The sequence below is a fragment of the Somniosus microcephalus genome, chromosome 12 (assembly GCF_052327205.1).
Source record: "Somniosus microcephalus isolate GS21.2 chromosome 12, FLI_Smic_1.0, whole genome shotgun sequence".
NCBI lineage: Eukaryota > Metazoa > Chordata > Chondrichthyes > Squaliformes > Somniosidae > Somniosus > Somniosus microcephalus.
The window spans coordinates 192749138-192821226 of NC_140998.1; the positions used below are offsets into that span (position 1 = coordinate 192749138).

Here is a 72089-nt window from a genome sequence, read left to right on the forward strand (position 1 = left end):
GACGGTTTCATCCGGGAGAGCACGTCCTAGCTCGAAACTACAACACTGGACCGAAATGTGTTCCTGCTACGGTGATCGCGCAGACGGGCCCTGTGTCTTACACGGTTGAGACTGCTGAGGACGTCGTCTGGAGAAGACACACAGATCAACTGTTGCTTGGAGCAGAGACAGCCACAGAGGCACCAACGGCTGGTTGGCCTGAACTGTTTCCGGATGATACCGCAAACCAGCATCCTTTGACACAGTGCTCTTCTCCAACACAGAAAGTCAAAGATACTGTTCCACCTGTGCAAACTCCTGACTTTCAACTGACACAGGCACCTTCTCCATCCAGGCCTGTGTCAATGCCTACTGCTGTGGAAGCCAGCGATGACCGCCGGTATCCTGTCAGAGAGCGGCGGCCTCCAAGACGCTTGGATCTGTAGGCTTAGTGACTTACCCACAAGACTGGGGCAGAATTAACCCCAGGGTAAAGTTAGGATTTGAGGCAGTCTACCTCTACCCTAGGTTCGTTGAGTGCATTGAAAGTAACTTACCTGTTGAGGAATAATGTGGACCTTCCATTTAAGAGGGAAGGAAATGTTATGTATTGTGTGTTCTATTGTGTGTTCTCCTCCCACCTGTGGTGGCGCTGTCACAGGAGATAAATGGTTGGGTGTCCTCTGTTAAGTTTTAGCTCTCTTTGTTCGGAACTTGCCAGAACTTTCTTTCCTTCCAATAAAGCACTTCATGTTTGAATCTCTGAGTTCTGAGTCCTAAATTGTGTCTAGGTAGAAAGGTACCGACACAACAATGTGGAGCTGCAAACCCAAATCAATGGTTTGAAAACACAGTTAAGAAAGATACTGACTGACGAGAACAAGGTAGTGGGTTCTGAGTTACATGAGGACCAGGCCATGACACTACACTTAAAAGAAATTGTGGCTGAGCTGGAGAAACACGCCAGAATGGTAAATGCTCTCATCAGGGAGGATCGGAATGCGTCCGATCAGGCTGTGCAGCACAAAGCTTGTGTGCTATATGGGGCGTGGTTACTGGGCGAGGGCCGCAGTAACCTGGAGGATTTGAAAAAGGTTTAGTCCCCTCCTGGATCAGCAACAAGCACCTCGCAGCCCTCCACCCTTTTGAGAATGCATTGAGTCCGTGCCAGCTCAGACTAGCTTCAGAAGCCTACCCAGTCCCAGTGGACTGTGGACAGTCTAATCACACCATTATGGGTATAGTGGTAAGAATGCCGGTGATGGGAAAGACAGCTAAACCCGCCCCGGTATACAGGGTGGAGAACATTGGAGTCATTCAGGGGGTGCGCACATTCGCTACACAGGGGTCCCACCTTACGTCATTCGATGGGAGCATGCAATGGCGGGTACCGACCTCTTGGGGTGCCGGAGCCGGGGAGCACACATCATCCTGTGTCCCCAGCACTTGAATGCCCATTCTAAACCACAGTGCAGGTTCAGAACTGCTGGCGCGGAGCCTATAAATTGCACCATGCAGGCAATGGCACAAGGTCATGTGCCCCCGCAGGTGGCATATATAGGAGGTGGGACATACTGTGTCACCACTGCAGCACCCCACTACCAACATGGACAGTACGGTTGGTGTCCGGTTAGTGATAGCAGCTTCTATTTCAAGCCCAGGGCAGAAGTTCAAGTGGCCCAAGAGCGAATTGTCCCCATTCCTGAACCTTCCACTGTTCACATCACTGTTAAAGAGAATTTCACCGATCTGCAGCGATTCGTTGCACATTTTGGATATATCATTCCCCACCTCCCTGAACACCCCACCAAGAAATTAAAAGCCGTTGTTGTTTCACAGAAACATTTCTATACACTGGAGCAGAAGACTTTAGAGATAGGGGCAGACATATTGGATATAGTGACCCTACCATGGTGTGACCTGTTCACTAATAAGTCCCTTCTTGGATTAGGATAGCCTCCCACATTCTTGTACTGTGCCAAGTTATCATTGTAGTTTATTTACTGTTTGTACACTGTAAAAAGGTCAAACATTCGCAAAAGTATGAGAACAGAGGGGAATGGAGGGAGCATTATGTGCGGGTAGAAGAAGAGACACCCGTTTAGATTTTTGATAAAGTTAAAGTTTTCCCTTCCTCCTCTGTATTATTTTGATATGTATTCATGTGCATTTCATTTTTTTGTGTGTGTATTTTATTTTTATTCTTGAAGTTTATTAGATGTGTTGTTATTATTAAAAGATAGTGTGTATGGACCAGGTGATGTAAGGGTATTAGGCCCCCCTCCACGCCTGGAAGTTAGTGTGCCAAATTTCACATCTGAAGTATTGCCATCTATAGATGCTTAATGTACAGTAGGTTTTTCTGAAATGGGAAATGCATGTGTCGTGGGGTCATAGATAGGTAAATACTGGGGATAGTTTGATTATGGAAAGTCAGAAAATTTTGCTCACCCAGAATTATGATACTTCAAGCAAGTTACAGTATCATCAGGGGGGGAGTGTAGGATTCGCAAAATTGAACTTTATTTTATAAAGGGTCGAATGGCAGAAGAGGCCATGATTTTAAAGACTGTTTTAAAAGAAGCCCAGGAAAAAAGGGGCATTCAAAATGGCCACCAGACCCCGTGACCAACTTATTGAGACACTTTAAAATGGTTCCTGCAGTCCTCAGACAGCTTTGTGGATTCAGCCCACAGTAAGTTCTGGAAGCCGTTTCTGAGACAACGAAACCAGACACCCACATATACATATAGATTGGATGTAGATCCAGTCAAGATCGGCCTGTAGAAAAAGGCCATCTAAATGTTTACCCAGACAAAAGGGAACAGTTTCATATTCATGAGAAGAGCATCAAGGACCCATTAAGGACATCACCAGGACATTAAAAACAATGAAGGTCATTCCAGACCAGAGATGGCCCGTTACTGGTGTTGCGTCCGTGTATAATAAGACACAGACTGCGGAGAACGGTACAACAGGTGTTTACTCAATGTGGCGCACACTGCAACTGATCTGTACAGATTACTACTCAGTGCTATATACAGGTGTGGTCACTGCCGGTACTACAGTATACATGAGCTGTAAAAAGTAGTTCCCCCCTTAAAGGTATATACATTACAATTCCTCCCCTTTTAGATTAACAGTAGCATAACACTCATGTAACAATTAAATATCAAACTAATTACAATTAACACTTTTAACATGCAACATTAGCTGAAAATAGTCTATTTATATATTCAGTCTTTGGGGAGGCCTCCTGATCCTTTCTGGATAGCGCCTTTCCCGAGTGTCTTGCTCTTGGTGCGGAGGCGATTCTGGCCCCCTGTCGTCGGTTGGTTCATCAGCTTCCGATGCTACTGTTTCTGGGGTAGATGCGACCTGTACGTCGGGTTCATCAGCAGGTACATATGGGCGAGGCATGGGGTTGACTTGTTCATGTGACTCTAGGATCTGGTCAGCATGGCATCTCACGATGCTCTCCCCAACGTCCACTGTGTACATTAGTGGCCCCTGCCGTGTGCATATCGTTCCTGGCTGCCATTTTACTGTTCGGTAGTCACGGGCCAAGACTGGTTGCCCTACATTGAAGCTCCTTGTTGGCTTCTCATGGATGTGCTGGAATTGTTTACTCTCAACATCTCTTCGTACGTTTGGTCTGAGCAAATCCAGGCGAGATCTTAACCTTCGGTTAAAAAACATCATGGCTGGGGCCTGGTTGGTGACTGCATGTGTCGCATTCCGGTAGGCGAACAGGAAATTGTCCACCTTGTGCTGCAGCGGAATGTTGTCATTGTACATAGCCTTTATTGCCTTCTTAAAGGTTTGTACGAACCTCTCAGCCAATCCATTTGTGGCTGGATGATACGGGGCTGAAATAAAGAATAGATTTGCCTTTCTAATCTAGGCTTTATTAACTTTAAAAACCCAGTAGCACATCTTTCAACACCAGTCTCCAACAATGACTAGAGAGAACTGAATTTAAGATGGCCACCACAAATCACCTGACATCCACTACCAATGAGTTTACAGCATATATCTCAAGGTAGAAACAAACAACCAATTACAATACTTCTTACTAATACAGAGAACAACCACCCCATTCACCAATCACAATACTTCTTATTAAACATAGGAAATAATCACCACATTCACCCCTCCTTTTAAAACATGCTCCAACCTAAATAACCTTTACAATTTATAATTAATTTATTTACAACTAAAATACAAATATAATATTTCAACAACTTTAAAACATTACTATCAATTTAAAAGTCCATTTTCAATCGGTCGACCGGATATCTTGTTCGTGTCGACCTTCTTAACCTTGGTGAAATTCCTAGCCCTCCCACACCCGGACGCACCGAAGTATCTTCTGCAGACAGGCTATCCATATCCCGATTATCAACGGTTTCCGGATTGGAAATCCCATCAGGAAGTAAACTAGGACGGTCATGAACATCCATCAAAGGCTGACTAATAGAAGTATAATTATCTGCAATCGAATTGGAAACATTCGTAGTATCTATAACAACATCCACATTATCTGAATCATGACTATTATTAGTATCCTCGGAAGAGGGCTGGCCACCACAAGGAGCCAAGTCTTTAATTGAAACAGTACTTTCTTTCCCATCTTGGAATCGAATATGAGCATATTGGGAATTTGCCTCCAACAGCTCCACCTCCTCCACTAAAGGATCATATTTTGACAATCTAACATGGCGTCGAAGCAACACAGGTCCCTGCATAGTAAGCCATGAAGGTACCGAATATCCCGTAGTAGATCTCTGTGGGTAATTAAAGAGCCTTTCATGGGGGGTCACATTAGTAGCCGTTGAAAGCAATGATCTAATGGAATGCAGGGCATCAGGCAGTACCATTTCCCACTGTGTATTCTTAAGATTCTGGGATGTCAAAGCCAACATAACTGCCTTCCAGATCACCCCATTGTATCGTTCGCACTGTCCATTACCCTGGGGGTTATACGGGGTAGTTCTACTAGTAGAAATTCCCCGACTCTGAAGGTATTCCTTCAACTGGGAAGACATAAAAGAACTTCCTTGATCCGAATGGATATACGCAGGCATCCCAAAGATGACAAAAAGTTGAGTCAGACATTTGATAACTGTAGCAGCTGATACATCTGCGCAAGGAAAAGCAAAAGGAAACCTTGAAAACTCATCCACAACAGTAAATATGTATCGATTTTGAGTTGTTGAAGGAAGAGGCCCCTTAAAATCAACGCTCAAACGTTCAAAAGGAGAAGTAGCCTTTATAAGATGAGCTCGTTGAGGCTTAAAGAAATTCGGTTTACACCGAGCACAGATAGAACATGATGAAGTCATCCCCTTGACGTCTTCAACTGAAAAGGGCAAATTCTTACTGCGTACGAAGTGTATCATCCTTGTAACCCCAGGATGACATAAAGCATTGTGAAGATTAATAAGCGTATCTCCATGAATCACAGAACAATAAGCCCTCGACAGTGCATCAGCAGCAACATTATCCTTCCCCGGACGATAAACTATATCAAAATGGTAACATGCCAACTCAATCCTCCACCTCAATATTTTATCATTTTTGATCTTTCCAAAATGTTTAACATCAAACATAAAGGACACAGATTTTTGATCGGTTACCAACGTGAAATGTCGCCCCGATAAATAATGTCTCCATTTACGCAGTGCTTCTACTATTGCATATGCCTCTTTCTCTATTGAAGAATGCCTTTTTTCACTATTGTTCAATGTACGTGAGAAAAAGGCCACAGGTCTTCCATTTTGGTTCAGAGTAGCCCCAATTGCAAAATCAGAAGCATCCGTTTCAATCACAAAGGGAACCTGCTCATCAATAGAATGCACAACCGCTCCTAGGATATCCTTTTTAAATTTATCAAAACATGTCCTGGCCTCCCATGATAGAGGATATGTCGTAACCCGTATAAGGGGCCGGATCTTCTGCGAAAAGTTTGCAATCCAATTAGAATAGTAAGAAAACAGTCCAACAGCTCGTTGCAAAGCCTTAGAATTAGTAGGATAAGGTAAATCGATCAATGGTCGCAGACGTTCTGGATCTGGTTTAATCTTATTTCCCGAGATAATATACCCCAGTAGATTTACCTCAGTAGTCGAAAAGATACACTTCTCTTTATTAAAAGTTAAACCAACTTTTTCCGCAGCTTGAAGGAATCTTTCTAAATTAGAATCATGCTCCACCCTTGATTTACCACACACCGTAATATCATCTAAATATGAAAAGGTGTCAGAGAGAGAGTTATCACTTATAAAAGCATCCATTGCCCGTTGAAAACAAGCAACACCATTAGTAACACCAAATGGTATTCGGCAAAACTGATACAGCTTTCCACCAGCCTCAAAGGCTGTATATGGTTGATCCCTCTTAACAATAGGAATCTGATGATAAGCACTCTTTAAATCAATAGTGCTAAAAAACTTATACTGAGATACTTTGTTGATAAGCTCATCAATCTTAGGCAAAGGGTACGCATCTAATTGAGGATACCTATTAATAGTTTGAGAGTAGTCTATCACCATTCGTTTCTTATGCCTCTCGTTAGTGGTGACAACTACCTGAGCCCGCCAAGGCGAACAACTAGGTTCAATGATTCCTTCCAATAAAAGACGTTGGACTTCAGAATTAATAAATTCTCTATCCTGACTGCTATACCTTCTTGACTTGGTAGCAATTGGCTTACATTCTGGCATCAAATTGGAAAAAAGTGATAATGGAGAAATGGATAAAGAAGTTAATCCACAAATGGATAAGGGTGGCTTAGTCCCTCCAAATGAAAGACTAAGACTCTCGTGTAATTTAAGCACATCATGACCAATCAAAATATCCGCACAAAGATTAGGCAAAACAGATAGGCGTATATCAGTATACGTATTACCTAGAAGAATCAATTTCACAAGGCAACAACCAGCTACTTGTGAAGTAAGGGTCGTCTGAGCCACACACACCTGATAAGTAACAGGCAAGATTTTCAAACACTTTTCCTTCACAAACCGAAGACTTATAAAACTCTCGGTACTGCCCATATCTATGAGAGCCTTCACTTCTAACCCATTAACTTGGGCCATAACTATAGCTTTGTTTAGGCCATGAGCAAATGCAGCAGAAATTGATGCAATAAACGCCCTCTCTACAGGTTGAATAGTCACAGAAGAGGAGGTAATTGAACCTAATGATTTATAAACACGTGCATAATGACCTCTCTTGCCACATTTACTACATACAGCCTCCCGGGCAGGACACTTCAAACGAGGATGCCGGACGTTCCCACAAAAATAACACTTCTGAATCCTAGAGGCAACAGCCGCCGAAGTAAAAGGTGGAGCTGTTGGAGTAGAAACTATTTCAGAATCTAGTAAACCACTCCCATTAAGTCCACCTAATTCCTTTTCGTCCGGAACTGCCGAAACCACAGTCACAGGCCGATTAGAAAGAGCATAAGAATCCGAACTTCTCTGAGCTGTATCCAATGTAGAAGCTTGCTCAAAAGCACTCTTGAGATCCAAAGTCTTATTTTCTAACAACCGCTGACGAATTGATCTAGACAGTAGTCCATTAATAAAAGCATGCCGTACCGATTCTTCCTTATATTCTTCGGCCATCACGGCTTTATAATTACAGTTAGCACCAAGGTGACGAAGTGCTTGTAAATAAGTATCCAAAGATTCTCCCACCTGCTGCCTATGGGCAGATAGAAGGTAACGTGCAAATACCTCATTCTTTGGTTTAACAAAAATCTTCTCCAATGTAGAAATAGCCAATTCGTAAGTTTTACAGTCCAAAATATACTTATACACATCCGGAGCAATGTAGTTGATCAGCATATTCAGCTTATTCAGAGACTCTTGTTCCAACACACCCAAAAAGTTTGTAAATGTACAATACCAATGTTTTCATTTATCATCCACTCCTGCAGAATTAGGGTCAGCATTGAATCGTTCCGGTTGAAGATATCGCTCCATTCTGATAAAAAGTTAATAAATTGAAATAAAGAATAGATTTGCCTTTCTAATCTAGGCTTTATTAACTTTAAAAACCCAGTAGCACATCTTTCAACACCAGTCTCCAACAATGACTAGAGAGAACTGAATTTAAGATGGCCACCACAAATCACCAATGAGTTTACAGCATATACCTCAAGGTAGAAACAAACAACCAATTACAATACTTCTTACTAATACAGAGAACAACCACCCCATTCACAAATCACAATACTTCTTATTAAACATAGGAAATAATCACCACAGGGGCGGATGTGTAATGCCTTACCCCATTCTTTTTCAAGAACCTCCGGAACCCTTCGGACACAAACTGTGGTCTGTTGTCGGAGCAAATCTGTTCTGGCAAGCCATTCCTGGCAAAAATGGTCCGTAGGACTGCAATAGTTTTCTCCGTGGTGGTGGAGGACATTTTGATGACCTCAGGCCATTTCGAGTGCGCATCCACGGCTATTAAAAACATTGAGTCCATGAATGGACCAGCAAAATCAATATGCACCCGTTGCCATGGAGATGAGGGCCACTCCCATGGGTGTAGAGGGGCCTGTGGTGGTGCATTTTGGACTCTCTGGCATCCTGAGCAGCTCTTGGTCAGGTCCTCGATTTGTTTATCGATTCCTGGCACCACACATAAGCCCTGGCTAGGCTTTTCATTTTTACCCCTCCCAGATGACCCTCATGAAGATCATTGAGCACTCTATCCCTTAACTTGGGTGGAATTACCACTCGGGATCCACACATCAAGGTCCCCCGGCACACTGACAGCTGTTCTCTCCTTGTCGAGAATGCTGGCAACAGTGAATCACCATGTGCTGGCCATCCCTTCACCGTCAAATCATATACCCGAGACAGTGTCGGGTCATTTCGGGTTTCCTTTTCGATACAAGCGTTAGTTACCAGTAGGTATTCAACTATAGTCGAATGGAATATTTCGACAGGATCCACTGCTGGTGCTTCCTCCGCAGTAGGCAGTGGCAGGCGTGATAGCCCATCAGCATTTCCATGCTGTTTCGTGCCCTTATATTCAATCTCATAGTGGTGCGCCCCTAGAAAAAGTGACCATCTTTGTAGTCGTTGCGCAGTCATCACCGGAACGCCCTTCTTCAGATTAAAAATGGAGACAAGAGGCTGGTGATCAGTCAGCAAGGTGAATTTCTGCCCGTGCAAATAGTGATTGAACTTTTTCACTCCCCACACGAGGCTGAGGGCCTCCCTGTCAATCTGGGCGTAGTTATGCTCGGCTGAGGTTAGTGATCGTGACGCAAAGGCTATTGGCCTCTCTGAGCCGTCCGAGAATTTGTGCGACAGCACCGCTCCAATGCCGTAGGGTGACGCATCACATGCCAACCGAATTGGTAATGCCGGGTTGTAATGGGCCAATACCTCTTTCGATGTGATTAGTGTTTTGCTCTTCTGGAAAGCTCGTCTACATTCGTCACTCCACTTCCATGGCACCCCAGTTTGCAGTAGGGTGTTCAGTGGGTGTAGTATTGTAGACAAATTTGGCAAGAACTTATGATAGTAGTTTACCAGCCCGAGGAACGACCTCAGTTGTGACACATTTTCCGGTGCTGGAGCCTTGACTACTGCCTCAATCTTCTCTGGGGACTTATGTAACCCCTCTTTATCAATAACGTGGCCACAATACGAGATCTGTTTTATAAAAAACTCGCATTTGGGGCGGTTAGCTCGGAGCCCATATTCCTGCAATCTAGTGAGCACCTGCTCCAGGTTGGCAAGGTGATCACTGTCATTTTCGCCCGTGACCAGGATGTCGTCCAAATAACACTGGGCCCCTGGGATCCATTGCAGGACTTGTTCCATTGCCCTCTGCCAAATAGCCGGAGCTGATGCTACCCCGAATACCAGCCGGTTGTATTGGTAGAGACCTTTATGGGTGTTGATTGTGAGGTATTTTTTTGATGCTTCTTCTACCTCCATTTGCAGATACGCCTGGGCCAGATCAATCTTAGTGAAGCGTTTCCCTCCAGATAGCGAGGCGAAAATATCTTCAATCCGCGGAAGTGGATATTGTAGTGTATGTAACCATTCTATCTTTAAGAGAACTATTGTATGTAACCGTCCACCTTTAAGAGAACTATTTTAGGTGTTGCACTACTTTATTTTGGCTGATGTATACTGTAATACCGGTGGTGACCACACCGGTATATAAGTGCGGTGTCAGGATTTATTGGGCAGATTCGCCCTGACCTTCGAATAGTAAAGTCCTGTTTTAAAGTTACTTTGTAGTCTGTGTGTTAATTCACTAAACAACCCACAGACTTTACAGTGGCGACGAGTTCGATCTTACCCTGCGGCAACAATACTTCCGAAGCACTTAACGAGCGTCGAGAAGAGGCACCCGCCCTCGTCGTTCTGCTGAGAGAAAACCCGAGTCTGCAGAGCAAGAAAGGAGGAAGATTTCAAACACGAAGCCTTCCATCAGCAACAGGCACTGACTGTCCCTTCTGCCACGGTGGGGAGTGAGCCGATCAGCACGAGAAGCAAGTCGGCCACGGTGACTGTGAGTAAAGGGAAAATAAAACAAAAGAAATAAACGGAGGATAAGGGCGGTGAACTCGACCACGGTCGAGGGGAAAAGGAGCCGGACAGAGGTCGGGCCCAGAGGCGCTGAGACTGGGGCAGCGTGGAGCACGGAAGCCGCGGTACAAGCGGGCTGGGGAGCGTCGTGAGATGGCTAGACCGCGACGGCGAAAAAGGGCCAGACAACTACCGCGACCACGAGGCGCTGCGACCGGGATCGTAAGGCGCGGGAAGATATAAAAATAAATAAGCCACGGAGAACTCAGCCGCAGCCGGGGAGGGAAGCACCGGATTGCGAGAAGCTGGGAGGCGTGATTGGGGTGAAAAAGGCCGGACAGTGATTGAGGCCACAAAGCGCTGCGACCGGATCATAAGGCGCGGAGGCAATAAATAAATAAATAATGAAATAACCCGCGAAGAATCAGCCGCAGCCGGGGAGGAAAGGACCGGACTGCGGGAGGTCTGGGAGAGGCGTTTAAAGCCGCTGAGGGAGAGCTGCGCGAGCGGGAGAGACTGAGCCCGAGAGAGAGCGAGCGAGAGCCGCGCGAGCGGGAGAGACAGAGCCGAGAGAGAGACCGAGCGAGGTTCCGGCCAGCGGCTTACAGCAGCTGCCGTGAAGGACCAGGAGCTGGATCTGTCCGACGCCAACTGGGTGTCCCCAGCGCCGGTTGCCCCTGCCGAAAAGAAGAAAGGGGGGGGAACAAGGAACGCGATCGGCTTTTCTCGCGCGCGCTTCAGAATAAACTGAAGCCGGCGCACCTGCTACAAACCCTGTAAACCAGCGGTCGTCGCCCGAGGGCAAAGCTACCCCTCCCACCAGAGGAAGGAACGCGGGAAGCCGCCAGTTAGGCGGGGAAGAAGACAAGCGCGGGAAAACCGCCATTTTCGGAGGCGGAGAAGAAGATAAGAGCGGGAAACCGCCATTTTGGAAAAAAAAAAGAGAAAGAAAAAGTTAAAAAAGTTAAAGAGAAATTCTGTTGTTTCGCAGAAAGGTAGTGAGAGATAGTGAAGATGCCCAAGCATGGTAACATCAATAACTTCGATGCCGAGGTGGAAGATTGGGCCACGTACGTAGAACGTATTGAGATATATTGTGAGGCCAATAAAATAGAAGAAGATGACAAAGCTATAACCTTGCTAAACTCGATGGGGGCGAAGACATACGGGCTATTGAAGCATCTTCTAGCACCAGCTAAACCGGCGGATCAGACTTTCGATAATATTGTTGCTGTTCTGAAGGATCACTTGAACCCCACGCCGTTGATGTTGGCGGAACGATTCAAATTTTATGCGAGAACGCAGCGGAAAGAGGAAAGCAACGCGGAATACTTGGTCGAACTGCGTAGATTAGCGAAATACTGCCAGTTTGGAGGAAATCTGACAGAGGCATTGTGAGACAAGTTCGTGTGCGGGTTGTCGAAGGAAGGAACGCAAAAGCGACTGCTCGAAGAGAACGACCTTACACTTGATAGGGCTGTCCTTATTGCAGCATCGCACGAAGCCGCAGTGAAAGGAACTGCGGAAATGCAGCTAAAGGCAGCGGTACTCAGTGTGGATCAAATTACTTTGGGTACAATGAAATGTTATCGTTGTGGGAAGACAACACATGACCAGAACCAATGCTGGTTTAAAAACCAGGAATGTAGAAAATGTGGCAAACTGGGTCACATAGCTAAAGTATGCCGGTCAGGAAAGAAGACCAACAACCAAAAAAAGAAGCCATCACAGGAAAAGTACAACAAAGTACACAAGGTGACTGAGAAGAGTTCAGACGAACAGAATTCGGATTCAGACCCAAACGGCCAGGAACTGGGTAGTCTGAGAATTCACAATGGGAGTAAGGAAGCTGACCCACAAACTATCTGGGTCATGCTAAAAATAGCCGGAGTCCAAGTGAAAATGGAACTGGACACAGGATCGGCCGTGTCAGTCATAAATCGAAGGGATTACAACCGGCTATTCTCACATATGCCCTTGAGAGATACCAAGTTCGTATTGCAGACATACACGGGGCATAAATTATACCCCATGGGAAAGATAAGAGTCAAGGTGAGAGACAGGGGCAAAGAACACCCAGGAATGGACTTATATGTACTACCTGAGGGAGGACCACCACTTCTAGGACGGGAGTGGATCAAGAAAATAGACATGGAATGGCACTACCTAAAAGCAATAACGAGTGAGGACTCGGGACAGACAATCAGCTCAGACTCTGAAACGGATGACGATAAGACAAGTCTAAAATGAACTTGCTGACTAAGGTTGGTAGAACGAAGGCGGGCATAAAGGCTTATGCTCCAGAGGAGAACAAAGTTTCAGAACAGAATTCCTCTGAACAACAACAACATAGTTTGACAGAGAATTCTGAGTCTGTTCAAGTTACAGACATATATATTACTGAGGAACATCGAGCTCGAACGCAAACTTATTTCAGATTACGACAGCAATTAGAACAATTGAGTTGCCGTCTCGAGCAAGAGATGAAAGCAATGAAAATGTTCTATGATACCAAATGGGAGAATCTGGGAAGACAACAGAAGCAGCTGAGGGAGAAAAGGGAGCAGGAGCACACAAACCGTCTGCACGAGGAGGCCAAACGAATCAAAGCTGATTCGGCTTCTGAAGGTGCGTGCTCTAATCTGGTGGAACAAGATGTGCCGCAACTGAAGGCGCTTGTTAGCAGGTTGCAGGCAGAAAAGGCGGATTTGGTCGACATGACTTCCGAGCTCCTACTGAAATTGGGTGCAGCATCACCGGACGATTCAATTGTGGAAATTCGAATGGTGGAGGCTGCGGATGATGGCAAAGTAGAAACAGCACAGGAGCCCCAGGGCAAGGTTATAAACAGCCCTGCAGCTAATGGGAAATGGATGATAGCAGAAGAGTTAACAGTCAGCCAACTCCTTCATATGCTGAGGGATAAGACTCTAAAATGGGAAAAACTTAAACACGAGCCTCAATCTTCAAAGGGAAGGGGTTCGGAGCTCTCAAAAGTTATTGAAAGAGCTGAGGTGGCAACACAGACTGAGAAGACTGCAGCGGAGCTCTCAAAAGTTATTGAAAGAGCTGAGGTGGCAACACAGACTGAGAAGTCTGCAGCAGAACAGCCTTTGGATGCCAAAAGTACGCTGACGCACGTCAAGGTAGAACAACAGAATGCTGAAACAGCTATTTCAGTAGAAGGATTGAATAGTCCGATCAATCAATCTCTGAATGAAGTTGAAGTATTGAAATCACAAATGATGTCATTAGTAAAAGACTTGCAGGAAGCCCAGAAAAAGCGGGATGAAGCTGAACGCATGAAGAAGTCTCTTCAGGAAAGATGTCTGGATTTGGAACAAAAGTTGGATAACATCCAGCTGGGTAGGGAGGAAATAGAAGACCCTCCCGCTGGCTTAGCTCAGGACGACACCGAATATTACCATGACCTGTTGAGCGACACCGAATATTACGAAGACCTGTTCTGCCCAGCTTGTGATGAAAACTCCCAAAGTGCAGAAACCATGATGAATCACAAAAAGTCTAAGGAACATCGGGAGATGGTGGCGCTACTGAGGGAGGAACTGTGGAGGCAGCTGACAGCTGACGGTGGAGCCCAGAGAGTCTCCAAGAAGCAGAAAAGGAAAAGACGAAGCAGAAAATAATGACCATCTGAACCATTATCACCTCTACCAGACCACGCACGTGCTCCCTCTGAATGGAGCCAAATCAGTTGAAGTAGAAAAACTTCCCAAGGAATCCAGGGTTTTTAAAAGTCAGCAATGCTGGTTCAGAAGTGACGGAAGTTCAAGCTGTTAAGTTAAGGAAGGACTATTGGATGAGTCACTCCAGCAACGTGAACCGACTACACCACCGGGAACTGCTACACCATGGAGGCGTTGTCCGGACTGAGTTAAGAAGCACAGGAGACGCCTCCACAGAGACTCAATCTGTAAACTGTTTTCCGCAGAGACTGAAATTGTGAACTGTTTTCCGCAGAGACTATATCTGTGAACTGTTTTACATGAAGTTGAATACATATATGTTTAATGGGGAATAAGTATGTTGTAAGCTAAAAAGGGAGGATTGTAGTGTATGTAACCGTTCTACCTTTAAGAGAACTATTGTATGTAACCATCCACTTTTAAGAGAACTATTTTAGGTGTTGCACTACTTTATTTTGGCTGATGTATACTGTAATACCGGTGGTGACCACACCGGTATATAAGTGCGGTGTCAGGATTTATTGGGCAGATTCGCCCTGACCTTCGAATAGTAAAGTCCTGTTTTAAAGTTACTTTGTAGTCTGTGTGTTAATTCACTAAACAACCCACAGACTTTACAGATATTGTACGGTGTGAAGGACTGGGTTCACTGTTACCTTAAAGTCCCCACAGATGCGAACCTTCCTTGGTTCCCCAGGTGTGCTGCTCAATGACTTTTTCATCACAGGGACGATGGGTGTAGCCCACTCGCTCCAGTCTACCTTGGACAGTACACCTGAACGTTCCAGACTCTCCAGCTCTGCTTCGATGGCTGGGCGGATCGCATAAGGTACCGGTCTGGCCTTAAAAAATTTTGGGCTTGCGTTTTCTTCAATTTTAATCATCGCTGTCATGCCTTTTAGTGTTCCGAGTCCTTGCTGGAACACTTCTTTCGCGTCAGTTAGGATCTTTGACAGTCGCCCAGGTGTGACGTCGTCATCCTTTTTGTCAGCCACAGTCAGTGCCTGTATGGAATGCCAATCCAGTTGTATTTTCCGGATCCATTCACGTCCCAGTAATGGTGGTCCTCCATCTTGCAATACATACAGGTCTTGTTTTGGTGTTTCCTTACCGTTATATATAATGGTCACCCTTATTTTTCCTTTGGGGTAGACTTTTTGCCCCGTGTACGTCTTCAAAATAATTTTTGTGTCTCTCAAGGGTATGTGTGAGAATAGCCGCTCGTAGTCCCGTCGGTTTATGACTGTTAGGGCTGATCCTGTGTCCAATTCCATCTTTACGTGGACTCCTGCTAACTTGAGAGTGACCCAAATGGTTCGGTGATCCTCCGTTGTGATCACATTATGTAGTTTCAGACAACTCAGTTCCCTGCTTTCGGAGTCGTTATCACTCTTTTGTTCGTCTGAACTATTCTCCGTCATCTTATGTACCCTCTTGTACTTTCCTTTGGTAGGTTTCTTATTGCTGGTTTTCTTTCCCGACCTGCAGACTCGTGCTATGTGTCCTACTTTTCCACACTATCTGCACACTTTGTCTTTGAACCAGCAATCATTCTGGTCATGTGTTGTTCTGCCGCAGCGATAGCACTTCTCTGTTCCATATGACATTTCGTTTGTGCCATATTCTTGTGGTCTCTGTTGTATCTCTGCAGCGTCCCGTGCTGCTGCTTCATATGATACCACAATGCTGAAAGCCTTTTCCAGCGTAAGGTCCTTTTCAGATAAAAGCCGTTTCTGGGTTCCTTCACTTTGAAGCCCACACACTAACTTGTCCCTTAAGGTATCTACCAGTCCCGCTCCAAACTGGCAGTGTTTCGATAGTTTGCGCAGTTCTGTTAAATAATCAGCATTGCTTTCATCCTTATGCTGGTTCCGTTTGTGAAACTTGAATCTTTCTGCTATCAGCAGCGGTGTGGGGTTTAAATGTTCCTTTAGTATCGTTACTATGTCTTCAAAACTCTTTTCCATTGGCTTCGTTGGGGTTACTAGATTTCGTAATAAACCATACGTCTTTGCACCCATTAAATTTAACAATACCGATGCTTTCTTGTCATCTGACACCTCATTTGCCTTGCAGTACACCTCTATTCGTTCGACATATGTAGTCCAATCTTCGACTTCATTGTCAAATGCGGTGATACTGCCACTCTTCGGCATTTTGGGTGTGGTTTAAAATGGCATCTCCCAATGGCTTAAAATGGCATCTCCCGCGCTTTCCTTCCTCCCCCGCTGCTGCCAACGCCGCTCCCGGCGGTTCTCGTGGCAATGGTGGCGCCCTGTAGCATTCGCGCCCCTCCTGCGCTGCTCCAACTCCGCTCTCGGCGGTCCTCGTGGCAATGGCGGCGCCTCGCGGGTTTCTTCACGTCTCTCTCTCCCTCTCTCCGACGCTGCTCGGCCCCTGAACACCGGCTGGGCCTGTGCGCTCTGCCCTCTCTCTCTCTCCCCCAGCGACGATGCTCGGCCCTTTGCTGTGCTGCTCGGTCGGGCTCTAGCCCGCCGCTGTCCGGGAAGGGTCTGCGCACTACCTGTTGCCAGCCCGTTTCGCTGGACCACCATGACTGGAAAGCCAAGCCTGGCTCTCGACAGCCTCCCCTGCAATTCTCGAGTCTCTGCTGGATGACTGGGTGGTTGCCCGTGGTCGATGCCCGAGTCTCTGGCCTTGACCTCCAATCCACTGATCTCCAGGAACGAATCCCCGGGAGGTGATGCAGAGTTGCAGGTAGGTCCAAACCTGCCTCGTCGCCAATGTTGCGTCCGTGTATAATAAGACACAGACTGCAGAGAACGGTACAACAGGTGTTTACTCAACGTGGCTCACACTGCAACTGATCTGTACAGATTACTACTCAGTGCTATATACAGGTGTGGTCACTGCCGGTACTACAGTATACATGAGCTGTAAAAAGTAGTTCCCCCCTTAAAGGTATATACATTACAACCGGCCATCCAAGAACAGTTTTAAAATATAATAACTACCCCATTGTGCTCCCATCCCGCCAAAATTAAAACAAAAGACTAACCTGATTTGGCGCGAGATTAGGGCTTCTGATGAGAAGTATATCTGGGAACCCGGGGGTAGAAAGAAAAGGAGTCATCGTGGTGCTACCATCGTATCAGTGGCATCATCGCTAGAAGAAGGAGAAGAAGACGGCTCGAGCCGGCGTCCCGCCCCGGGGTAACACATCCGGAGATCATCGACCAACCCTGGGCCATTGACGAAACGGGAGGCCATCGACCCACTCGGCTCAGGAGAAGAGACAACGAAAAACTGAAGAAACTATGGGGGCCAGCCCGAGGCTCCTCTGACCGGGTCGAGCAGATGATCCCCGACCCCGCCGACATCCAGGACAGCCGGTGTCCAGCCGTCCCCGACCCCCACCTCGGGAGAGAGATGTGGCGCAGCTCGCTGGGGCTCCACTAACCACGTGGAGACAGGACGCCTGAAAGGATCAAACGCAGACCTGTTTTCAAAACCTTACACTTCCTAGTTGGATTGGTGAGCATGTTTCTGGCCCTTCATAATCAGATCTAGATAGGTTTAAGGGGGTGGACATTTAAGGGTATAATTAACATGAGTTGTTGTCCCTCGATGTTCCGTGTGTTTCCCCATTTCATGATGATCTTTGTAGAGTATAATATGCCTGTATTTGCCTTAGTTAGTATTGTGTCGTTATGATTTGTTTATGTTTTTCCCTCCCATGTACCCTCTTATTTGCTTGCATTTGATTTGTTTTACATTATGCAATAAAATTCCATTTTGTTTCATCAAACTTGGCCTATAAGAGTTTTCTCTACATTGTAGTTCCTGCCCCAAAGTCCAGAGTACAGAATCTAAGGGGCGAGTGGGTCGAACCACTCACGGTTTTACGGTGCAAGAGAGAGAGGCCTCTAGAGCGAGAAACCACTGCGAACTAAAACCCCTTACACTGAACCGCCTCCCATGCAAGTATATCCTTCCTTAAATAAGGAGACCAAAACTGTACACAGTACTCAAGGTGTGGTCTCTCCAATACCCTGTACAGTTGTAGAAGGACTTCCCTGCTTTTATACTCCAACCCCCTTGCAATAAAGGCCAACATTCCATTTGCCTTTTTGATTACTTGCGGTACCTGCATGCTAACTTTTTGTGTTTCATGCACAAGGACCCCCAGGTCCCTCTGAACTGTAGCATTTTGTAATCTCTCTCCATTTAAATAATAATTTGCTTTTTTAATTTTCCTGTCAAAATGGATAACCTCGCACTTTCCCACATTATACTCCATTGCCAAATGTTTGCCCAGTCACTTAGCCTGTCTATATCCCTTTGCAGACTCTTTGAGTCCTCTGCACAACTTGCTTTCCCACCCATCTTTGTATCATCCACAAACTTGGCTACATTACACTTGGTCCCTTCATCCAAGTCATCTCTGTAGCTGCGGGGTGACCAGCTCCTGGAACATGTGCTCCTTGTAGGTGGTGGGAAGGCTTTGGGGAGTCAGGAGATGAGTCACTCCTCGCAGAATACCCAGCCTCTGACCTGCTCTTGTAGCAACAGTATTTATGTGGCTGGTCCAGTTAAGTTCCTGTTCAATGGTGACACCCAGGATGTTGATGGTGAGGGATTCGATGCTGGTAATTTCATTGAATTTCAAGGGGGCATTGTAAGACTGTCTCTTGTTGGAGATGGTCACTGCCTGACTCTTGTGTGGTGCGAATGTTACTCACCACTGATCAGTCCAAGCCTGAAGGTTGTCTAGGTCTTGCTGCATACTGGCACTGAATGTTTCCTTATTCTGCTGGCAACAGTGTCCTGGACATTAATCTGTAATTCCTGCAGACTCCAGGACAATCCTGGAGGATTGGCGACCCTACCCCACTGTGCTATGCCACTGTGAGCTGTTGCAAAACCTAATACCTGCTTGTGGCTATTGTACCAGGCAATACCAAACGTACCTTTGTTCAGCCTCCCGGGTTCAGCTACGACCTAAAATGGGGACCGCGATCCTCCGACCGCGATTTGCAGATTAACATGGGCCTTCTGTCTGAGACGGACTGGAAATTCCGGCGCCCAGCATCAGGTTCCTTTTGAAACATCACCGAGCCCTTCGTTGCTTTAACGGGGCGGTAAGCTGTGGTGCAACACAATGGAAAAAGAATATCGGATGCAGTGTAAAAACTGCCGAATTCACTATCACCCATTCAGCGACATGGGCAGAAAAATTGAAGGATTGTAAAGGAACGATATGAAAAGCCTCTTCTTTAAAGGAGTGCGGGTGAAATTGGTCTTCCACGAAAGCGCGAAGGGGGCAAGAGCCAATCGGAAGGTAACCTTACAAATTGAAGTCAATTCAAATGGAGAGAGAACGGGGCGCTGTGTAAATCGGCCCATCGATTCGCTGTCGAACAGAGAGAGGACGGGGCGCTGTGTAAATCGGCCCATCGATTCGCTGTCGAACAGAGAGAGGACGGGGCGCTGTGTAAATCGGCCCATCGATTCGCTGTCGAACAGAGAGAGAACGGGGCGCTGTGTAAATCGGCCCATCGATTTGCTGTCGAACATTTTTGATTTTGCAGAAGACCAGTTTCACCCTCAGTCTATGGAGTGAGATTGGAGTTAAAGAACGGCCTGGTCAATTGCAAAACATGACAATCGGAAACATAGCTGAAGAACAACGATTACAACAACTTGCATTTATACAGCGCCTGTCACTTAATAAAGTATCCCAGAGCAAATCACAGGTATGTTATCAAACACAATTTGACACCCAACTGTGGTGTATGTAACCGTTCCACCTTTAAGAGAACTATTTTAAGAGATGCACCACTTTATCTTGGCTGCTGTATACTGTAATACCGGTGGTGACCACACCGGTATATAAGTGCTGTGTAATGATGTATTGGGCAGTTCAGCCTGACCTTCGACTAGTAAAGACCTGTTGAATTTATTCTTGTGGTCTGTGTGCAGTGATTCTTATTAACAATAACTAGAACACACAGGCTTAACAGTGGCGACGATGACGATCTTACCCTGCGGCAGAGATATATCCAAGGCAGTTTAACGGGCGTCGAGAAGAGGCATCCGCCCTCATCATCCTGCTGAGAAAAGACTCGGGTCTGAAGAGCAAGGAAGAATCCTGACACGAAGCCTTCCATCAGCAACAGGCAGTGATCATCCCTTCTACCACAGGTGGTGGAAGATTGCAAGGATGCCTAAGCGTGGTAACATCAACGATTTCGATGCCGATGTTGAAGATTGGGCCACGTATGTAGAACGCATAGAGATTTATTGTAAGGCAAATAAAATATCAGATGAAGATAAAGCACTAACCTTACTAAACTCAATGGGTGCGAAGACATACGGGCTATTGAAGCATCTTCTATCACCAGCTAAACCGGCGGATCAGGCTTTCGCTAATATTGTTGCTGTCCTGAGAAATCATTTGAACCCCACACCGCTGATGTTAGCGGAATGATTTAAATTTTATGCGAGAACGCAACTGAAAGAGGAAAGCAACGTGGAGTATTTAATTGAACTGCGTAAGCTAGCGAAATACTGTCAGTTTGGGGAAAGACTGACAGAGGCACTGAGAGACAAATTCGTGTGTGGATTGTCGAAAGAAGGAACACAAAAGCGGCTGCTTGAAGAGAATGATCTTACACTTGATAAGGCTGTCACTATTGCAGCATCGCACGAAGCCACAGCGAGAGGCACTGCGGAAATGCAGCTGAAGGCAGCGGTACTCAGCGTAGATCAAATGGCTTTGGGTACAGCAAAATTTTATCGTTGTGGAAAGACAACACACGATCAGAACCAATGCTGGTTTAAAAATCAGGAATGTAGAAAATGTGGCAAGCTTGGTCACATAGCTAAAGTATGCCGGTCAGGAAAGAAGACCAGCAACAAAAAGTCACCGCAGGAAAAGTGCAGAAAGGTACATAAGGTGGCTGAGAAGTGTTCGGATGAACAGAATTCGGATTCAGACTCCAACAGCAAGGAACTGGGTAGTCTGAGAATTCACAATGTGAGTAAGGAAGCTGACCTACAAACTATCTGGGTCACACTTCAGATAGCAGGAGTCCAAGTGAAGATGGAATTGGACACCGGATCGGCGTTGACGGTCATGAATAAGCAAGATTACAAAAGGTTATTCACACATATTCCCCTACGGGATACGGAGATAGTATTGCAGACATACATGGGGCAAAGAGTATACCCCATCGGAAAGATAAAAGTCAAGGTGGTACACAAGGGCAAAGAACACCAAGGAATGGACTTATATGTACTACCTGAGGGAGGTCCACCACTTCTGGGACGGGAGTGGATCAGGAAAATAAATATGGACTGGCACTCCCTAAAAGCAATAATGGTAGATTCCGGAAAAAAAGATGTCAAACCTGAACGATTGTCCAGAATATTGGATGATGCTAAAGAGGTGTTCCAACAGGGACTGGGAACACTGAGAGGAATTACGGCAAAAATCAAGATTGCAGAACATGCAAACCCAAAATTTTTAAAAGCCAGACCGGTACCTTATGCGATACGACCTGCTGTGGAAGCTGAGCTGGAAGGGCTAGAACGTTCAGGAGTACTGTCTAAGGTGGACTGGAGTGAGTGGGCCACGCCCATTGTTCCCGTCATGAAGCGTTCATCGAGTAACAAGCCAGGGGAACCGGGGAAGGTCCGCATCTGTGGAGACTTCAAGATCACGGTTAATCCGGTGCTTCACACGGTGCAATATCCGCTTCCGCGGATTGAGGATATCTTTGCTTCATTGTCTGGCGGGAAACACTTCACCAAGATAGACCTGGCGCAAGCGTACTTACAGGTGGAAGTTGAGGAAGAGTCGCGCCAGTATCTCACAATCAACACGCACAGAGGCTTGTATCGATATAATAGACTGGTTTTTGGAGTGGCTTCGGCTCCAGCAATTTGGCAGAGGGCCATGGAGCAGGTATTACAGGGAATTTCAAGCACTCAATGTTACTTGGACGATATCCTGATTACAGGAGATGACGATGAGGAACACCTTGCAAATTTGAAACTGGTGCTCACCAGATTGAAGGAATATGGACTTCGAGTTAATCGCCAGAAATGTGAGTTCTTTCAGAAATGGATCTCGTACTGTGGTCATGTCATTGACCAGGAGGGGCTGCACAAGTCACCTGACAAGATCGAAGCTGTTGTGAAGGCTCCCGCTCCGGAAAATGTATCCCAGTTGAGGTCGTTCCTAGGGTTGATTAACTATTACCATAAGTTTCTGCCAAATCTATCCACGGTGCTGCACCCGCTGAACGCTCTTTTGCAGAAGGAAGTACCATGGAAGTGGAGCGAGGACTGTAAGAAGGCCTTTTGCAAAGGCAAGGCATTGATCACCTCAGAGGAAGTGTTGGCTCACTTCAACCCAACGCTACCTATTCGTTTAGCTTGTGATGCTTCTCCTTATGGTATTGGAGCAGTACTCTCACACAAGTTGCCAAATGGCTTGGAAAGGCCAGTCGCATTTGTATCCAGATCATTGACCTCCGCTGAGCGCAACTATGCTCAGATAGATAGGGAGGCTCTCAGCCTTGTGTGGGGAGTAAAGAAGTTTAATCATTACCTGCAGGGCCAGAAGTTTACACTGCTGACAGACCACCAGCCGTTGGTATCCATTTTTAACCCTAAGAAGGGTGTTTCGGTGATGACAGCACAGAGGCTCCAGAGATGGTCCCTTTTCCTAGGGGCACATCAATATCAGATAGAATTCAAAGGTACAAAGCAGCATGGTAATGCTGATGGGCTGTCGCGCCTGCCACTACCTACTGAGGAGGAGGCACCGACGGTTGACCCGGTGGAGTTATTTCACTCGACCATCATTGAATGTTCACCTGTCACCAATGCAAATATTGAAAGGGAGACTAGGAATGACCCGACACTGTCCCAGGTCTACGAATTGACAGTAAAGGGATGGCCAGCCCATGGTCATCCACTGTTACCGGCATTCTCAGCAAGACGAGAACAGCTGTCCATCTGTCAGGGAACATTGATGTATGGAACAAGGGTGATTATCCCTCCTAAGTTAAGAGAGAGAGTTCTAAAAGAACTACATGAAGGTCATCTGGGGGGAGTCAAGATGAAAAGCCTTGCTAGGGCTTATGTGTGGTGGCCAGGTATCGACCAACAGATAGAGGATCTGACGAAAAGCTGCTCAGGGTGCCAAAAAGTCCAAAATGCACCTCCAATTGCACCTCTGCATCCATGGGAATGGCCTTCAACCCCATGGCAACGTGTACATATTGACTTTGCTGGTCCATTCATGGACTCCATGTTTTTAATTGCGGTGGACGCACATTCTAAATGGCCAGAAGTGATTAAAATGACTACCACTACCTCGGAGAAGACGATCGCGGTGCTAAGAACGATATTTGCAAGAAATGGATTGCCAGAGCAAATATGTTCAGACAACGGACCACAGTTCGTGTCAGAGGAATTCCAGAAATTCCTGAAGAAGAATGGGGTGAAACATTATACCTCTGCCCCATATCATCCAGCTACGAATGGGCTGGCCGAGAGGTTTGTACAGACGTTCAAAAAGGCAATAAAGGCCATGAGCGAAGATCAGGTTCCACTGCAACACAAGGTGGACAATTTCCTACTGGCATATCGAAACGCCACCCATGCAACAACAAACCAAAGTCCTGCCATGATGTTCTATAACAGGAGGTTGCGGTCCAGGTTGGACTTGTTAAAACCAAATGTGCGGAGGGAAGTCGAAAACAAACAGTTCCAGCATATCAATAACAAGCCCACTCGGAGTTTTGAAATAGGACAACCGGTGTTAGCCAGGGACTATAAAAACGAGAAATGGCAATCTGGAACAATTCGGGCCAGACAAGGACCCCTGATGTACACGGTAGATGTTGGTGAAAACATAATGCGACGTCATGCTGACCAACTGGTGGGATCGAGAACAAGGGTCGAGCCCATGGTTACAACAGAGACAACCGTGGAGGAAGTTAGTGAACCTGAAGCATCTACCTCAGAAGTGAATATACCTGATGATGATGTCCTATCCATAGGGGATCAACTAGATGAGTCACCCCAGCAATGAGAACCAGAGACCCCTGAAAGGCGTTATCCGTCTCGGATCAGGAGGCCTCCTCAGAGACTGAATCTGTGAACTGTTTTTACATAAAGTTGTGTATATATGTTATTATGTTATGTTAAATGGGGAATATATACTGTTAAGCTAAAAAGGGAGGATTGTGGTGTATGTAACCGTTCCACCTTTAAGAGAACTATTTTAAGAGATGCACTACTTTATCTTGGCTGCTGTATACTGTAATACCGGTGGTGACCACACCGGTATATAAGTGCTGTGTAATGATTTATTGGGCAGTTCAGCCTGACCTCCGACTAGTAAAGACCTGTTGAATTTATTCTTGTGGTCTGTGTGCAGTGATTCTTATTAACAATAACTAGAACACACAGACTTAACACCAACCACGTTGGAAAATATTATACAGGTGAGCGAAACCTTGTTCAAAGAGGTAAGTTTTCAGGGACGACTTAAAGAAGGAGAGAGAGGTAGAGAGGCGGAGAGGTTTAGGGAGGGGGTTCCAGAGCTTAGGGCCCAGGCAGCTGAAGACACGGCCGGCAAAACCGAGGCATTGTCGGAAAGGGAGCCAATATAGGTCACCGAGTACATGGTGTGATGGGTGAATGGACAGGATACGAGGTAGGATAGGGCAGCAGAGCTGTGAATGAGCTCAGGTTTATGGAGGGTGCAAGGGTGGGTGGCTGCTCAGGAGAGCACTGGAATAGTCACAGAACATATTCTTAATCAACCCAGCTACAGAGCGAACTAACAACTCAGCTGTCCGTGGCCACCTCAAGCTAAGGCCGAAGGTGTGTAACCTTGGCAGGTCTGCTTAACTCTGAGCTCAGCCCGGTCTCAGAGGTGGAGTATCTTGTTTGGATGGATTATGCACATGACCCCAACAGAGTTTCACTGGACACTTGAAGCTATTAGCTCGCTCACACATAGACACACACACACATATATATATATAATACATACATATACATGCATACACACATATAGAAGGATATATAGGTAGAGATATACGTAGACACCTGGATAGATGTTCAAATTGATATAGATAAGGTTACATCATTGGATAAAACATGACCACACCTATCACGGTCTGTTTGTTCAAATAACTGTAACTAATATCGCTAATGATGTTACCTAATTGTGCCACTCGAGGCTTCCCTCACGTATATATTAGAGAGTCTTCGACTAATTCATAAAGCACCTTTCAGAACCGGTGTGTGTAGGATGAACAGACGCCATCGTTTCTGACTGAAAATGCATGAACCAGCGAATGGTCTGGTCTATGCTACTTGCTATCCTATTCTTGCAGTGGTGGGTATTCTGGGTAAGTGATTACACTCTCAGGTTGTCCATTACACCAACAAGTGTTCAAGCGGTGATTGGTCTTGCTACCTATCCCATAAGGAACCCTGCCTGTCTTGCTATGCTTGTTACAGTGTACTGTTGTACTTGTTTATATTTTGTGAATCTACGTTCAATCAACAAATGTAACATAATATTGTTTATTTTATGCGATTGATTTGATGAAGGTTGTCCTTCCTCCAATATGGACAAATGGTTCAGGCTTTTTCTGCTTCGCCCAGCGATTTGCAATCTCGTATCCAGACCGAGGCATTACATTTTGGTCACATCATTAGAAGCTGTAGACTGCAGGAAGATATCAATAAATTGGTCAGGTGGGCAGAACAGTGGCAAATGGAATTCAATCCGGAGAAGTGTGAGGTAATGCATTTGGGGAGGACTAACAAGGAAAGGGAATACACAGTGAATGGTAGGACACTGAGTAGTGTAGAGGAACAAAGGGACCTTGGAGTGCATGTCCACAGGTCCCTGAAGGTAGCAGGCCAGGTAGATAAAGTGGTTATGAAGGCATACGGAATGCTTGCCTTTATTAGCCGTGGCATAGAATACAAGAGCAGGGCGGATATGCGTCAACTGTATAAAACACTAGTTAGGCCTCAGCTAGAGTACTGCGTGCAGTTCTGGTCACCACATTACAGGAAAGATGTGATTGCACTAGAGAGGGTACAGAGGAGATTTACAAGGATGTTGCCGGGAGTAGAGAATCTTAGCTATGAGGAAAGACTGGATAGGCTGGGTCTGTTTTCCTTGGAACAGAGAAGGCTGAGGGGAGCCCTTACTGAGGCGTATAAAGTTATGAGGGGCCTAGATAAAGTGGATAGAAAGGACCTATTTCCCTTAGCGGAGGGGTCAAAAACCAGGGGGCACAGATTTAAAGTAATTGGTGGAAGGTTTAGAGGGGACTTGAGGGGAAATTTCTTCACCCAGATGGTTGTGGGGGTCTGGAACTCACTACCTAAAAGGGTGGTAGAGGCAGAAAGCCTAACCACATTTATAAAGTACCTGGATGCTGTAACCTGCAGGGCTACGGACCAAGAGCTGGGAAGTGGGATTAGGCTGGATAGCTCTTTGTTGGCCGGCGCGGACACGATGGGCCAAAATGGCCTCCTTCCGTGCTGTAACTTTCTATGATCCTGTGATTCTAATTAAATTGCACCGGTGTCAATAATGAGGACAGGTGGGAATGGTTATATCTGAGAAATGTGCTTTTAAGAACGTAAAATAAGGAATTGGATTCAAGATAGTGCTTTCATTAAAGAGTTTCCGTAAGATCCAGGAGCCTCTGTCTCTCGTTTTGACTATGGGGCATCCTAAAACAAACAAACCTCTTTCGTACCAGATTCTTCTGTCCGTTGATTTAATCGAGGCTCCTCCCCTTGTGTAATTAAAGCATCAACAGCTGCCTTGCAGTGAGAAAGTGTGGATATTGACATGAAAGTCTTACGTCTGACAGTAAGTTATGGACATGAGAAGTTGAGCAGACCATTCAGCCCCTCGAGCTGGATTCAGTCATTCAATCAGATCATGGCTCATCTCTACCTCAAATCCATTTAGCTGCCATTGATCCACATCCTTTGATAGACTGAACTAAAAGGAAAATATTTCAAACTTCCAGATTTACCTGCTGCGATTTGGTGGAATAGATTACAGCTGAATTTAACATGAGCGCAAGGGAAAGTGAGACCTAAAATGATATGATTCTGAGTTGCCATATTCAACCCATGGACTTAGATAGGGTTTTCTGACTGTGCATCGTGGGTGGGAGGCGTGCCCGCAGGCAGCGCCCATTGAGTATGTTCGGCCCTAGTGTTTTTATCAGCACAGCGTTAATATTGCTGTCATTATATCCACGTATTTTTAGATATTCCAATTAGCATCCCACTGGCAGGGGTGTAATTGTTTACAGAGTGGTGCAAGGCGAGGACATTTCTTAATTTGTGGATAGTTCCTTCTCCTCGATATGACGCTGCTGCCCTTCCATGGAATCTATCAGCCCTGGGTCAAGGGGCTCACTTTTCTGTGTGAGCCTGAATAAGATCAGAGAGCAGGAGGTTTGACCGAGGGGGCCATCGCGACCAAGCCGCAAGCTGTCCTCATCCAATGTCCCCACACACTTACTTTCCAGCAGGTATCAGCACACAGGGAGCAAGACTAGCAACTCCAACATTCCACTTCTAGAATATAGAATGGTTACAGCACAGAAGGAGGCCACTCGGCCCGTCGAGCCCGTGCCACATAAAGATAAATTAGGGCAGGTGACCAAAAGCTTGGTCAAAGAGGTAGGTTTTAAGGAGCATCTTAAAGGAAGAAAGAGAGGTAGAGAGGCGGAGAGGTTTAGACAGGGAATTCCAGAGCTTAGGGACAAGGCAACAGAAGGCACGGCCACCAATGGTTGAGCGATTATAATCAGGGATGCTCAAGAGGGCAGAATTAGAGGAGCTCAGATATCTCAGAGGATTTGTGGGGCTGAAGGAGATTGCAGAGATAGGAAGGGGTGAGGCCATGGAGGGATTTGAAAACGAGGATGGGTATTTTGAAGTCAAGGCACTGCTTAACCGGGAGCCAATGTAGGTCAGCGAGCACAGGGTAGATGGGTGAACGGGACTTGGTGCGAGTTAGGACACGGGGCAGCCAAGTTTTGGATCACCTCAAGTTTACGTACCAAATCAGTGTAATAAGCCCTTAGAGATGCCAAAACAAATCCATGAATATTAGTCACATCGTAATAGGTATTTCCTGCCACGCCACTCCGAAGGGACCAACACAACTGAACTGATGAGATTTTCTGTGAAATATAAATACCATCCCAATGCATTTCAAAGCAGTGCTGCCTGATAATGCAGTAACATTGGAAGCAATTTGACTGGGCTATGAGGATGGTGAAAATCGCTTTCTTGCAATCTGAGATTTGAACATGGCATGGGTAGAAATATGTCTTCTTGATATTTGTAATTTCAGCGATTGGGCACACAGGTACATGACTGATGCCGTCGGGTAGTAAACACCCACAATGTGCTTAAACTGAGCAGGGAATGTTTCCACTGAGTGGATATGTTTTCAGCAGAATGATAAACGCATCGCTTCACAAAGCTTCTAGTATTTCATTTGGAACAATGAGTATCGGAAATCTCACCATTCCTGCAACCTTCCTGATTCATGGCGATCAGAAGAAATGTTCCTAAGATCAACTTAGTTACTCAACTTTAGTTACTAGTTAACTAATGTGCAACAAATGAATGTCTTCACCTACTCAACGCTTGATATGTTAATCAGCTTTACTTCATGTTTGCAGAACAGAATGACACCAACATTCAGTTCTGACGAAAGGTCATCGACCTGAAACGTTAACTCTGTTTCTCTCTTCACAGATGCTGCCTGACCTGCTCAGTATCTCCAGCATTTTCTGCTTTTATTTCAGATTTCCAGCATCTGCAGTATTTTCTTTTTGTATGACACCAACATTATTGACTTGACCTCACAATGCATTACTCCCAGGAAGATTCCCTCTGAAATTAAGCGCTGCATTTTCTGATACTGCATTCATTTCCTGATAATATTTAATTAGTAATTGAATAGTTACTATTCTGAATGGAACTATGTTTTACTAATGCATGGATTATTCTCAGTCCTTGCTATTCCCCCTCGTTGACTGTTTATGTCAGTTGTGGCTTGCTTTGCGCGCAGCATTCTACATAACACTCCATCGGTTCCTCTGTCCCTGCACCGCCTCTGATTGAACGAGTAAATTCAAAGCTAATCTGCCGAAAAATTACTTCAGTGATCGAGTGGTCAATCTACAGAACAGGCCCCCTGGGGAGATGGTGAAAGCAGATAGCATCGAGTCAGTTAAATGCGAATTCGGTGGATTTCTTTCAGAAAATAACGCGTTGGGATGCAGTTTATGAGTAATTTGAGACATGACGTGGGGTGAGTGTAACATGCTTGGGATGAACTGGTGACTTTGGACCTATGATTCCCAAAGCTCTCCTCCACTGGCATTTCTCTCGCCTCATGTCTGGGACTGTTGTAGAATATAGAAACATAGAAACATAGAAGATAGGAGCAGGAGTAGGCCATTCGGCCCCTCGAGCCTGCTCCGCCATTCAATGCGATCATGGCTGATCATCCAAATTCAGTACCCTGTCCCCGCTTTCTCCACATATTCCTTGATCCCCTTAGCCTTAAGAAATATATCTAACTCCTTCTTGAATATATTTAATGAATTGGCCTCAACTGCCTTCTGTGGTAGAGAATTCCACAGGTTCACCACTCTCTGGGTGAAGAAATTCCTCCTCATCTCAGTCCTAAATTGCTTACCCCTTATCCTTAGACTGTGACCCCTGGTTCTGGACTCCCCAACCATTGGGAGCATCCTTCCTGCATCTAGTCTGTCTAGTCCTGTTAGAATTTTATAAGTTTCAATGAGATCCCCTCTCATTCTTCTAAACTCTAGTGAATATAAGCCTAATCGACCCAATTAAGCTAAGTCTAAAGCTCCATTATCGCAGCAACATGGGACTCCCAGAATGGCAGGAGAAGGTCTAAATGGACATTGGTCTTTCTTCATCTAGCTATTCCTAAAATAGCTCCTTTGACTTCACTCCAAAGGGCCGTGTCCAGATTTTTCAAGGCTCCCTGCGCCTGTCATTTCCTAAACCAAAACCTGTCTCAACCCATTCCACACAGATGTATCCATCAGGTAGGAGACCCATTCCGGTATTGAGAATGGGTCTGACCCCTTCCTCATGACAATGGCCCAGAAATTCGGGTCTCCACGGGTGAGTACGCATGGGGTACTCATCCGTAAGCCCAATGGAAGTGCCGGTTTCGTGCACACACTGCGCTTGTGCGGGAAACTGGCACTTCCGTTCCCCTGAAAGAAGGGGTTCAGAAGTCGAACGCGTGCGTCGGAAAGGCAGCGCGTGCGCATCAAACTTACGTTTTTTTCCCAGGTTTCTCCGGGAAGGTAAGTATCCAGAAGTTAGACATGTAAAAAGCCGTCGCAAGGCCTGCTTTTAACAAGGTAAGTGGTGAATTAATTAAAATTAAAACTTTTTTCCACAGGTTTATTATTTTTAAATACTTTAAAGAAAGGTAAGTTTATTTTTAGCCCCGTTAGAAAATGTAATAAATTTTTTCAAAAATTTAAATAATTGTTTAAAATAGTTATTTCATGTCATTTATAGTTTATTTTAAAAATGTGATTTAAAAAAAAAATTATTTGAGGTTTTAGTGATGTTTTGGGGCTTATAGTATTTATAGGTTTGACAGCCCTTCCTGTCAAACTTATGAATGAAGCATTCCCTGCTACCATTGGCTGCCCATGGCCCATGTGATCCCAGGGGACGCATCGAACTAACTGCGCCCCTGGGATACACAAGCACTGTGCGCCGGCAGTTGGAGGAGGCCCAGGATCAGAATCCCACAGGGGCTCACAGCTCAACGGCCAGCGCGCTAGGTAAGTGCATGTCGGAGGCTTGCACCCGCGGGAAGCCTCCGACCCGAATTTCTGGGCCATTATCTTTCTGGCTCCTTCCAAGGTGGAGCATCCTTTCTGCATCAGGATCTGAATCCACACAGTTTGTCTCACCGAACACTGCCTACCCTGTGGAACATCTCTCCTCTCCTTGTGGCTCAGTGTCTGTTATACATTCTTTTTTACACCGACATTCCGTGCAATGTTTTATTTGATTCGAAGTGTAAGTCGTGGCTAAGTTGGTCCGACTCTCGCCCCTGAGTTTGAAGGTTGTTGGTTAAAGTCATTCTAGAGACTTGAGCACAAATATCTAGGCTGACACTCCAGTGCAGTGCTGAGGGAGTGCTGCACTGTCGGAGGTGCCGTCTTTCAGATGAGACATTAAACCGAGGCCCCCATCTGCCCTCTCAGGTGGACATAAAAGATCCCATGGCGCTATTTTCAAAGAAGAGCAGGGGAATTTTCCCCGGTGTCCTGGGGCCAATATTCATCCTTCAATCAACATGAATAAAACAGATGATCTGGTCATTATCACATTGCTGTTTGTGGGAGCTTGCTGTGCGCAATTTGGCTGCCGTGTTTCCTACAACAGCGACTACACTTCAAAAAAACTTTATTGACTGTAAAGCGCTTTGGGACGCCCTAAGGTTGTGAAAGGCGCTATAGAAATTCAAGTCTTTTTTCTCTCTTTGATTCCGTTTATTGACCTGACAGTGATCACTCTTATCTTTTATATATTTTTCTAATATACATGTGCTTGATTCATTTTGATTGTGTTAGAGCGACTGCGTCATTGGAGGATTCGAATCAGTTCTTTATTAAGTTAGCTTAACTTTTTCATCTTATTTCCGTGTGTTTTAAAATTGATTTCTGTACATTCCTACGCCACATTCTGATTCATTTTGAATTTTGCTTCATATTTGTCATTCCGTTCTTGTGTTTCTTTATTATTAATTATTGACATTTTATTTTGAAACTGGACGTCACTCGGAAACATTGGTGAGCGCAAATAGATTATTATTCATTGCTGAATGTAAACAAAGGTCTTGGGGTAGATTTTCATTTAAGGCGGTATCGCATGGACCAACCCTGCACCCTACGGCTCCCCTACTGCCCTACAGACGATATTGTTCAAGACTGAACTGAATATCAGGTGGGGCGTATAACAGACAGCCCAGGCCGTTCCACCCGTTTGGCGTTATCGCCCAAGGCAAATTTCAACCCGCTAAAATCTGCACAAAATCCCCCGAAACTGATACTTTTCCTGGGAGTCGGACCAGTTATTGATTTCAAATGCTCCTTTTTTTGACAGGTAACATAATGGCGATTGCGATCCTATCCAGAGGGAAATGCGGCCTCTCCAAATGCATCACCTGCTACCTGGTGGCTATGGCTGTGGCGGATCTACTGGTGGTCCTCACTAGCGTGTTGTTGAATCGAATAATCGCGGTTTATCTTCCATCCAGCTTCCTGTCCATTACCCCAGTGTGCGCTCTGAAAACTGCACTGGTTTATGCCGCCAAAGACAGTTCTGTCTGGTTAACGGTGGCGTTCACCTTCGATCGATATGTGGCGATTTGCTGCCAGAAGCTGAAAACCCAATATTGCACCAAGCAAACAGCAAGTGGCGTTGTGGGAACGGTGTTTGCACTGAGCTGTTTGCGGAACATCCCCTGGTACTTTTCATTAGAACCTCTGTTTTTCATTAACAATGTACCCTGGTACTGTAACTTCAAATCTAGCTTTTACACAACACCTCCGTGGAAAGCATTTTCGTACCTGACCCATATTTTAACCCCGTTTGTGCCATTGATTTTGATTTTGCTGCTGAATGCACTCACCGTGAGATCTATTTTAGTGGCCAATAGAGTCCGCAGGGCTCTCCGGGGCAAGAAATACGGTGAAGATGAGAATGATCCCGAGATGGAGAATCGAAGGAAATCCATCATTTTACTTCTTACTCTATCCGGAAATTTCGTACTCTTGTGGTTGACCTTTACTGTTCATTACTTATATTTCCGAATCACAAACTCTTACAATTACACAGGATCCAATGATCCTCTCTATATCCTTCAAGAAGCCGGGTATATGCTTCTCCTGTTGAGTTGCTGCACAAACACGTGTATTTATGCAGTGATCCAGACCAAGTTCAGAGAGGAGTTCAAACACTCAGTGAAATATCCGTTTGTACTCTTGTTTAAATTAGTTAAACGCTAACATTCCTTTTTGGAATTCAGTACATCACCTATTGGGGAGAAATGGTTTTGGGCGACAGAGAATCAGCAGCTGCCTTTTAAAGCTGGTGGTTCTCTCCCTATTGTTTGTCCAGTAGACTCTGTACCTCCTGAGAGACCTCTGTGTTCTTACAGTACCCATTGCTGGAGTTGATTGTCCCTTGTTCAACACAAATTTGTTTGGTATGTGTACTAAGTAATCCTGTTTTGGCCCAACAAGACGGGGCAGAAAGGTCTCGGATTGGCTGATACGCCCCGCCTGATATTCAATGCAATTGACTGGAATGGAACTGAATATCGGAAGAGGCGGATAATCGCCGGCCGAGGAAACAGCTCCCGCTTTACGCTACTGCCCGGGAGAATTTCTACACCGAAATGTGCCGGTTTAGGGGGGAAAATTCATTTGTTTGTGCCTCCCGTTAGCGCCTTAAGAGGGCGCTAATGGGGCGCAAAGCAACTAGCGCCTGGGCGCGGCGATGTTTGCGCCACTCACGAAATTAACTAGACATTTTGCGGCGGCGCTAAACACTACCGCCACGATCTCCTGTGCTGGCAGATCGTGACATCAGTCGAGTGCGCAACACCCCGGTAGTGCCCCGGACCAGATATTGAGTGGCGCCCCCTGCCTTACCGCCTGCTGCTAGCAATGACAGGTTGAGCGGAGCATTTTGCAGTCAGGAAGGGACTGGGGGAGCGCTATTTAAAGGTGACCACTTCCTGCCTTTTTTTGTTGGTGACATTTTTGCACCATGCATTCTGAGAGAAAGAGAGACATCTGGAGAGATTCAACGCTGCATGAAGGAGTTTTGGGTGCTGAGCAGCACTTTGCAGGTTTATTTTGATTTGCCCTTCCTTGTATCGATTTAGAAGAGACTTGGGGGCTGCACTCTGAGCTCTTTCCCTGGGTCTCTCCATTGTTCTTTCCAGCAGATTTGATGTACAGATCTCTCCAGGCTGAGATTCAAGGCTGCAATGAGCAGGATGTGGATGGAGAGCAAGATCAACCCTCCCCTTTAAGATAAAAACAGAAAATGCTGGAGAAACTCAGCAGGCCAAGCAGCATCTGTGAAGAGAGAAACAGAGTTAACGTTTCAGGTCGATGACCTTTCGTCAGAACTCCCTGTGGTGTATGTAACCGTTCCACCTTTAAGAGAACTATTTTAAGAGATGCACTACTTTATCTTGGCTGCTGTATACTGTAATACCGGTGGTGACCACACCGGTATATAAGTGCTGTGTAATGATTTATTGGGCAGTTCAGCCCTGACCTTCGACTAGTAAAGCCCTGTTAAAGTTTACTCTTGTGGTCTGTGTAGTAATTCTCATTATAACACACAGACTTAACACTCCCCTTTAAGAACTGGCCAGCGCCAGTGTGTCTGTGTTCCATTGCTGACTGACATCACATGAGCTTCGCCAGCGCTCTGAGGTAGCACCTCGCTCCTTGGCCTTTGCACCTTAAGACAGGTGTGAAGCGCCTGATATAGCGCTCCAATCACCTCCAGGGGCGATAAAAGCCAAGTTTGCAGTCGGAGGCGATGATTAGCGCCAGGTGCTAAACTTTGCACATGGCCGATAATAGCGCCCCAAACGGGGCGATACTGAATTTTTCCCCCTTAGTCTTTTCACAACACAGTCACTACTGGTGTGCTGGTGTGTTCATTGGGAATTGTAAAATAAATTCACTATGTTTCTCCCCCACTCCCCGCCCCTCCCTCCCCTCACACAGTAATCTGCTTTGAAGTGCTCAGACTGAAAGGGGAGGGTGGAGTGACCTTTGCCTGATAGAACATGAATAGCAGCCACCAGGTCTAGGCATGGGCGTCTACTCTGCAGAAACATGGTGGGTGACAACGGCCTTTGAATGTGTTGAACTGGACTTTTGAGAAATGAAAAAAAGAAAGACTTGCATTTATATAGTGCCTTTCACGACCACCAGTAGTCCCAAAGCACTTATAGCCAATGAAGTACTTTTTGAAGTGTAGTTACTGTTGTAATGTAGGAAACATGGCAGCCAATTTGCACACAGCAAGCTCCCACAAATAGCAATGTGATAATAACCAAATAATCTGTTTTAGTGATGTTGATTGAGGGATTAATATTGGCCAGGGGACCAGGGAGAACTCCCCTGCTCTTCTTCGAAATAGTGCCGCAGGATCTTTTATGTCCACCTGAGAAAGCAGGTTTAAAGTCTCATCTGAAAGACGGCACCTCCAGCAGTGTAGCACTCCTTCAGTACTGCCCCTCCGATAATGCAGCACTCCCTCAGTACTGCCCCTCCAACAGTACAGCACTCACTCAGTACTGCCCCTCCGACAGTGCGATGCTCCCTCAGTACTGCCCCTCCGACAGTGCAGCACTCACTCAGTACTACCCCTCCGACAGTGCAGCGCTCCTTCAGTACTGCCCCTCCGACAGTGCAGCACACCCTCAGCACTGCCCCTCCGACAGTGCAGCACGCCCTCAGTACTGCACTGGGAGTGACAGCCTAGATTGTTTGTGCTCAAGTCTCTGGAGTGGGACTTGAACCCACAACCTTCTGACTCAGAGGCGAGGGTGCTACCCACTGAGCCACTGGCTGTCACAAAGAGGCTAAAATGTCCTCCGCCGTGACATTTGAAGGTGTTCCTGTGGTGTCGCTGGAATACAAACAAATCATCAACGTAGAACAAAGCTTGAGTCTCTAACTATAACGGTTCTAAAATAGATTTCATAAATTGGTGAAATAAATCAGTTAGTTGGTAAATATACACTCAGCTTAATTCCTGAAACTGAAACTTCCAATAAAGCACGATTCCTTTACACTGAGTCCCACATCAATCAAAGTAGTTACTGAGTAAATATTCAAGCAGAGCTGAAGTTCTGATTTTAAATTCTTAATTATATTTACAGGCCGGAAACAGGCCATTCGGCCCAACTGGTTGTTGCTGGTGTTTATGCTCCACACGATCCACCTCCCACCCGACTTCATCTCACCCCATCCCCATAACCTTCGATTCCTTTCTCCCTCATGTACTTATCCAGCTTCCCCTTAAAGGCAGCAAAGCTATTCGCCACCTCGTGGGAGGAAATTCCACATTCTGACCACTTTCTGGGTAAAGAAGTTTTGCCTGAATTCTTTGTTTGATTTATTAGTGACTATCTTATCTAATAATATAATGATAACTGGGGGAATGTATTAGAAACATGGGCCTAGAAATTCATTATAGCCACTTTTGGGGCGGTAAAGTCGGGCGGCCGCTAAAGTTTGCGCCCGGCGCAAATTCGAGGCCACTTCGCCGATATTCATTAGCTTCGCCCTAAGAGTTTGCTCGAGCGCTAAAACTGGCGATGCACGGGTCTCTTTAGGCGCTAAGCCGGAGGTGCTGAGCGATACCGCCGAGGCCGGGCGCAGCGCAGGTGCGGCCATTTCTTGATTGACAGCAGACACCCTGGCGCCAGCCAGCTCTTAAGGGGGAATGGTCGAGTTGGTCTGCTGCCACGCCTTGGACACTGGAGCCCTCCAGCTAGGCCTGAACACTGCTGCTGGACCCAAATAGCGCCTCAAAGTATGGAGAAGGCCCGTGAACGAGCGCAGCGCTTCTCAGAGCATGATCTGAGGGTGCTGGTTAGCGCCGTGGAGAAGAGATGCCATATTTTGTTTCTGGACAATGGCAGGAAGCAGGCAGCCCGCGTCTACCGGAAAGCCTGGAGGCATGCCGCCACCAGGGTGACATCCAACAATGAGGTCCCCAGGAGCGCTGTACAATGCCGCAAAAAGCTAAATGACCTCGCCAGAATTGTCAGGGTGAATACCCTTTCCAGTGTCCTCCTCATCCTTGCATGTGCACCTCACATTATGGGCAAAGGGACCTGAAAGCCCTAATGGCCAGCCCTCATGCAGCAGCTATGGGACAGTCATGAACATCAATTGCACATTCTGCACTTAACACACTGGCCAGGCTATTCGACCATGGGAGGCAGTGCACACAAGATCAGGGCTACACACTGGCCAGGCTATTCCACCATGGGAGGCAGTGCACACAAGATCAGGGCTACACACTGTACTTAGAGGCCGTCCTTTCTCTTGCAGGCCAAGCTGGCCAATAATAAGAGGAGCTGGACTGAGACCGGGGGAGACGGACCCCAGATCCAGCCGCTCACCGAGCTGCAACAGCGCGTGGAGCGCATCATGGGTGCCCGGGTGATTGGCCCCGTTGCATCTGGAGATGCCGACCCTGTTCTGGGCACCAATGGTAAGGACATCACCTTTTGGACCTCTCTCGTCCCACTTGCGCATCAGATCTACATCCTTTGCCACTGTCCGACCAATGCGCTGAATGCCACCACTCATGCATCCCTCGCTGACGCCCTCTCCTCGCTCTAAAGCTACTCTTGTGCCTTCCTGCTTTCAGATGGTGAGGAGGAGGTCCCTGAAGTTGCCAGTGACAGCCCCTCAGAAGAGGAGGAGGAGGAGGAGCAAGAGGAAGGCGGCCCATCAGGGGAACCCTCAGCCGCGGCAAGCCATGCCAATGTAGGGGAGATGTCTTCCCTGGAGGGGAGCGTGGGGGAAGTGTCGGAGGGGAGTGTAGCTCCTGGGACCAGCGGCCTGCAGAAATGTGGGAAGGGGGTGGAAGCTCAGCGGCCTTCTCCCCAGAGGGGGGAAGGGTCGGAGGGGAGTCCAATTGCTGGGCCCAGCGGCGTCCAGCAACGCAGGAAGGGTCGGGCAGTTCGGCGGCCTTCTCCCCACAGGGAGAGTCCGGCCTCCAGTCCGGAGACGCTCAACGCCGAGGAGGTGCGCCGCCTCGAGGACCTGTCCGCGGACTCGGAGCGCCGGCACACGGAGCTCATGGGGGTAGTGGCACGGATGCCTGAGGCCATCGAGTCCCTGTCTCGGAGTGTGACCGAATTCGGGGCCTCTCTGGCAGCGACTGGCCAGGTGATCAGTGGTGCCGTGCAGTCACTGGCTGCTCTGATGCGGTCACAGAACATGGCAACACGGGCACTCACTGCTACCACACTTGCTGTGTCAGCCCGGCGTCGCCAGGGCACCCGGCGCGCTGCAGCAGCACAGCGGTCTGTCCCTCGGCAGATTGCTGCGCATGCTGCAGTGCTGGCCCGGGCGAGTGCCAGTGTCTCAGGCGACCAGCGAGTGCCTGCCATCCGCCAGCTTGCCCCCATTCCTCCAGCCGCCACTGCCACTCCCCCAGTGGAGCTGCCACGTGCTGCTGCAGCGACTGATGCTGGCCAGCCACAGCTGCAGCATTCACCAGCCGGCCCCTCGAGGGCCAGACCTCATCTAGGCCGACCCCCAAGGGCATCTGCCGTCACGACATGTGCCCCTCAGGAGCCTTCCCCCAGCCTTGCAGCAGCCACTGGCCTCACTTTGAGGAGGAGCAGCAGGGCGTGCAGGGGCCGCCAAAGTTTGCAGAAGGCATCGCCCTCGCGGGACACAAAGTAGAGGGTGTGTCCAAATGTTGTGTTTTTTGGAATGGGTGTTTTGTGAAGGCCGAGGATGAAGGCCATTTTTGTTTACATCTTATGTTAATCCTCCCCAGGTTGTGGGAGTGAGTCATGTGTGTGAGTGTTTTTTGGGGGTTTCGTGTGTTTTTGGTTTTCATGTGGGAAGGGCCCTGAGTTTGTACAATAAACCATTTTATTTATTCACATTGTCCATGTTTGATCTTTGAAGTGTTTGTTGCCTTAACCGGCTGAGGGCTTGCGGAGCGGCTGCAATCATGTTCTTTCATTGGCACAAGCCATTCCCTGACAGGGGGCCTAGAAGTGACGTTCAATAAGCCGCTGACGGGCGGCCCTTGGACCTTCTGCCTCCCTCCTGGGCTGGTACTCCTCGTCCTCCTCCTCCTCATGCTCCTCCTGCTCCTCCTCCTGAGGTGGTGGTCCAACGTGAGGTGGCAGTGCCTGAGTCCTGTGGATAGCCAGGTTGTGCAGCATGCAGCAAAAGACGACGAATTGGGAGACTCGCTCCTGCGAATACTGGAGGGCTCCCCCGGAGTGATCCAGACAGCGGAACCGTTGCTTCAGGACGCCGAATGTTTGTTCGATGAGGTTCCTGGTCGCTTGATGGCTCTCGTTGTATGCCTCTTCAGCAGGGGTCGTGGGCGCGCGGAGCGGGGTCATGAGCCAGTTACACAAAGGATAGCCTTTGTCCCCGATAAGCCATCCTCTTGGGTGAGGCTGTGCCTGGAACATGTCAGCCACAGTTGTCTGTCGCAGGATAAAGGCATCGTGGCTGCTGCCTGGAAAGCAGGCATTGACAGCTAGGATGCGCTGCCTGTGGTCACACATCAGCTGTACGTTGAGGGAATGGTAGCCCTTCCGGTTGCGGTAATCCTCGGCATGCTCCAGAGGTGCCCGCAAAGCCACATGCGTGCAGTCAATGGCGCCCTGCACCATGGGGAAGCCCGCTATTCTTGCAAATCCCACTGCACGCTGCTGCTGCTTGTCCAGGGTCATGGGGAAGGAGATGAATTGACGTCTCCTTCTGAAAAGGGCATTGGTCACCTGGCGAATGCAGCAATGCACGGCGAACTGGGAGATGTTAGCGATGTCCCCAGCAGCAGATTGGAAGGAGCCGGTGGCATAGAAGTTGAGAGCCAGCATCACCTTCACTGCCACCGACAGAGACGTCCTGCGCATCAGCTGTGGACGCAGATCTCTGTGAAGCAGCTGGCAGATCTCTGCAACCACCTCCCTTCTGAATCGCAGCCTCCTAACACACTGCGTGGCAGACATGTTGAGATAGGAGAACTGCTGGCGGTATACCCTGGGTGGGTAAGGCCTCACTTGGCGATGCCTGTTGCCCCCTCTGCGTCTAGCCAGGGCTGCCACTCTCTCACGGCGTCTGTAAGCCCTTCCGACATAAGGCTGAAACTCAGCGTTGGCACCCAATGCAGCCCCCATAATATGCTGGCAAACACTGAGATCTCAATGAAGGCAAAGATAATTGCAAAGCTCTGGCCTGAAGCCAAAAATACCTGTCCTAGTGTTGGGCCAAAGCAGTAAGCTCTCTTCCTTGGTCTCTCTCCAAAAATCCGTTGCACAAGAGTGAATGCTGCAAAATGGCTGCCCTTTATAGTGCAGGGTAAGTGCCCTTTAATTTGCGCTCCCCGCGGCCCACCTCGGCTGTGTACCGTTCCACTTCACAGTCGTTAGGGCCGCCCGGCGCACAGTGGGGCGGCGCGAGTGAAGTTCTGGTTCCGGGCGCACAAAGGGCGTTGCACGACGAAATGACGTCATGATCTGCGCGCGCAGCTGAGCGCACGCAAAGACTTTGCGCCGGCGCTAAATGTCTACTGAAGTTGGGGCGAGGCGCAGATCGCGCTGCACCCGGGCGCTAAGCGCCTAGCGCTCGAGATCTTCTCCTCCTAAGGCGCTAACGGCTGGCGCAGCCAACTGAATTTCTAGGCCATGGTGCCTATAGTAGTAAAGGGTTAATCAGAGCGAGCACCCTGCAGAACTGTCTCCTCGAAAGAGGACAGAGCCGATTACAGCGCTAGTCGTTTAGAGAGTAAGGGGTTTCACACAGCACTTGCTGTTAATGAGCAAATTCAGAGAAACACTGCACCGAACTGACTACAAACTGATTTAAATCACATCGACACCAAACATGACATGCTCCTCTAACTGTAAATCTGTAATTATTTAAACTCGTTTTTCTCTTTTCCTTCCTTCATGTGTAATCTATGGCATTTAGTAAAACTGCCGCGATCAATTTGATGTCAATTAAATTTGCACAAAGCTCAAGATGCATTAATGTCGCAGTTATGATTTGCCCAAACAAGCTCATATTAAGTCAGCCAAATGGATGGAGTCGAGTGCAATAATGCAGTGGCTCTGTTACTGGACTAGTAATCGAAAGGCTGCACTAATAAACCCAGGAACAACCGTCCCAATCTCACCACGGCAGTTTGTGACTCTGAATTCAGTTTTAAAACTTCTTGAACTATCAGTAAGAGTGGCCATGAAGCTGTGGGATTGCTGTAAAAACTCAACTAGTTCACTAATACCCTTTAGGAAAGGAAACCTGCCGTCCTTACCCCATCTGGCCTCTCTGTGACTCCAGTTCCTCACTAACGTGGTCGACTCTTAACTGCAGAGAAAGCCACTTCATTGTATCAAACCGCTAGAAAGCAAACCGGGCATGAAACCAGACGGACCCCTCGGCTGTGACCTAGCCATCTGTAAGGGGTTTTAGATCACAGAGGTTTCTCTCTCTAGAGGCCTCTCTCTCTTGCACAGTAAAACCGTGAGTGGTTCGACCCACTCGTCCCTTAGATTCTGTACTCTGGACTTTGGGGCAGGAACTACAATGTAGAGAAAACTCTTATAGACCAAGTTTGATGAAACGAAATGGAATTTTATTGCATAATGTAAAACAAATCGAATGCAAGCAAATAAGAGGGTACATGGGAGGGAAAAACACAAACAAATCATAACGACACAATACTAACTAAGGCAAATACAGGCATATTATACTCTACAAAGATCATCATGAAATGGGGAAAACACACGGAACATCGAGGGTCAACAACTCATGTTAATTATACCCTTAAATGACCACCCCCTTAAACCTATCTAGATCTGATTATGAAGGGCCAGAAACATGCTCACCAATCCAATTAGGAAGTGTAAGGTTTTGAAAACAGGTCTGCGTTTTGATCCCTTCAGGCATCCTGTCTCCTCATGGTGGGCGCTGCGGGCTGCGCCACACTGCTCTCTTGAGGTGGGGGTTGGGGACGGCTGGACACCGGCTGGCCTGGATGTCGGCGGGGTCGGGGATCGTCTGCTTGACCCCGGTCAGAGGAGCCTCGGGCTGGCCCCCATAGTTTCTTCAGTTTTTCATTGTCTCTTCTCCCAAGCCGGAGTGGGCCGATGGCCTCCCGTTTCGTCAACAGCCCGGGGTTCGTCGATGATCTCCCGATGTTTTACCCCGGGGCGGGATGCTGGCTCGAACCGTCTTCTTCTCCTTCTAGCAATGACGCCACCGATATGATGGTAGCACCACGATGACTGTCTTTTTTTCTACCCCCGGGTTCCCCAGATATACTTCTCAGGAGAAGCCTCGTTCTCCTGCCCAAATCAGGTTAGTCTTTGTTTAACTTTTGGCGGGCTTATTGCACAGCGGGGTAGTTAATATATTTTAAAATACTTTGGGATGGCCGGTAAAGGGCCATCTCTGGTCTGGAATAACCTTCATTGTTTTTAATGTCCCGGTGATATCCTTAACGGGTCCTTGATGCTCTTCTCATGAATATGAAACTGTTCCCTTTTGTCTGGGTAAACATTTAGATGGCCTTTATCTACAGGCCGATCTTGACTGGCTCTGCATCCAATCTATATGTATATGTGGGTGTCTGGTTTCATTCTCTCAGAAATGGCTTCCAGAACTTACTGTGGGCTGAATCCACAAAGCTGTCTGAGGACTGCAGGAACCATTTTAAAGTGTCCCAATAAGTTGGTCACGGGGTCTGGCGGCCATTTTGAATGCCCCTTTTTCCTAGGGTTCTTTTAAAATAGTCTTTGAAATCATGGCCTCTTCTGCCATTCGACCCTTTATAATATAAAGTTCAATTTTGCGAATCCTACACTCCCCCCCTGATGATACTGTAACTTGCTTGAAGTATCATAATTCTGGGTGAGCAAAATTTTCTGACTTTCCATCATCAAACCATCCCCAGTATTTACCTATCTATGACCCCACGACACATGCATTTCCCATTTCAGAAAAACCTGCTGTACATTAAGCATCTATAGATGGCAATACTCCAGATGTGAAATTTGACATACTCACTTCCAGGCGTGGAGGGGGGCCTAATACCCTTACATCACCTGGTGCATACACACTGGCCTAGAAATTGAGTTTGCACTGCGCCGGGGCTTAACGCCGGAAATTTAGCGCCGGTGCTAAGTCGCGCTGTGCGCGCCAAAAATTCAGTAGCGCCGCGCCCAAACGGCTGCCAGCGCTACTGAAGGCTGTTTGCGCCTGAAAACTGGCGCTACGCGCCGCATTGCGGCGCTATTCCGGCGCTGTGGCGCCCGATGCGGTGCGGCAGGCTCGGGAAGTGCAGGCCTCCTCCTTCAGTTAAGGAGGAGCTGCCTGCACCCGCCCGCTGGCCGGTTAAATCGCCACAAAAATGAGCCCGGCACCTCGGGTAAGTGCCGGGCTCACAGCCGAGAAGCATCTGTTCCGCGGGGGTGGGTGGGGGAGTCCGGGGAGGGAGGTGCGGGCAGGCGGCCGGCGGGAAAGCGGCCGGCCGCCGCTCCACCTTTATGCGCCGGCGCAAAGTCGTGTAAGACTCTGTTGCCAGAGTCTTACGGCTGAAAATTCAGTAGCCTTAGCGCCTCATTTGAGGCGCTAGAGGGCCTTGCGCCGGAGTTATGGCCAGTAGTGAATTCCCTGGGGCCCTAAATTGGCGTTGCTCCGGTAGCGCTGCGCCGGCACCGATGACGTCATCGGTGTGCGCAGCGTCCCGGTTGCCGTGGTAACCCACCCGAACTCCAAAATTGAGTTGCGGCCGCCTCGCCCGTGGCAGCCGCAACCAGCGTTTTGTCAGAGGTGCCTTACTGCAGTTAGCGCCGGCGCATTAAAGGCCCCGCGGCGGCCGGCCGCTTTCCCGCCGGCCGCCTGCCCACAGCTCCCTCCCCGGACTTCTCTCCCGCCCCCCCCGGAACAGATGCAAGCCCGGCACTTGTCCGAGGTGCCGGGCTCATTTTTAAGCAGATTTGCGCGGGCCGCGGCCGGGTGCAGGCAGCTCCTCCTTAACGGAAGGAGGAGGCCTGCACTTCCCCAGCCTGCCGCACCGCATCGGGTGCCGCAGCGCCGGAATTGCTGCGTGAAACGGCAGTTAGCGCCCTTTTCCAGGCGCTAAGACCCTTCAGTAGCGCCGGCAGCCATTTGGGCGCGGCGCCACTGAATTTTTGGCGTGCGCAGGGGACTTAGCGCCGGCACTAACTTCCGGCGCTAAAGCCCTGGCGAAGCCAAAACCCAATTTCTAGGCCTTAGTTACGGCTGCCACGGGCGAGGTGGCCGCAGCTGAATTTCGGCGCTGGGGCCTGTCACCACGGCAACCGGGATGCTGCGCACACCGATGACGTCATCGGTGCCGGCGCAGCGCTACCGGTGTAACGCCGATGTTGGGCCCTAGTCAATTTCAAAACCGGCTGTAAGTCCAGCGCAATGCCCTCTAGTGCCGCAAAATGGGCGCTAAGCCCACTCAATTTCTAGGCCACTATCTTTTAATAATAACACATCTAATAAACTTCAACTAAAAATAAAGTACACACACAAAAAATCAAATGCACATGAATACATATCAAAATAATACAGAGGAGGGAGGGAAATTTTAACTTTATACAGAGCAGCAAAAATCTAAACGGGTGTCTCTTCTTCCACCCGCACATAATGCTCCTTCCATTCCCCTCTGTTCTCATACTTCTGCGAATGTGTGACCCTTTTACAGTGTACAAACAGTAAATAAACTACAATGATAACCTGGCACACTACAAGAATGTGGGAGGCTATCCTAATCCAAGAAGGGACTTCTATATTAGTGAACAGGTCCCACCACGGTGGGGTCACTATATCCAATATGTCTGCCCTTATCTCTAAAGTCTTCTGCTCCAGTGTTTTTAACGACTTTTAATATCTTGGTGAGGTGTTCAGGGAGAGGGGGAATGATATATCCAAAATGTGCAACGAATCGCTAGAGATCGGTGAAATTCTCTTTAACAGTGATGTGAACCGTGGAAGGTTCAGGAATGGGGACAATTCACTCTTGGGCCACTTGAACTTCTGCCCTGGGCTTGAAACAGAAGCTGCTGTCACTAACCGGACACCAACTGTGCTGTCCATGTTGGTAGTGGGGCACTGCAGTGGTGACACAGTATGTCCCACCTCCTATATATGCCACCTTCGGGGGCACATGGCCTTGTGCCATTGCCTCCATGGTGCAATTTATAGGCTCCGCGCCAGCAGTTCTGAACCCGCACTGTGGTTTAGAATGGGCATTCAAGTGCTGGGGACACAGGATGATGTGTGTTCCCTGGCTCCGGCACCCCGAGAGGTCGGTACCCGTGATTGCATGCTCCCATCGAATGACGTAAGGTGGGACCCCTGTGTAGCGAATGTGCGCACCCCCCTGAATGACTCCAATGTTCTCCACCCTGTATACCGGGGTGGGTTTAGCTGTCTTTCCCATCACTGGCATTCTTACCACTATACCCATAATGGTGCGATTAGACCGTCCACAGTCCACTGGGACTGGGTAGGCCTCTGAAGCTAGTCTGAGCTGGCACAGACTCAATGCATTCTCAAAGGGTGGAGGGCTGCAAGGTGCTTGTTGCTGATCCAGGAGGGGACTAAACCTTGTTTCAAATCCTCCAGGTTACTGTGGCCCTCGCCCCCACGCCCCGTACAGCACACAAGCTTTGTTCTGCACAGCCTGATCTGATGCATTCCGATCCTCCCTGATGAGAGCATTTACCGTTTTGGCGTGTTTCTCCAGCTCAGCTATTATCTCTTTTAAGTGTAGTGTCATGGCCTGGTCCTCATGTAACTCAGAACCCACTACCTTATTCTCGTTAGTCAGTATCTTTCTTAACTGTGTTTTCAAACCATTGATTTGGGTTTGCAGCTCCACATCATCCAAAGTGTTGATGACGGAAGTCCTGTGTTAATGGCTGTAAAGATATCATTTACTGCACCCCTTCTTTGTCTCCCTGTTCTGTCCAAGACCTCATGTGGTGTGGTGTACAATTCGGCTCTGTCGACATCAGCAAAGTCGAATTCGTAAAACTGTTTAAACATGTTTGTTAACAGGACCTGGTATAATTGCTCCGTTTCCCTGGGGCACCACGCTGGCAATCTTACCTCGGTGAGGTTTAAAATCACCGAAGCCACTGCGTAGTGCACCCCTTGGTACAGCACCTGACCTGTGGGTACCAGTACCAGTCCATTCCCGGGTCCCTTTGTTGTGGTGGGGCACCCTTCCTTGAGGGCTTTAGCTACCAGAATTGTGGGCAGGGGCTTGCGGGGTCGGGTGATGAGCTCAGTGGCGTTTACTGGGATCTGAGAGTATGGGACTCCGCACGCCTGTGTGCTGACATCCCACCTCATTCGTTGTCCAGCATCCTGCCACTGCCTTTGGAAAAAGATGGAGACGCCTGTGGGGCAAGCGCGTTCTGAACCCCACATGCAGATGTAGATCCCCTCAACTGGTTCCCACCATTTGTCCCAACAGACACTCAACCCCCCTTGGGACCCCGTAATAGTCCGATGGGTATTGTTACCCAGTCTCTCCCACTCGACCGTGGAGTTCTTCATGGTTCTGCTCAACTTGCGCAGCCACCACCATCGGTCCAAAGGAACATGCCCAAAACATACCAGGCAAATCTTCTTCCTGACGGTAATGCTGACTCTGGGTGCTATGACCTTTAATCGGGGGCACATCAAGGAAGTCTCTTGGTTGGCAAACCCAGACTGGCTGGAGTATTCCGTAGAGTTCGACCCCAGCCATCCTGGCCACCTCCCTTCGTGGAAATATACGGCAGTCTCTTCAGCGTCCCGTGGGCCGGTTCCGTCAGTCGCGATGGGGCCTCTGTTGCCAGAGCACCCATAGATCGTGGAGTCCTTGGTGCGGCCCCGATAGGCCCAGCTCCACCCGATTACCACGACCATAAGGAGGATTCTGTTCATCATCCTCTTGGTTCCTGTAACAAATTAACCAATATAGCCAGGCTCCCGAGAGATTCTGGCTTAGGTGAAGGCGCATACTGGGCAGATTCCAAACTACTTAACACTAATCACTTTAATGTATATACACCTTAAACTTAAAACTTAAACTTATGTACAGCGCCGCCCGTCCCCGGGCGGCTTGCCTAATCCCTGATTGGACTGCAGCTTGCCGCTCCCTGTGGCGGGGCTGTAGTGACCTGTGGCTTGGGTTCCTCGCAGACTTTTGCTGTCAACTGGGGACTGCATTCTGCCAGGGGTTTCCCAAGTCTGCGTTTACTGAAGGAGGGGGAATCGGGCCAGGGCTTCCTTGGCTGGGGCGCCCGAGGTGACCTGCGAGGGGGTGCCTTTGGTGAGGCTCCCGTAGCGAGTGGACCTTTGGGTGGGACCTTGGCTCTCACAGCCCGTGGCTCCTCCACGACTGCCGGCTTCGGCTCCCTTCCCTCAGGCTCCGCCCCTTTGGGATTTGGGTCACAGAATCACAGAAACCCAACAGTGCAGATAGAGGCCATTTCGGCCCATCGAGCCAGCACCGACACATATCCCACCCGATCCCCGTAACCCCAACACCAACACATATCCCACCCTATCCCCGTAACCCCACGTATTTAATCCCCCTAACACTAAGGGTTAATTTATCATAGCCAATCAACCTAATCTGCATATCTTTGGACTGTGGGAGGAAACCGGAGCACCCGGAGGAAACCCATGCAAACACGGGGAGAATGTGCAAACTCCACACAGACAGTCACCCGAGGCCGGGTTCGAACCCAGGTCCCTGGCGCTGTGAGGCAACAGTGCTAACCACTATGCTAACCACTATGCCACCGTGCAGACAACTCCTCCTCACCTGTCCCTACAGATGGAGGATCTCCGCCCCCAATTTCTACCTCCCCCAAACTTGAGACGAGGGCGGGATCTCTGTCCTCCGACTCCACCTCCTCCAGAATCGTATCAAGGGCGTGGCCCAGCTGTTCAGGCTCCTCGGCACCGATAGCGTTCGGATCAGGGGGAGGGCCTTGATCTTCGGGCTCCTCCTCGTCCGAGTCCCAGGCCATTGGGGAAACCTCCCAGGTGGGCGGGACTGTTTCTCCCTCCAAGCAGGCTACAGTTCCAGCCTGTGGGGTCTGTGACTTTTTGCACGCCTCAGGCTGAAGATTTTCACCCTCAGACCTTGCTTCAGTTGCTGGCTCTTTTGCACCCGGCTTAAACAGTTTGCACTGATTGATGCAAAACCATTTCTTGCGCCGGGGTGTTTTTACTGTGCGAGTGGCGGGGACCAGTGAGCCTTGCACTGATTCCTGTCCACCCTGGTCTGTGGCTCCCTCTCCAGTGCGGATGGTCAGACCCAAGAATTTTACTTCTCGCCGGCCGACCCGTGCTTTCGGTGGGTTCGCCTTGACTTCCCCTACTCCTTGTTCCCCGTACCCGCTCCCCAGAGACAGTGATTTCTCAGATCCACGAGGATCCCGTGTGCTACCAAGAAATCGGCCCCAAGGACCCCTGTGCCACCTCCCACCTCCCACTTCATTAGTGTACACTTCCACATGGTGCGAAGTGGTCCTAAACGAATGGAGAGGGGAATGGAATATGCGCCAGCCTGTTCTTTGCCTGTGAAGCCCGATAGAAGATAGGGAACCCTGGTGGACAGAGGTGAGGTGACAGGGTCATCTGTATGGATCACGGTGCACAATGCCCCTGTATCCAACAGATAGAGCCCCTTTGCCTCCTCCACCTCCAATTCCACGAGGGGTCGCCTCCAGATATCATATCGCAGCGCGCACTGCTAGACAGGCTGCGCTGGCTCTAGTCATTTGGGCACAGCGGTCGGGGTCTCGGGAATGACAAGACCAGTAGCGACGTATATCTTCCCCTGCGCGATCATCAGAGACCGCATTGTCTCTATGATTGATTCTATCGCAGCGGGGCTCATAACTGCACCAACTCCTTGTGCTGGGGCAGGAGCTACGGCTTGGGTTTGGGCTGGTGCTGGGGCGGCAGTCTGGGTTTGGTCTTGGGCTGCGGGAAATTTTCCCTTATTATCCTTCCACGGATTTCTACAGTCCTTGCGCCAATGTCCATCTTTCCCACACCCGTAGCAATTGAGCTTGGCTTGGGCAGGGCGATTCCCCTCCTGACGCCACTCCTTCTTGCTTGGGGCTGCGGGTTTTGCCTCATGCACCTTTCCCTTCTGGGGAGGTGTTTCCTGACCTCTACAATTCTTATACGCAACGTTGAGCTGGCGGAGCACCGTCTCCTCCGTGACACCGGGACCTTGGGGATCAAACCAAGATCTGGCTAGGGCCCGTATCTGTGGCAAGCTGTTGGTAACCAAGCAACGGAGCCAATGAACCCGCTGTTCGGCGCTCATTGCAACCCGTTCAGGCATACCCAGACAACTGCGTTGATACACTGGCCACAGCCTTTCTGCGAAAACCCGTGGGGGTTCTCCAGATAGCTGCACGATCCCTTCCACATGGTCGAACGGACTACCGTCATCCACTCCCATTACTTCTAAAACTTCCTCCCTGAGATCCACATACCCTTTCCGTCCCCTCTTACTCTCATCTGAGGCACTGAAGGATTGTGCAATCCTGGGAGAAGAGCAACATCTTTGCCTGTTCCTGATCATCACAATCATTAATGGCGGCTGTCTCCTCTATCTCCCTGAAATGAACTGAGGGATCTCCCTTTACTGTGAGCCTTGGGAGGTGGGTCACCATGGATCTTATTTGTTGGGCACTGTAGGACACCACGAGCTGGTTCATGTGTTGTCCGACATCGCCATTGTCGGCATTGGGACCGAAACTCTGGTGCCGAGCGGGACACATTGGTGCCGGTCCCGGCTTTGCTACCAGTGGCTGTTCTTCCTCACGTTCCACCTCGGCTACCTCCTCTTTTACCACCCCCTGTTTTTCCGGCCAAGCCTCACTATAGCTTGGCGGGGCTGAGGGCTAGGTGGCTGGTGCCACAACTACTTCGGCTGGAATCGGCTGTTTCGATTCCTTTAAAATGTCCATGTGACTGGCTTTCGGGCTGACGAGACACACCATGCCTTTTGCCTTAACCAGGGCCGTTCTTAGGTCCTCTATGATCTTTTGGCAGTGGCCGTGGTCTGTGCTCTCAAACCCGTGCTCGAGGGCTAGCTTGTAAGCTGCCTTAACCTCCAGTACTCTCTCCTCCTGCGCTCTTAGCTGTTGTGCGAGGTGGGCGTTTTTCTCCCGGGTCCTCGTTTCATGGATCTTTGCCTCAGTAACCTGGCACTCCAGGTACTCTATCCTAGCCTGATGTTGACTAGCTACCACTTGGTGTTCCTGATTCAGCGCGTGAAGCGCTGTGATGAGTTTTTCCCCACCCATGGCCTTTTCCTCTATCTCTGCTGCCTGGTTTGTGATCCTGGCTGCCTGTGCTGCAATGACTCGGTCCAAGATCTGGACTTCCTTCTTGTAACACATCAGCCACACTGCCTTCTCCACTGACTTCTTATGCTCTTTGCTCTCTGTCCACCTGATGGCTGCGTCCACCAGACACCCATCCAGTAAGTGATTGGAAATCCACTGCTTAGTGAGATTTACCTTGCCAAAGACATAATCCGCTATCCTCTCATCCATTGCATTTCGACCATTCAAACTTGGATCTAGTACATTGCAATCCTGCTGCCAGAGTCCTGCCGCGGTCGCCATTTTCTGTAAGGGGTTTTAGATCGCAAAGGTTTCTCTCTCTAGAGGCCTCTCTCTCTTGCACAGTAAAACCGTGAGTGGTTCGACCCACTCGCCCCTTAGATTCTGTACTCTGGACTTTGGGGCAGGAACTACAATGTAGAGAAAACTCTTATAGACCAAGTTTGATGAAACGAAATGGAATTTTATTGCATAATGTAAAACAAATCAAATGCAAGCAAATAAGAGGGTACATGGGAGGGAAAAACACAAACAAATCATAACGACACAATACTAACTAAGGCAAATACAGGCATATTATACTCTACAAAGATCATCATGAAATGGGGACACACACGGAACAGCGAGGGACAACAACTCATGTTAATTATACCCTTAAATGACCACCCCCTTAAACCTATCTAGATCTGATTATGAAGGGCCAGAAACATGCTCACCAATCCAACTGGGAAGTGTAAGGTTTTGAAACAGGTCTGTGTTTTGAATCCTTCAGGCATCCTGTCTCCTCATGGTGGGCGCTGCGGGCTGCGCCACACTGCTCTCTTGAGGTGGGGGTCTGGGATGGCTGGACACCGGCTGGCCTGGATGTCGGCGGGGTCGGGGATCGTCTGCTTGACCCCGGTCAGAGGAGCCTCGGGCTGGCCCCCATAGTTTCTTCAGTTTTTCGTTGTCTCTTCTCCCGAGCCGGAGTGGGTCGATGGCCTCCCATTTCATCAACAGCCCGGGGTTGGTCGATGATCTCCCGATGTTTTACCCCGGGGCGGGATGCCGGCTCGAACCGTCTTCTTCTCCTTCTTCTAGCGATGACGCCACCGATACGATGGTAGCACCATGATGACTGACTTTTTTTCTACCCCCGGGTTCCCCAGATATACTCTCAGGAGAAGCCTCTTTCTCCCACCCAAATCAGGTTAGTTTTGTTTAACTTTTGGCGGGCTTATCGCATAGCGGTGTAGTTATTATATTTTAAAATACTTTGGGATGGCCGGTAAAGGGCCATCTCTGGTCTGGAATTACCTTCATTGTTTTTAATGTCCTGGTGATGTCCTTAACGGGTCCTTGGTGCTCTTCTCATGAATCTGAAACTGTTCCCTTTTGTCTGGGTAAACATTTAGATGGCCTTTATCTACAGGCCGATCTTGACTGGATCTGCATCCAATCTATATGTATATGTGGGTGTCAGGTTTCGTTCTCTCAGAAACAGCTTCCAGAACTTACTGTGGGCTGAATCCACAAAGCTCTCTGAGGACTGCAGGAACCATTTTTAAATGTCCCAATAAGTTGGTCACGGCGTCTGGTGGCTATTTTGAATGCCCCTTTTTCCTAGGCTTCTTTTAAAATAGTCTTTGAAATCATGGCCTCTTCTGCCATTCGACCCTTTATAATATAAAGTTCAATTTTGTGAATCCTACAATCGACTGAGGGCACGGCAATGGCACACTCAGCCCGGCCGACTCTGCAAAGTCCTCCACACTAACATGTGGGGCCAGGTGCAGAGAGGGGAGGGCATGTCCGAGAAAGGTCAAGTGACAGTCTGCCATCGCCATACTCACAGAATCGTACCCATCAGTCAACATCCCAGACACTTCCATCATCATCCCTGGGTACGTCCTGTCCCACGAGAATGAGAGAGCCACCAGAGGTGGCAGCACAGTGGTATACAGTAAGAAGGGAGTGGCCCTGGGAGTCCTCAACATTGACACTTGACCCGGTGAGGTCTTGTGGCTACAGGTGAAAAATGGGCAAAGGAAACCTCCTACCGATGACCACCTAGAGCCCTTCACCATCTGATGAATCACGGCTCCTCCATGTTTGAACACCGATTGGTGGAACCACTAACAGTAGCAAAGGCACAGCATGTATTCTGGGTTCAATATCCATCACCACGAGTGGCTCACTAGTACCACCACTGACAGAGCTGGCCGAGGCCTGAAGGACAAATCTACGCAGCTGCCATACTGGGCTTGGGGCAGGTGGTGAGTGAACCAACACCAGGGAATAATCTACTTGACCTTGTGCTCACCAACCTACCTGCCCTAGATGCGACTGTCCATGACAGCTTTGGCAGGCGTGAGCACCGCACAGCCCTTGTGAAAACAACGGGGGTGGCTTTCCCAGCCCCAAGGAGGCAGGTTTGGAGGCGGGTCAGTTGGCACATTGGCAAAAACTGAGGACGGGTTCAGAACCCGCCTCCGCGTAATTTAGCCGGAGGCGGGTTTGATGGGTGCGATTCGGTCCCGCCTCCATCAGTCGGGAGAGGTAGTTAAGACCCTTAAATAGCAGTTAAGGGCCTCTCTAATCCTATTTTGACAGGCCTTCGTTATTTTACCACATTGTCAGCGTGTTACACGACCCTCCTAAACCACGCCAGCTAATCCTGGCACGTTGAAAAGTGGGTGGCCTCCTCACAGCTGCAGCTCCACCATTAAAACGGAGCTTTCATCAGGGAGCAGTTGCAGGTGGCAGAACTTTACTTCCAAATGTCTTTCAGCACTTTTAGCAGGCCTACCGATGTCGGAGGTGCTGCAGCTTCGATCTCTCAACTGTGGGACCTCCTTGGAAGACCCTCTCCCCGCTTGGACTGAGCGCTTCCCCAACGGAGGCATCTGTCAGCAGCATGGGAACCATTTATTCCCTTTCACCGTGGACCTCAGATTCGGATGAGGAGCAGCCACAGCGGCAGTAGAACTAGGCAGCTCAGCAGCAACAGCAGCAGGAGCCCCGACCTCCTGCTCCCCCACCTGATGCTGCACAGGGCAGAAGGCGCCAGCCCATGGAAGCACGTCGTGCAAGGAATGCACTCATCCTGGCCAGATTTGCATAGGTTGCCCATTGTGGCACATGTGCTTGGCTCCTACGTAACACATGATAGACAATGGACATGACTCTCTGGCCTCCTTTCACTCTGACCACCAACCTGACCACGCAAGTGTCGCGGAGCCCACAATGTGGAGCTGCCTAAGCTGAAATAACAGATGACATCACGCCAACAGTTTGCCATCACCTAATTTTAATACTTTCACACAAGGATGGCATTTCATCAATAAACAGAAACAATCACCCAATCTGCACACAGATCTGGAGGTTATATCCCTTGCCAGCTGGACCCACACAGCCTTGGTTTCTTTTGGAGGCCTCTTCCTCCCAGATGAGGGGAAGAGCGCCTCCCTGCTAGCTCTGGCCCCCTCAACCAGCATACCCAGCGCCTCATCCGAGAACCTCGGGGAGGCCCTTGCCTTGAAGCTGGCCATTCTTCAAGGAGATGAGAGCTTGGAGGTGGTGCAGCATCGACCAAAAACCAGTGGAATGAGCCAAGGCAGCAAGCAGCCCTTAAATGAAGCTGGATAAGTGATGTCAGCAGAGGCGAGTTTGAGTCCTAAAACACTAATTGGCCCAGGGGAACCCACACCTCTGAAATCAACTGGCCAATCAGGGGAAAATCGCAAATTTTTCCCACCTCTCAGTGGAGGAGGGTTTGAAACCCACCCAAACCGAAACTTGCCTCCAACCCACCTCCATTGAGAAAATCGCACCCCTTGTTTCTACTTTTTAATACTACATCCTGGTGCCCAACCCCCTGGTGAATTAATTTAAACCCACCCCAACAGCACTCGTTAATGTGTCCGCAAGGATATTGGTCCCAGCTCAGTTCAGGTGCAACCCCTCCGTGTTGAACCGGTCGCTCCTGCCACAGAACTGGTCCCAATGTCCCAGGAATCTGAAGCCCTCTGTCCTGCATCATGTCTCTAGCCATGCATTAAACTTCCATATCTTCCTATTTCTACTCTCACGAGCGCATCCTGCACTGGGAGTAATCCTGAGATTACCATCTTTGAGGTCCTGCTTTTTAACTTCCTCCCTGGCTCCTTATAAACTCTGACTGCAGGACCTGAGCCCTCTTTCTCCCTATGTCGTTGGTTCTGACATGGACCACAACTTCTGGCTCTTGCCCTTCCCCAGGAGAATGTTCTGCACCCTCTCCGTGATGTCCCTTACTCTAGCACCAGGCAGGCAACATACTGTACGGGTCTCACATCGACGGTAGCAGAACTGCCTGTCCGTCCCCCTGACAGTCGAATCCCCAATTACTACTGCATTCCTACACTTTGCTGTAGCCCCTGTGCAGTCCTTTGTCTTACGGTGCCAGGCTCGGCATTGCACTTCGTTGAGCTGTCGTCACCCTCACCAGTAACCAATGGTGAATATCGGTTTGAGAGCACCACACTCCCGGAGGATACCTGCACTGCCTGCCTCGTCCCACCCTTGTGAGTGGCCACCCACTTGCCATTCTGAATTCCATCTGGCTGTGCAGTATCCACCTCCTGGAACCTGCGATCCAGGACACACTCAGCCACCCGTATGTCCTGCAACGAATCCAGCTGCCCCTCAAGCTCAGAAACCCTCAGTGTGAGTTCGAGCAGCTGGAGGCACTTCCTGCAAACATGGGCCTCCGGGACTCATGTAGAGTCCTGAAGTTCCCACATGGCGCAGGAATTGCAGGCTATGGGCCATAGCTGTCCCTCCATTCTAATTAGAATCTTAAAATAAACTACTTAGAAACAAGGTGATTTATAGAAGTGCTGTTAACTATGTCTAAACTACTCTGCAATTTTTATATTCGCTCGTCATAGCAAACTACCCAAAGACTAAATTATTTAGCCAAGCTTAACAGGAACCACCGAGTTACAAAATACAAAGAACCTAAATCTTGGATGCTTAATTTAGAATTCTTGGCTGCACTCCTTCTTTTGAGCTGGACGTGAGAAACTGCCTTCCTCCTCTTCACCGGATTTTTACTATCACCTCATTCCCAGCTTCCACTCTGCTTGCGATCCACTCCGATTGTGATTTACCCAGCTCTGTCTCCCTGACTCTGATTATATTTAGTTTCATTATATTTGTAATTAATAGCGTTTGATTCAATTTCTTTATTATTACCTTGTGCTTTTCTGTCCTTTCCCCTATTTCTAAGGACTAAACTCACTCACAGTGCCAGCTGTCAACTCCAGCTCCTGCCCACGGTAACGACAACTGATGAATTGTAACCAGGGGCTAAAACCTGTCTCCAGGTGACAGCACAAAGGAGCCAGGAGCCAATCACACAGCAGCCAGTGCAGGCCCCACCCACTGGCGGTGTGACAGGGTGACATGGCCAGGCTCTGCTCCTGGTGCAGTCTCACTGGACTGGAGCACAGGTTGCAGGATCTGCCCATTAGTGTTACGGCCCTGTCTCTGAGCCCAGCTCCCACCTAACGACGTCCTATGCAGAGAGCACAGCCTCCCATCATTAATCTTCACGAATCCTGTCTCCCGACCTCGTAATGTGAAGTCTCACTGTCCAATGCCCGTCCCACCACTCGTCCACCTCTTCCTTCATCGAACCGAGGACCTGGCCAGCTGATTGCAGCAGGATGCGGTAAAGAGATGTTCTGCTGCTGATGGAGGTAAATGTCCCAAGGGCAGGATTGGTGCCTTTAGATAGATGAGCAAGATGGACATTGGCTATTGTGACTGAACATGTCCTACCTCTTTGGCATCACTCTCTGGTCTCTGGTACAGTCCTGCAAATGTATTGTCATGAAAAGGCAGGACATCTGAAGGAAGAATCTGGTCATCAAAGAGGAGCTGAAATAAAAGAATTGAAGAGGACAAAGGTGGAACATTCCCTCAGTTTGACATCACACACCTGCGATATCCCAGCAGTAACCACAGGAACATCATGATGTACCAGCGGGAGCATACAGGGGCTGATCTCTAGAGATTGCTAGTGGACTCGCAGAGTTAGTGTTGCAGGTTCCCAGGATCAGCTCCTGTGGTTGGGATGTTTCGGGCTCTTGTGCTGATCTCTAGAGATTGTTAATGGACCCACAGAGTTAGTGTTGCAGGTTCCAGGATCAGCTCCTGTGGTTGGGATGTTTCAGGCTCTTGTGCTGATCTCTAGAGATTGCTAGTGGACCCACAGAGTTAGTGTTGCAGGTTCCCAGGATCAGCTCCTGTGGTTGGGATGTTTCGGGCTCTTGTGCTGATCTCTAGAGATTGTTAATGGACCCACAGAGTTAGTGTTGCAGGTTCCAGGATCAGCTCCTGTGGTTGGGATGTTTCAGGCTCTTGTGCTGATCTCTAGAGATTGCTAGTGGACCCACAGAGTTAGTGTTGCAGGTTCCCAGGCTCAGCTCCTGTGGATGGGATGTTTCGGGCTCTTGTGCTGATCTCTAGAGATTGCTAGTGGACCCACAGAGTTAGTGTTGCAGGTTCCCAGGATCAGCTCCTGTGGTTGGGATGTTTCGGGCTCTTGTGCTGATCTCTAGAGATTGCTAGTGGACCCACAGAGTTAGTGTTGCAGGTTCCCAGGATCAGCTCCTGTGGTTGGGATGTTTCGGGCTCTTGTGCTGATCTCTGTGAGTGTGCGGAATGTACCTGATTTCAGGCCAGTGCTGGGTACATGAACTAATTGGTCAATGAAGGTGTCAGTCAGTCTCACAGGCCAATTCAAACCAAGAATTAAACTACTTACCCCAAAGAGCATTCTCCATCACTTGTAATTCATCTTTGGGAGAGGTGGCAGGACCTTCAATACCTTTTTCTGAGACTTTTGTCCTGTGTAGTTTTTCCATTGAATGTTTGTTCTAATGCCAGGTCAGTATCTGTAGAACAGAAAGAGGCAGAATAGTGATGGGTCCACCATCCTTCGGTGACGTACTGAACCAGCCTGATTTGGTGCAGAATCCAACATGAACTCCGCAGATCTTTGGGACCAAATCGAGAACTCCAATGTAGCGGGAGGTTGAATAATGTGGAAAACAGAACGTTTGCACTGAAAAAGGAATGGAATTTATCCAGTGTAGTGTTTGAGTGCCTGGTTTCAGTGTGTTAGCGCATGTTAAAAGTGTGAGTCCTTTGTCTTTACAGCCACCTGACACCAACCTCGGGCCTGAAGAATTCTGGCTGCTGTTTTTACACATCACCAAAGATCTCCTGCATTCCAGTAACGAGAAAATATCCACTTACATTTTCTGGCCTCCTTTTCTTTGTTGCCAGTCCCTCTCAGAACCCCCGATCAGAGGGGAGCAGACAGAAGGCCTACTGACAGCTTCATCAGGCACCCTTCCAACTGGGCCCCAAACTATCAACTATCCCCCGAGATATCTGCGCTCCTCTAATTCTGCCCTCGTGAGCATCCCTGTTTATAATCGCTCAACCTTTGGTGGCTGTGCCTTCTGTTGCCCAGGCCCTAAGCTCTGGAATTCCCTCCCTAAACCTCTCCGCCTCGCTACCTCTCTTTCCTCCTTTAAGACGCTCCTTAAAACCTACCTCTTTGACCAAGCTTTTGGTCACCTGCCCTAATTTATGCTTATGTGGCTCAATGTCAAATTTTTTGTCTTACAATGCTCATGTGCAGCGCCTTGGGATGTTTTACTACGTTAAAGGTGCTATATAAATACAAAAAAAAAAAAAAACTAGAGAAACATTATCTGGGAGGCACCTTTAGGCCCCTTCCCCTCATTTCCCTGACATTGCAATGTCTGTGCATGTTGTGGGCACATTTGCTCCACTCCACTTCCCCACAGGAAGCCTTGGGAATCCGAGGGGTGGGGGGACAGTATCAGGAGGCTCCAGCCCTTTTCCTCGCCTTTGCCCCCGGGAAGTAAGCATTCTCCAGACCCACAGAAGAGGAATATTGGAGTCTGTCTCATGTCCACTGATTCCTCCTCCTGCCCATGTATGATGTGCCAGCTGCCAACTCCAGCTCCTGCCCACGGTAACTACAACTGATGAATGGTAACCAGGTGCTAAAACCTGTCTCCAGGTGACATCACAAAGGGAGCCAGGAGCCAATCACACAGCAGCCAGCGCAGGCCCCGCCCACTGGCGGTGTGACAGGGTGACATGTTCAGGCTCTGCTCCTGGTGCAGTCTCACTGGACTGGAGCACAGGTTGCAGGATCTGCCCATTGGTGTTATGGCCCTGTCTCCGAGCCCAGCTCCCATCTAATGAAGCCTCAGGCAGAAAGCACAGCCTCATATATTAGGTTTTATTATGATTCTTGCATCCCAACCTCCTAATGTGAGGTCCCACTATTCAATGTCTCTCACCTCCCAATGTCTCCACATATTTTCCTCTCCTTTGCAACTGGGAGCTATGCATTCCTCAGGCGCATAGACTAGGATTATAGGGACTTGTTTCACATCCAACGATTCTTCCTGCTGTGGTTGCATGATAAACCTGTACCTTAATACCATTTACTCGCCTTGATTCCATAGCCCTTATCACATTTGCCTAACAAAAATCTATCAAAGTTTTAAAATTTTCAATAACATAGCCTCAACAGGGTTTTGAGGTGAGAGTTCTAGATTTCACTCGCCTTTGTGTGAACAACTGCTTCCTGACATCATCCCTGAGTATACTCGCTCTATTTTTGAGATTATAAGAACGCAAGAATTCGGAGCAGGAGTGGGCCATACAGCCCCTCAATCATGCTCCATCATTCAGTAAGATAAGGCTGGACCTCAATTCCACATGCCTGCGCTAACCCCATGTCCCTTGATTCCTCTAGAGTACAAGAATCTATCGATCTCAGCCTTGAATGTACTCAACTGAGCATCCGCAGCCCTTTGGGGCAGAGAATTCCAAAGATTCACAGCCCTCTGAGTGAAGAAATCCATCACCATCTCAGTCATAAAAGTCCTTCCCCTTATCCTGAGACTATGTCCCCTCGTTCTAGAACCTCCACCCAGGGGAAACAATCTCTCAGGGTCTATCCTGTCAATCCCCCTCAGAATCTTATCTGTTTCAATGAGGTCACCTCTCATTCTTCTAAACTCCAGAGAGTACAGGCCCAATCTACTCAATCTCTCTCATAGGACAACCCCCTCATCCCAGGGATCAATCTAGTGAACCTTCGTGGCACTGACTCTAATGCAAGTATATCCTTCCTCAGATAAGGTGACCAACACTGTGCACAGTACTCCAGGTGTGCTCTCACCAAAACCCTGTACAATTGTAGCAAGACTTCCTTAATCTTGTACTCCAACCGCCACCCCATCTTGCCATTTGCTTTCCTAATCACTTGCTGTACCTGCTTGCAAACTCTGTGCTTCCTGCATGAGGACACCTAAATCTCTCTGAACACCAACATTTAATAGTTCTTCACCATTTAAAAAATATTCTGTTTTTCTATTCTTCCTACCTCAGATTTCCTCCCGTTATAATCCATCTGCCACCTTATTACCCATTCACTTAACCTGTCTATACCCCTTTACAGGGTCTTTGTACCCTCCTCACAGCTCACGTTCCCACCTAGTTTTGTAACGTCAGCAAACCTGGATACATTACACTCGGTCCCTTCATCTAAGTTATTAATATAAATTGTGAATAACTGAGGCCCAAGTACTGATCCTTGCGGCACCCCACTAGTTACAGCCTGCCAACCTGAAAATGATGCGTTTATCCCTATTCTCTGTTTTCTGTCCGTCAACCAATCCTCTATCCATGCTGATAAATTACCCCCAACCCCATGAGCCCTTATCTTGCATAACAACCTTTTATGTGGCACCTTATCGAATGCCTTTTGGAAATCCAAATTTACAATCTACCCTGCGAGTTACATCCTCAAAAAACTCTAATAAATTTGTTAAACACAATTTCTCTTTCATAAAACCATGTTGACTCTGCCTAATGATATTACGATTTTCTAAATGCCCTGTTACCACTTCCTTAATAATGGATTCCAGCATTTTCTCGACAATTGATGTCAAGCTAATTGGACGGTAGTTCGATGTTTTCTCTCTCCCTCCTTTCTTGAATAGCGGTGTTACATTTGCTACCTTCCAATCCGCTGGGACTGTTCTAGAATCAAGGGAATTTTGGAAAATCACAACCAATGCACCCACTATCTCTGCAGTTATCTCTTGTAGAACCCGAGGATGTAGGGGTCCAGGGGATGTGTTGGCTTTTAGTCCCATTATTTTCTCAAGTACTTTTTCTCTACTGATATTAATCATTCCCCTCCCTCTCATTTCCCCCTTGGTTACCTACTATTTTTGGTATGTTTTTTGTGTCTTCTACTGTGAGAACAGATACAAAATATTTGTTTAAATTCTCTGCCATTTCCTTATTCCCCATTATAATTTCTCCTGTCTCAGCCTCTAAGAGATCAATGCTTACTTTTGCTACTCTCTTCTGTTCTACATACTTGTAGATACTCTTACAATCTGTTCTTATATTTCTTGCTACTTTACTCTCCTATTCTATTTTGTCCCTTTTTATCAATTTTTTGTTCATCCTTTGGTGGTCTCTGAAGCTTACTACTATTCTTGTTTTAGGTTTCACTTATCTGAAATGCTCCCTCTCTCAGAGTTCCCGACCCAGTCTTGGCGATGATCGCACGTGGTCGACCAAGTCTTCCTGGTTCTCACAAAGCGAGGTCCGTATAACACCTGCTCTGTGGTCCCACTTCTGACACCACTGTAAGTATTGGATCACAGGTCACACACAGATTAACCAAAAGGGTCTTAGCAGTCATAGGTCATTTCATTAAGGAGCGGTAGTTGGAATATAGTTAAATACAACATGCAATCAGGATAGACAAAGTAGACACACGACCGTGACAAGCAGCTGGTATCGGAGCCGATCGGACAGGCGGCTGGCGTGCGCAAACAGCTCTTCCCTCCACCGTCTGTGCTAAAAGCTCTTTAGATATCTCTTTTATTCTCTTTTCAGGGGTGGGCCTGGGATAGAATATGGACAGGACTATCTAACCTGTAAGGACTCTTCCTAAACCAAGGTGCCCAATGGTATGTCGAGTTGTTTGTCTCGACTTTCTGATGAAAACCCTCCTCCGTCGCATGAGATCATTCTTATCTCTTGTTGGGACCTCTGGTTACCTTTTCTTGGACAGTCTGTTCACCTCAAGGCCTGTTTCTGCATTATGCCCGTGTACATGATTAGAATAGTTCTGTGTCATCAAACTTATCCTGGCTGTTAAGCTGGTAATCCCATTTCTTTTAACGAAACTTATGCCTTTTAAAATGCACAATTTCTTCCAAATCACAATTTCTTACAGGCCGGTGACGCAGATAGTGGGATATGGAATTTGAAGATTCGTTCACTCACCTTGACCAGTCATGTGAGGTCATTAAACTTTTTGCGGCACTAGGTCCAGGTCCCGTGGACAACACTCATCTCACTGACAGCTTCAGCAGTCTCCTCCCACAGCCGCCTTGTGTCTGCAGGCCTCCTGCCCCCGGCAGGTAGAGGAGCTGAGGACAATTCAGAACCTCCAGGACCAAGGCCTCCAGTGCCGCATCAGAAAATCTCCTTTCACTTTCTCTTGGCTGTCGGGCCATGGCTTTCTCCACAATGACAATCAGGTGTTTCTGCAACAAAGCAATTCCCCTGTATTAGTGCAAGGAGCCTTGGGCAAGCTTAACTGGCCACTAGACTTCACCCGATATTGGCCCCCCTTTTCAGTGCTAAGCCAATCAGCAGCGCCTTTAATGCTGAGATCAGCACTACAACCATTATGAGCAGGCAGCATGAAGTTTGCCTGCTGCCTGCACTACTTTGAACGGGCGTGGGCACATCGTGCTGCCCGCGCCTGTTTTCAGGCCTTATCCAATTTCTAGGCCTCTGTCTATTGCATTCTTAGCTTGATTCCTCACTCCTGTTTTTGAGGAATAGAGCCTGTTGGTATTGGATGGCCTTGTAGCTGTTATCATTTTAATCCAATGGCTTTGTACTGGAGCCAAGGTCAACTAAGAATGAGCCTACATTCCAGTCCCTTGTACTTTGTTCATCTTCTGATTAATTTAGTCCTGCTGCTCTAATTCAGGTATTATCCTATTGAAGCAGTTCCAGGAGATTCCCAGAGCCTGCTGTCATTGTATTTATGGACAAAGGTGAGTCAGGCATCACCTCAACCAACTCTCATCATTCCTAGTTTCAGAATGTATTGAACAGCAGTTGCCAAATCCTGGGCGCTCTGACAATACAGTAATTCAGGGACCTTAATAAGAACATAAGAACATAAGAAATAGGAGCAGGAGTAGGTCAATTGGCCCCTCGAGCCTGCTCCGCCATTTAATAAGATCATGGCTCATCTGATCCTAACCGCCAATCCACTATCACAGAACCATCTCCTGAATCTAACAGAATTAGACACACGAAATAGGAGCAGGATCAGGCTACATGGCCCCTGGGCCCGCTCCGCTACCCACAGGGCCATGACCGATCCGAACCTAGACTCATGTCCAAATTCCTGCCCGCTCCCTGTAACCCTTAATTCCCTTTACTTCTAGGAAACTGTCTATTTCTGTTTTAAATTTATGTAATGATGTAGCTTCTACAGCTTTTTGGGGCAGCATATTCCATGGACCTACCACCCTCTGAGTGAAGTAGTTCCTCCTCATCTCAGTTTTGAAAAAGCAGCCCCTCATTCTAAGACTATGCCCCCTAGTTCTAGTTTCACCCATCATCGGGAACATCATCCCCGCATCCACCCAAGCCAACCCCTTCACAATCTTATATGTTTCAATAAGATCGCCTCTCATTCTTCTGAACTCCAATGAGTAGAGTCCCAATCTACTCAACCTCTCCTCATATGTCCATCCCCTCATCCCCGGGATTAACCGAGTGAACCTTCTTTGTACTGACTCGAGAGCAAGTATGTCTTTTCTTAAGTATGGACACCAAAACTGTATGCAGTATTCCAGGTGCGGTCTCACCAATACCTTGTACAACTGAAGCAATACCTCCCTATTTTTATATTCTATCCCCCTAGCAATGAAAGCCAACATTCCATTGGCCTTCTTAATCACTTGCTGCATCTGCATACTAACCTTTTGAGTTTCGTGCACCAGGACCCCCAGATCCCTTTGTACTTCAGTATTTTCCAGTTTCTTGCCATTAAGATAATAGCTTGCTCTACGATTTTTCCTGCCAAAGTGCATAACCTCACACTTTCCAGTATTGTATTCCATCTGCCAAATCTCTGCCCACTTACTTAGCCTGTCTATGTCCCCTTGCAGGTTTTTTATGTCCTCCTCACTCACTACTTTCCCTCCCATCTTAGTATCATCTGCAAACTTTGATATGTTACACTCGGTCCCCTCCTCCAAATCGTTAATATAGATTGTAAAGAGTTGGGGACCCAGCACCGACCCCTGCGGAACACCACTAGTTACTGATTGCCATTCTGAGAATGAACCATTTATCCCAACTCTCTGCCTTCTGTTAGATAGCCAATCCTCTATCCATGCCAGAATATTACCCCCAATCCCGTGATTTTTTATCTTAAGCAATAATCTTTTGTGTGGCACCTTGTCAAATGCCTTTTGGAAGTCTAAATACACTACGTCCACTGGTTCCCCTTTACCCACCCTATATGTTACTTCCTCAAAGAACTCCAGCAAATTTGTCAAACATGACTTCCCCTTCATAAAACCATGCTGACTTTGTCCTATTAAATTATGATTATCCAAATGTCCTGTTACTGTCTCCTTAATAATGGACTCCAAAATTTTACCTACCACAGATGTTAGGCTAACCGGTCTATAGTTTCCAGCCTTCTGTCTACTGCCCTTTTTAAATAAGGGTGTTACATTAGCAGTTTTCCAGTCTGCCAGGACCTTTGCTGAGTCCAGGGAGTTTTGGAAAATTATTACCAATACATCCACAATCCCTACCGCCACTTCCCTCAAGACCCTAGGATGTAAGCCATCAGGTCCAGGTGATTTATCCGCCTTGAGTCCCATTATTTTACTGAGTACCACTTCCTTAGTGATTTTGATCGTGTTTAGCTCCTCCCCCCCTGTAGCCCCCTGTTTGTCCAGTGTTGGGATATTCTTAGTGTCTTCTACTGTAAAGACTGATACAAAATATTCATTCAGTGTTTTTGCCATCTCCATATTTCCCACCATTAATTTCCCGGTCTCATCCTCTAAGGGACCAACATTTACTTTAGCCACCCTTTTTCTTTTTATATAACTATAAAAACTCTTACTATCTGTTTTTATATTTTTTGCTAATTTACTTTCATAATCTATCTTATCTTTCTTAATCAATCTTTTTGTTATTTTTTGCTGTCTTTTAAAGTTTTCCCAATCCTCTATCCTCCCATTAGATTTGGCTACCTTATATACCCTTGTTTTTAGTTGAATACTATCCTTAATTTCTTTACTTAGCCACGGATGGCTGTCTTTTCTTTTACACCCTTTTCTTCTCAGTGGATATTTTTTTGGAAGTTGTAAAATAACTCCTTAAATGTACACCACTGATCATGTATCGTCTTACCCTTTAATCTATTTTCCCAATCCACTCTACTCAATTCCGCTCTCATACCTTCATAGTCTCCTTTATTCAAGCTTAGCACGCTTGTTTGAGATCCAACCTTCTCACCCTCGAATTGAATATGGAATTCAACCATGTTATGGTCACTCATTCCAAGGGGATCCTTTACTAGGACATTTTTAATTAATCCTGTCTCGTTGCACAGAACCAGATCTAAGGTTGCTTGCCCCCTGGTCGGTTCAGTTACATACTGCTCAAGAAACCCATCCCTAATATATTCAATGAACTCATCCTCAAGGCAGCCCTGCCCAATTTGATTTGTCCAATTAATATGATAGTTAAAATCCCCCATAATTATAGATGTTCCCTTATTACAAGCCTCAACTATTTCCTGATTGATCCTCCGTCCAACATAGTTGCAACTGTTCGGAGGCCTATAGACTACGCCCACTAGTGGTTTTTTCCCCTTATTATTCCTTACCTCCACCCAAACTGTTTCATTATCCTGATCTTTTGACCCAATATCATTTCTCTGTATTACAGTGATTCCTTCCTTTATTAACATAGCCACCCCACCTCCCCTTCCTTCCTGCCTGTCCTTCCTGATCGTTAAATAACCTGGTATGTTTAATTCCCAGGCATTGTCACCCTGCAGCCATGTTTCTGTGATGGCCACAAGATCATACCCATATGTAGTTATTTGTGCCATTAACTCGTCTATTTTGTTACGAATGCTACGTGCATTCAGATAGAGAACTTTCAAATATGTTTTGTGACACTTAGTTCCTGCTTTTGCCCTTTTTATTACTTTACCTTTTACTCCATACCTTCTGCCCCTTCCTGACATGCTCTGGTTTTTAATTTCCCCACTGCTACCTAAGTCTATGACCTTCTCTGTTGTCATTTTTATTATTTGCTCTCTAGGAACCTCCCCCCCACTAGTTAGTTTAAAGCCCTCTCTACAGCCCTAGTTATATGGTCCGCCAGGACTCTAGTCCCAGCACTGGCCAAGTGAAGCCCTTTCCCGACTTTACAAAGCTTCCTGAAACTGTTCAGCACCATTATTCTATTTTTCGAGCTCCTATATTACATAATTTCAGTCCCAACCATCGTGTTGATCTGGGCACTAGGGTGCAAAGGAATAATAATGGAAAACGGGTAAGAGGATGGTCAGTTTTTACTGAATGAAGTGGGAGGCCATTGTACTAGAATCTTGCAATACATGTTAAGCCTGATGACAGGCTAAAATAAAGATAAAGTTGCTTTTAACATTTTTATTAATCCAGTCTTTTTATCAAAATACCTTTCTGCAGATCAGCAAATCCAACAAGGATTTTGAATACATTGATGCTGTGGCGTACCGATCACAGAAAGGACACAATCCGCTTTTTGGTCCGTAGACTATAAATCAGGCGTCATGCCTTTAAGAAGGATCACACCTTTAAGAAACTCGATCTGCAACATAGTTACGCCCAGAGCGGGGGAGGAGCAGTCGAAGCTGTGGACTGATGAAAGGCAGTCGGACTTGGTGTAGTCTCTGACGCCATTTTTGTGTTCAACATGCAGTCTCAACAATTAAACCTTTTCTTTTGAACCTCTCCGAGTTCAGTATTTTTTGCTAGGAGTACGTAGACTCCTACATTGGTGACCCCGACACTCAGGACGACTCCTAAGCGTAACCATGGCTGACACAAACGCAGTTTCTGTGAAGCTGCCAGAGTTCTGGGAGAACCTAGCCACCGCCTGGTTCCTTCAAGCCGAACCGCAATTCCGACTCCGCGGCATCACCGCCGACGCAACGATGTATGACTACCTCCTCGCCTCCCTGGGCAGCTCCACAATCACGAAAGTCTGGACAACACTACAAAACCCTTCGGAGGAAGGCAAGTACGCACATCTCAAGGCCGCGCTCCTTAAAAAATTCACAGCCTCCCAATTCGTGCACAACTGCCACCTCCTTGACCTCCCGGGCCTCGGTGACTCCACGCCGTCAGACTTGCTCTCACACATGCTTGCTCTGACCAACGAGAAACCGCTGGCTCCCTCTTCCGTGCGCTCTTTATCCACCAACTACCTCCCAGCATCCGCCCGGCGATCGTGGCGTCCAGCCTCACGGATCTCGAGGCCCTGGCCGATGAAGCCGATAAGCTCCTGTCCGCCGGCTCCAACCACGCCGTCACCCCTGACCTGGCCTCCGCAGCGTCGGCGCGCGCTCCACCCTCTATCGTGCGGCCACACAGCTCGGCCACGAGGGCCCCCAGGCCCCCACGTCCCCCAAGTGCTCCGACCCAGGGCTACTGCTACTTCCATACCCGGTTTGGCGAACGGGCGCGCCGCTGCAGCCATCCCTGCATGTTTCCAACCGCCCCCACACCGGCCTACACGATGGCCGTGAGGCAAGCAGGCGCGCTGCTGTACGTTACGGACAGCGCCTCCGGGCGCCGTTTCCTATGCGACACGGGCGCGCAACGCAGCATCATCCACGCGTCCGCCCTCGAGATCCAGCGAGGCGGCCGTGGCCCTGCGCTGGCTGCCGCCAACGGCACCGACATCCGGACGTACGGCACCCGCACCATCACCATCGACCTCGCAGGCCGCCGCTACCACTGGGAGTTTATCACCGCCAAGGTGCTCTCCCCGCTCCTCGCTGCAGATTTCCTGTGCCCCCACATCGCCTCGTGGACATGAACACCATGTCACCTATCCCGGGCGCCATGGCCACCCCCAAACCCGCCAAAATGGCGTGGCAGTGCCGCGCCCGCTCAACGGACAACTACTCAGCACTCCTGACTGAGTTCCCAGCCCTCACCAACCTGACCATCTCTGCAAAAGTTGCTAAGCACAGGGTAGAACACTTCATCCCCACCACAGGCCCACCGGTGTATGCCCACGCCCGCAGGCTGGACCCGGCCAAGCTGGAGATCGCGCGGGCCGAGTTCGCCACAATGGAACAGCTCGGCATCATCCAGCACTCCAACAGCCCCTGGGCCTCCCCACTCCACATCGTCACCAAACCCGACGGGGGATGGCGCCCCTGCGGGGACTACCGGCGCCTAAACGACGCCACCACGCCGGATCGGTACCCCATACCGCACATTCAAGACTTCTCGGCTAGACTGGCCGGCCACTCAGTCTTCTCCAAAGTCGACCTGGTGCGTGGTTACCATCAGGTGCCAGTCCACCCCACGGACGTTCCCAAGACGGCCATAATCACCCCTTTTGGGCTATTCGAGTTCCTCCGAATGCCCTTCGGCCTCAAAAACGCGGCCCAGGCCTTCCAGCAGCTCATGGACTCGGTCCTCCGGGACCTTAAGTTCCTCTTCATCTACCTAGATGACATCCTGGTAGCTAGTTCCTCCAAGCAGGAACACATCGAGCACCTCCGCACCCTGTTCCAGCGGCTCAGTGAGCACGGGCTCATCATCAGCCCAGCCAAGTGCCAATCCGGCCTCAGCAGGATCGAATTCCTCAGCCACCACATCACGCAGGACAGAGCCATTCCCCTGCCCGCCAAGGTGCAAGTCGTCCAGCAGTACCCCCGGCCTACCACCATCAAAGGCCTCCAGGAGTTCTTGGGGATGATCAACTTTTACAACCGCTTCATTCCCGGAGCGGCCTCCCTCATGCGGCCCCTATACGAAGCCCTCCGGGGTAAGAAAGACAGAATGGCGATCGAGTGGTCGGCGGACATGTTAACCGCTTTCGACTCGAACAAAAAGGCGCTCGCCGACGCCACCATGCTCGCTCACCCACAGCCCAATGGCAGGGTGGCCCTCACCATGGATGCCTCCGACCACGCGGTCAGCGCCGTGTACGAACAGTGGGTCGACGGGGCCTGGCAACCGCTGGCCTTTTTCAGCCGCCAACTGCGACCCCGGAGGCCAAATACAGCGCCTTTGACCGCGAGCTCCTCGCACTGTACCTGGCAGTCCGCCATTTTAGATTTCTTCTGGAGGGCCGCCCCTTCACTGCGTTTGTCGACCACAAACCCCTGACATTCGCGATGACAAAATCTGCGGACCCGTGGTCAGCCAGGCAACAATGCCAGCTCGCCGCGGTGTCCAAATTCACCACAGACATCCGGCATGTCTCCGGTCGAGGCAACGTGGTGGCCGACTGCCTATCCCACCCCACCGTCCACGGCGCCCACCTGGCAGTGGACTATGCTCAACTGGCAGCGGAGCAACGCACCGACCCCGATCTGCTCTCCGCGCCCACAAACCTCCCAGGGCTGCAACTGACCGGCGTCGCCTGTGGCCCGTCCGCCGTCACAGTCAAATGCAACACCTCCTTGGCGCAACCCCGCCCCGTAGTCCCGGCGTCCTGGCGAAAACGGGTGTTCGACATCGTCCACGGCCTCTCACACACCGGCACCCACGCGTCCATTAGACTAGTGGCCAACTGATTTGTCTGGCGTGTCCTGCGCAAAGATGTGCGCGTCTGGTCCAGATCCTGCATAGCTTGCCAGCGTGCCAAAATCCACCAGCACGTCAAAGCCCCACTCGAGGAGTTCACCGTGCCAGAAAGAAGGTTTGACCATGTCCACATCGACCTCGTCGGCCCCCTGCCGCCATCACAAGGTCACACGCACCTGCTGACAATCGTAGACCGTACCACCCGCTGGCCCGAGGCCATTCCACTGATGTCCACCACCACCGCCGACATCGCGAGGGCGTTCATCGGTACCTGGGTCGCTCGGTTTGGCGCCCCCTCTGACATGACGTCAGATAGAGGCCCGCGGTTTACCTCTGATCTGTGGGCCGCCATCACCCGAAACCTCGGGGTGGCCGTTCACCGCACCACGGCTTACCACCCCCAAGCCAACGGACTGTGCGAGCGATTCCACAGGTCCATGAAGGCGTCCCTTCACGCCAGCCTTGAGGACGAGGCTTGGATCGACCGCCTCCCGTGGGTGCTACTTGGCCTACGCTCCGCAGTCAAGGAAGACCGTCAAGCCTCGACGGCGGAACTCATGTACGGCCAGCCGCTGCACATACCCGGAGAGTTCCTGCCCACCGCCATGACCCCCTGGTCGGCTGACCAGCAACGCCGCGCTTTCGCCAACCGAGCACAACAGTTCGCTCCGGTACCCACCGGCCGGCACGGCGAACCAGCAACCTGCGTACCACCTAGCCTGCACATGGCCAAATTTGTTTTCGTGCACCATGACATCCATCGAGGACCTCTACGGCCCCCATACGACGGACCCTACAAGGTACTCCAGACGGGGAACAAGTTTTTCCTCTTCAAAGTGGGTGGCAGAACTGACAAGGAGTCGGTCGACCGGCTCAAGCTGGCGCACCTGGAGCCCGACAAACCCGTTCAAGTGGGCCAACCCCCACCACGGGGCAGACCGCCTAAGAGCCCGATGCGTCCGACCGCCCCGCTCCCGACACCAACCGCCAACAGTCGTTCCGGCCGTGCCATCAAGCCACCACGCTGGTTCGTACACTCCCTATTAGCGGATTCTGGGGGGAGCTGTGTGGCGTACTGATCACAGAAAGGACACAATCCGCTTTTCGGTCCGTAGACTATAAATCAGGCGTCATGCCTTTAAGAAGGATCACACCTTTAAGAAACTCGATCTGCAACATAGTTAAGCCCAGAGCGGGGGAGGAGCAGTTGAAGCTGTGGACTGATGAAAGGCAGTCGGACTTGGTGTAGTCTCTGACGCCATTTTTGTGTTCAACATGCAGTCTCAACAATTAAACCTTTTCTGTTGAACCTCTCCGAGTTCAGTATTTTTTGCTAGGAGTACGTAGACTCCTACAGCCTGATAGTATTCAGCTTCTGGGATTCCATCCAATCCCACTAATCCTCTGAGGCAAGCAATGAATGTCGCTAAAATGGCGATTGAGTGCCATTCTATGCACCAGTCATTGCTGTTTTGAACCAGGTGTTGAATACGTACACTTTTCCCTTTCATTTTCCCTTCCCTGAGAGAACAGTTTCCAAACCAACCCTGCAACACAATCTCCATTAACTGATTTCCAATAGATATTGGAGATTTTACACTGCAATCAAAAGCAATGATTTATCTCAATGAGATGATGGTGTTCATAGATGGCACAAAGCCATATTCAGTGGCCCCCAGTTACCCCTTATTACCATGAGTTTAAACTTTAGAACTAGTTGCAAGACACAGCCTGGCAACATATTTGTGTGGAAATTGCCCTGAATGGAGAATGTGCCCACAACTCAATGCTCCCATTCATAAAGGGAGGGATTGCCCTGGTTAGGGTTATGGTTGCATCGTGGTTCTGTTACTGGAATAGTAATCCACAGGCCTGTACTAATGACCCAGCGACATGAATTCAAATCACACGATGGCAGCTGGAGAATTTAAATTCAATTAATTAAATAAATCTGGAATAAAAAGCTAGGGGTCAATTTTCCTGGAGCTGTCAGGCGGGGTTTCAGGCGTGTGGAGGGGGAAAATCCCGAAATCGGGCGTCCCGCCACCATCCCGCCCAAAACCCGACTCCACATAATTTTCACTCTGGATCCACACATCACTGTCCCCTGGCATACTGACAGCTGTTCTCTTCTGGATGAGAATGCTGGCAACAGTGAGTCGCCATGTGTTGGCCATCCCCTCATCATCAATTCACATAGCCGAGAGAGCATCAGATCATTGCGGGTCTCCTTCTCTATATCCGCGTTCGTTACTGGCAATCGTTCAATTATTGATGAATAAAATATCTCGATAGGGTCCACTGCTGGTGCTTCCTCCACAGTAGGCAGTGGCAGGCGCGATAGCCCATCAGCGTTCCCATGCTGTTTCGTGCCCTTATATTCTATTTCATATTGATTCACCACTAGAAACAGGGACCATCTTTTTAACCATTGTGCAGTCATCACTGGAACGCCCTTCTTAGGATTAAAGATGGAGACAAGTGGTTGGTGGTCAGTCAGCAAGGTGAACTTCTGCCCATGCAGATAGTGGTTGAATTTTTTTACTCCCCATACTAGGCTGAGGGCCTCCCT

At 48.5% G+C, this 72089-nt stretch overlaps 1 protein-coding gene across 1 annotated transcript; it reads left to right on the top strand.

The window, feature by feature from the left end:
* Positions 1–25586: 25586 nt before the first annotated feature.
* Positions 25587–33867, top strand: LOC147109819 (putative G protein-coupled receptor 139). The gene is made up of 2 exons (XM_086003893.1): positions 25587–25656; positions 32483–33867. Exons 1-2 carry the CDS (start codon positions 25587–25589, stop codon positions 33385–33387), a joined length of 975 nt encoding a protein of 324 aa, XP_085860019.1. The 3' UTR covers positions 33388–33867.
* Positions 33868–72089: the final 38222 nt, after the last annotated feature.

Coding starts and splice junctions, on each gene's coding strand:
- LOC147109819 (XM_086003893.1), top strand. CDS start 25,587: ATGCATGAACCAGCGAATGGTCTGGTCTATGCTACTTGCTATCCTATT. Junction 25,657..32,482: donor TGCAGTGGTGGGTATTCTGG/GTAAGTGATTAC, acceptor TTTTTTTGACAG/GTAACATAATGGCGATTGCG.